General features: G+C 45.9%; 1 protein-coding gene across 1 annotated transcript; it reads left to right on the forward strand.

Annotated features, from left to right (window-relative positions):
- The first annotated feature begins 44,522 nt into the window (after positions 1-44,522).
- Positions 44,523-54,462, forward strand: LOC146206447 (putative glutamate receptor). Its single transcript, XM_084591114.1, has 12 exons — positions 44,523-44,656; positions 44,926-45,143; positions 45,273-45,425; positions 45,492-45,623; positions 46,213-46,413; positions 47,087-47,196; positions 47,762-47,849; positions 48,892-49,047; positions 49,508-49,670; positions 50,259-50,479; positions 52,140-52,402; positions 52,972-54,462. Exons 2-12 carry the CDS (start codon positions 44,946-44,948, stop codon positions 53,432-53,434), a joined length of 2,148 nt encoding a protein of 715 aa, XP_084447240.1. The 5' UTR covers positions 44,523-44,656; positions 44,926-44,945; the 3' UTR covers positions 53,435-54,462.
- The last annotated feature ends 17,627 nt before the right edge of the window (positions 54,463-72,089 follow it).

Raw genomic sequence — 72,089 nt, forward strand, 5'->3', positions numbered from 1 at the left:
TAAAACAACACGTCCGGTGGGTCATGTTGGCAAAATGATCTAGTAATCCTTATCTTCACAATCTTCAAGCCTGTTTCCGTGGCCGGCAAGGACCGCTGTCGCCGCTCCGCTGGAGCCCATTCTACCTGCGTCCGCACTCGGTGGTGGCCGGAAGTAGAATGGACTGCACCACGCCTGGGATTATGAAAGAGCACATGATACTTCTGCTTGTCTACCGTGAGGATGATTGTAGCGATGACAATGACGCTGCAATTAGTGATAATGACAGTGATGACAGTAGCGATGATAATGACGGTGTATTTAGTTGATAATGATAATGAGAACAAGATGCACCCTTTGCAGCAGCAACGCTCAGGCTTTCGAATTTCTGCAGTGTAGATTCAAGAGTGCTCTCGGAATTTCTTTACTGAAATTTAGAGTGCATATATTTACTATAAAATTCCTTGGCAGCGCACCTTGATTTCCGCCCCCGAACTGTCTCTACGCCAGCAGCACCTCAGGGAAAGTTGGAGCTTGTTCGGCGACCACAATAACTGCAGCGAAATAGAAAAAAAAAACACAAACATAACAAAGGAGAAGCAACGTGGTCCGCGTTTAGCCAGGCGTTTCTTTTGTTACTTTCCACAGAAGATCGGAATGTGCGAATAATGGAAGGAATAAATGTAGAGGGTGACGGAAAAACGGTGAACACATTTCTTCTGGAGCTAGACGGCTGGGGGTGAGGAGGAGGCAACTTCTCTGCTCCGGCGAGGTATGATCCTGCATCCTGGCCCATGATGCTCCCATATGTGGAGAATAAAGATGTTTCAAAAGCGTTCAAACCTCTTTTTCGAGTCCTTCCTGGACGTGGGCACACCCATGTTCGCTTGCTGCTGGTCTGCTTGAGAGTCCCCTTATCCTAAACCAGAAGTTCTTGCCCTAGGCTGATGAAAGTGTATTAAAGAGCAGATAGATCGGGGGGAAGAGGGAGGGAGGAAGAGAGAGAGAGGGGGGGGGGGGGGTCGAGGGCATCAGCCCCTGATTTTAAAATTCCCGAACAGTTTGAGTTCAATTGCTAGTGCGAGCCAGGGTACTGGCATGTCCTGCGTAACTGGAAGTGCTCTGTTGTCGAGTGTCGTGAACGCGTGAGGAGCTCTGCAGTGGTGTCGTCCTAACGGCGATGGCAGCGCCCATGAGTGCAGCTGTAGGGTGCGTAACAGCTAGGAAAGGATATATCATAGGAATTAATATCGCTGCATCGTGCACTGTCCCACCGCCTGTAATCTCTGCATGCCCCTCGGGATCCATGCTTCTGAAGGATAAGCGGCACCAAACAAATTAGGAGGACAGAACAGGCGCTTCGTCAGATTTGCAAATTCTGGCAGCACCTGGCAAGTCAGGGCAAATTACATCTTTTTTTATATTGCTTGTCTGGTCACCCGATAATTTCTTCCATTCAGAAGGTTTAAGCCGGTGACTAATAAATCGCATGAGGCGCACCCCTTCGCATCTCTTTGGTTTCAGTGTCATATACAGGTTCCTTGACGCTTCCTGCTTGATGTTCCGATTTCATCTTGAGTGGGAACGGGTCCTTGGTCGTTGAAAATTTTTCTCAGGCTCACATTTAAAAACGGGGATAATCATCATCGGTGGAAGATGAGAACAGCAGAAGTCTAAGAGTGTGAGGATCGGACAAGGCGGATTGAATTGGACGCTCAACGTTAGTGGCGGCTAAGCATATCCCGCAGCTCCCCGACTATAGCTCAGCCGTGTGACGTCACCCTGGATCGCACTGTACGTGTCTGTGCTACTGATACGCGCGGAGATAGGCACTATCTCCTCGCGTGAGAAGTACTTCTCACAGAAGTTGTGTGACCGTTCTGGCTGTATATATTTCACGACTGAACATCAAAGAGAGACATTCTTGGTCAGGATGCTACGATCTTGTCAGGGCACTGAAGGTGTTCGCACATGCAGAGGTGCGCAATCGACTACGCGCATCGTCACTCAATTTCCGCTGTTGAGTAGCAAACGTTGGCTGCTAGCGAGTCGTTCATACGGAAAAGCGTAGAGGAAATATCAAGTTAAAATGGCTGAGAGAGTCTTTCTATGTGTCGTCTCTGAGGCGCGCGTATGGGTCCGGCGAAACGACAGATGAAGTGAAGCATGTGAATACATGCAGCCGTGCGGTGCCCTAAGCCTGACCACCTCCATCAGTGTGCATGCCGAATGTTCGAACTGACAGCTTTTTGTCTGCCCACCGTTCCACTGAAGCTCAGGCGCAGAAGAAGACAAGAGACGAATAACTAACTTTATTTTGATCGGGGAAGATCCAATATGTGCAGTAATTCTTAGCATCAGTGGACATCTAATATTTTTTATACAGTATTATACAAAATGTGGTCCGGCTAGGAGGGTCCTGTTCGCCCGTGAGCAACAGTGTTGTACAATAAGAGCTAAAATGCATTTCATGCGTCAATTTTCTGATTCCTAGCCTAACAGTGTGTAGATGAGGGCAGTCACAGGCAAAGCTGGGAACCCTCAGAAGATGGTGCTTTACGGTTCCTTGATTTGTGCCTCGATTTCTTGGCTGGGCATTTATGTTGGATTTATCAGCTTCAAACTAAGAAGTAATTCCTGCCGTATACATCCAACCATTCAGACACAATGAAAAAGGGCATAGCGAAGGCGACTTTTCTTTCTGCTCTTACAAAATCATGCCATCACCGTATGAGGCAGAGTTTCTTACACCAGAGTGAGAGGCTTCTAGAAGCAGGATTTCCTATCGAATTTCTATGCAACGTAGCAGAAAGCTTGGTGATGGAGAACAATCGAAAAAGGATAGGGAGCGGACATTTGATGCAGATGAAGAAGAGATCTTTGGTGCCCTACATCCATAATTTTACGGACAACTTGAGGAAGGTTGGTAAAAAATACGGCATTCAAATTATTTCTACGGCTCCCAACAAATCTAAAAGTATGTGTGCGCGAGTGAATGGGAAAGTGAAAAAATTAGAATGTAAAACAGCGCACCGAACGAGATTCTGAATGCACCCAAGAGATAGTTTATCAGATTTCCCTGTTCTGTGGCAAGAAATACATTAGCCAGACTGGGAGATGCATCAACGACAGGATAAGAATACGCCTCTGCAATATTGGACAACTCTAGAACTAATCTTGCATTGCACTGCAAAGACTGCACCTTATGTAAGAAAGAAAAGTCCTCAGCAGGCATTAATAATAGAAAGTTTTGAGAAAGAATAAGGATATGTTGATGAGATAGATTTTGGAAGCTTGGGCGATATCTGCAGCTGGTGAGGATTGTGTTAGCACGCCTTCTGTTCTCTTATTGAAGAAGGAGAAATACTTTTTAGATCACTGAGAGGACAGTGAAAGATGAAGTGATGTGTACATAGAAGTTGAGAAAGAATAAGGTGTGCGGGTATAAATCATTAGTTGTCAGTGCAACATCGTCGTTGTGTGTGTGTGTGTGTGCGTGTGTGTGCGTGCGTGCGTGTGTGTGTGTCTGCCTCTCCTATGTTTTGTTATGTATTCAGCTGTTTGGTAATTTCATCACGTCTGACCAACTAGCTCAACGTTCTACTGCATTACTGTGGTAAGAAGAGGTATAAAAATATACACAGGAATGGTAAGTCGCATCACAAGCGCGAATCGAGTCCCGTGTCGCTAAAGAAGCGGCAGAATGTCCGCGTTGCCTGTAGAAACTTCTGTTTCCCCGGCCAAGCGCCCACTCGGAAGTCCTCCAAGAGAGGCCTGTAGTCAGAACGCTTCGAGAGGGTTCTATAGCGTTATCATTTCGCGTGCATATACTGCATCTTGTGGTAGAGCACCCGCGTCTCATTCGGGAGGTACCAGGTTCGATCCCTGATGCCGACGGGTATACCGACCGACAGAGTCCTTCAATACACCACTGGTTTTTCAATGGGTTTCCAAAATAAAGTATAATTGTTAGTCAGCGCTTCTGGCGCTATATATATGCGCTTCTGCCGCACGAGTATAGTTGTCCGATGGCGGAACGAATCAATGATCCATCGGCGCAACATTTGGTTCAAGCGCCCCTTGGCCTGGTGCCTGGCTTTTCTAGTGGTGTGCTCTTGGGAGAAGCTCCGTAAACCCCGCTGCGCCCCTCGCGGGCCAAGCCTAGTTTCGAACGACCTTGCAGCCTGCAAAGGCGGTTCATCGTTATCTTGATTCTCACTTTGAACCGCGGCATCATCTCAGCAGGGTCAGCAGCAGTGGCTTGTACAGTATATAGAGCACCCACCTCGCAATCGGGAGGTACCAGGTTCGATCCTGGTGCCGCCTGGTATATCCACCGGGTTTCAATAGGTGCGAGATTTCTCTCGGCCTGGTGCTCGGCTCTACTGGGGGGAAATGTTTGGAAAAGAGCCATGGACCCAATAAGACATGCTCAACAGTCTCCGTGTAATGCCACGAGATATTCCGGGAATATGCAATATAATTATTTGCGCTTGAAGGCGGCGTTTAAATGCAGTTTATGTAGCAACCATGCATGGTGGCATGCGATTCCACGTGGAGCAGAAAATTACATTGTCAGATCTAGTCTTCTGAGACGGATGTTTCGGGCGCCTGGCTGGGGCCGCCAGCAGCTCTCGCATTCATCTCCACAGTTAGAAAAAAAAAAGAGTGGTATCCGGTTTAGAGAAAGAGGCACAACTGTTCAGAGGCCACTTCTGAGGACACTCTCTGCTTAGGCCTGGTCATTTCCACCGAGCCTTCAGTGTGAAGGGATCCATTGAATTACCGTGTGGCCTTGGTTACAAGCAGATGAAAGGAGCTCAGTGGTGTTTAGGGCCGGGGACTGGTAGGCGGCGTGGCTTAGAAAATGTGCCAGATTTTGTAGTGCATTCTTTTCAGCTATGAATATATACACCACTTCTGAAGTTGTTCCCCAGATACGTGGCAAACTGCTACCCGAAGGACCACAAGGTAGCAGCGGTTGATGTATAAGTATGCCCTAAAACTAGCTGGAGAATCGTCTTCTGAGCGCCTTACCACGGCTGCAGTCCGTGCTTGTGGTGACACAGATTCTTCACTGTATGCATGAATATAGTTCTGATATTCTGACCAGATCAGATCAGCCAGAGCAAGTTGCTTGAGTCCACTAACTGGCTCAAAAGATTTATTCAGTATCCCAGGAACGTGCGACACACAGAAGGTTGAGTCATCATTCGCGCTGGGCGGATTAATATAGTGGCTAAGCGGGCGTTGGACCTCCCAATAACAAACTTTCACCTCAAGACGTCTTGGTCTGGGGGTGCTTTGCACCTTCCGGGAGTTGCGGGAGGCCTATACCATTAGCGCTTGGCGCAGACTGGGCCAGGACAACGTTGCTCAAGCGCCTCAAAATCGTACCACCTTATGTTCCGAAGAACGAAGCTCTCCTTATCCCCGAAGTTTGGCGACAAAAGCTGTGGGTGGACTCTGTCCCACGCAATATGAATCCGGACCTCCGCAAAGGCCGTCGCTCGAGCGCAGATGCTGCACTCTAAACACAGCTCCAAACCAGGGGCCTACTGCGTCGATGTGGCGGTCTGAACATGGAGGCGGTGGTACACAGCAATGCACAGGTCAATGGGCTCTATATCCGAGCCGAGAGTGATCATTGGGCCGAGGGCATCGCAACTGCCCCCGCGGTTTCTGACCCCCAATGCCGAACTGTCATCACCGACTCGAGGTTCGCCCGTGAAAGCTATATGCGCGGTGAAGTGGGCGCACTGGCTCACCGCTTGCTCGTGGCGGTTCGTGGAATTCCACTCTGAGTTAACAGCACAGCGCTCGTTCTGTCGTCTTCTCGTCTTGTGCTCACGCCCACGTTTCGCGCTGTTACCTCAGGATGGAAAAGCAACAAGCCCAAGCTGCTATTCTGGAATCCCAACCTAGGCGCATCGTGTGGCTACCAGCCCATCAGGGAACGAAGCGGCGAAGCCTGCGTGCTTATGCTCCGGGTATCCGATCACCCGATGACGAGTTAGGCCGACTGCTGCGGTTCCGCGAAATTATTGACGACTGCAAAGCTCGGTACCAACGGTGCCCACCTCCAGAAAAGGAGCTGTCAAAGGCCGACGAACGCGTTCTGCGACAGCATCAGACCAACTCCTGCTGGTGTCGTCCGGCCCGGGGTGCTCGTTACGACTAAGATGTGAAACCCGAATGTCCGCGCTGTGAAGAAAGTCGCTTTTTATCCGACATGGTGTAGGCATGCTAGTCTAGTCCCCACTTTCCTCCCCATCCCACCTCCACTGAAGAGGCTTGGAGGCCTTCCTCCTCGGGTGTTCGTCAGTCGGGGGCCAAAAGGCCGCCGTGCTCGTGAGGAGGGTGGTACTTGCGGCAGGCCGGCCTAGGGCTGCTGACCAACTGAGGCTGGCATTCACCATATTCGCCGGTACGCATCCTCATTGACTGTAGGAAATAAAACGTTTCACAAGCAAACAAACACACTGGAGAATTGTCTTCTGAGCGGGTATCACCAGGGCCGCAGTTGATGCTTGTGGTGACACAGATTCGTCACTTCATGCGTGAATATATTTCTGATATTCTGACCATACCAGATCAGACCAGCCAAAGGAAGGTTCTTCAGTCCACTAATTTCAACCACAGATTTCTATTTTCTTCAGTATCCCGGGAACATGCGACGCACAGAAGGTAATTCATCACCCATGGTGGTTGGGCGGGATGATATGGGAGGGCATAGCTTGATGGCGTTTTTGACTGATAAATTGATGGCAGTGGAGTACACTTGAAAAAAGTCTGTTCGGCCACTCATCCAGAATTTTCATCATGAGTGACAGCGGTGCCGTGCAGTTAGGCGTAAATGCATACGAAGTGGATTGTGTTACAAGTATATCAATACTGGATGGGCGTGTGCCTCTTCAATCGTGTCTTTGCTGGAGGTGCATAGTTTCAAGCCAATGCATATCTTGAACGCCTGCGCTAGTACGCTTTTTAAAGTCCGCAAACAGAAAATGCAGATACTAGCGAGTACTGGGAGGTTGTACTGAATGTAGCTTACGAGGAGAACCTTGTAAAGTTGTAGTTATGAGCGCTTAGTTGGGCCCCATTTGATGTCTGCTATGAAGCGGAGAACATGAAAAAAAAAAAAATGGGTGAGCATTTTCTTCACCATGTTGATATGCTCCTACCGTGACAGACTGCGTTCAGTGATAATTCTCAGGACTCTGTGGCTGGAGACATACGGTATCACAATTCTGTGAAGAGTTGCCGGGTAGCTGCATACAGATTTGCGCTTGAATACTGTCTCTGCGTACTTTCCTGCTGCTAAGAGCAAATCCTGATGCCGTATAGGTACGTTGATGTCGATGACACAGCTCGTTGCAATCTCGTACTACCTTGTGAGAATGTCGAACTAGAAGCCCAGATGCACATGTCAGCATATGCACTGAAGTAGATATTAGTTGGCAGTTCTCTCACCAGACCCATTAGCGCAACGTTAAATAAAGTTGGGCAGAGGACTCCTTCAAGTTGAACCCGATGTAGACCGGATGGCGAGCAATGAATCCATCAGGCATAGTCACGTAAGCTTAGCGGCCGCTGATGTAGTTCGCAATCCACAGGTACAGCCGGCCGGCAACGCTCAAGTCTTCAAGTACATCAAAAATGGAGTCATGCAGGACGTTGTTGTAGTCCCCTCTAAAAAGGCCACTACCAGTCGGTGCCTACGCCTTTCGTGTTTACTGGTGCAACGAGGTTGATAACGCTGTCGGTGGCAAAACCCAGTCACGCCTCGCCAGCACCATTTGCTTCATAAGTTTTCCAACACAAATTGCTACGACAACTAGCCGATATGAGATGAGCTCATACAAATGCTTTCCAGCTTCAAAAAAGCAATCGGGCGGCGGACCTTCCAGTGTTCTAGAACAAGACGGAAACCCACGTGCCGCTTGAAGTAGCTGAGTAGCGAAGTTCGATCATCCGTGCTCGAGTTAGATAATGTTGATTTAGAAATCCCGTCAGGACCAGGTGCAGATGAATGCCTACATGAGGCTAGAGCGGCGTCTAGTGCAGTGCAGGCATCGAAAAGAAAAAGTCGTATATTGTGGTCGTTCGGCGAAGGTGGCATTAATATCTCTGAGCTTAGTGATGGTGCCAGGGTCGCCTGGATTGTGCCCCACAACCATTTTACAAAAATCTTCCGCTATCTCTACTTAAGTGCGGCGTCGAAAAAGGGCCACGGCACTGAAAGGGTGTCTTTTTTGCGGAGGTGAGCGCGAGCTTCTGACAAGACGCCATACACGCGGCAGCGAGAATAAAACGATGAACGGAACTTACTCCAGCGCTGTCGTCCTAACATTCGGCTACAGTCTCACAGCGTCGTGCTGAAAAAGTTGAACCGATGGGTCAGTGATTTGTTCTGCCATCGCACAACCATAAGTCCACCTCGTGCGACAGAAGCTTATATGTGATCCCTTTTCAGCGATTTGGCCCTTGGTCCCTTTTCCCAAGCATTTCACCCCAGGAGAGCCGAGCACCAGGCCGGGTGAAACCATTTAAAAACCAGTGGGTATCCGGCGGCACTAGGGATTGAACCCCCGAATGCGAGACGACGCTATAGCCTTGCGTTTATTATTGCTTCCAATTACGAGATAGCAACTTTGTTATTTTTAAGTGCACTTGTACTCATTTTTTTACCTGTGGCTGTTCTTGCTTCGTGCCTATATACTGCTGACTTGCAGGGGGGCGAGGCCCGTCAAGCGGTGTATAATTCACTGCTTTTTCCTCACCATCCCCAGTTTGCATGAACAAACTGAAATGCATGATTGATTGTTTGGTTGATCTCGAGGGGGCGCAATATTTGTCGAGCTCAATTAGAAAGAACGAAATCGTTCGTTGTATTTCTTTTCGGTACGCTGACGGACTGCGCGTAACCTTTCGAGTTCCACGTCGACGGGTAGGAGCACCAAAATATCGCGTGTTTTCATAGAGAGAGGACGTAATCAGGCCCTTTATTTGAGACGGTGACTTGAGGTCCACACAGGCAGCTTACACAGATGTCCTGAAGGCGGGTCTGTCTGTGCATCGCACACGAGACGAAATGGTAGGTGATTTCACTCAAGAGGGTCATGTGTTCTGTGGGTCCGCAAAAATTCGACTTTGAGGAGTTTATTGCAATGGGTCACCTTCACTCGGTACGTAGCCTAGCAGTGCCCAAAACTAACACCTCCTAGACTAAGAGAAGGCCAGCGCAAGTCCCCGTTTTTACTAGTCCTACGTCACGACAGTGAGATCTGGGGATAGATCGGCGGCGCCGAGCGCAAGCGTACGTAAGCAAAGCGATCTGGAACGACTCGGCCTGAGTGTGCGTGTTTTCAGCCTGTGTTCCTAATCCGTGCTGCATAGGCGCTTGCGAGCAAGGTATCTACATTGTCTGGGTGTTGTTGTGCGCTAAACTGTCGCTCTAACTATGCCATGGATCCAAAGCGCAAGTGTACAACTTTCCGTCGGACTCTGCTCAAAATTCAGCGTGGGCAAAGGCTGTGCCGTGGAAAACCTTATTACCGATGAAGTGCAGTGTGGTAAGAAAGCGTTCTTGTTTGCTTCCTAATACTCGTGCTGCTATTCACCACTATTTGATTTAGCACAGTGTATTAAAGCGTAGGCGTGCTCATATCGAGCACACAATTTGGACAGCACAGCTACTAATAATCGAGTAGCATTCGCCCTCTTTTGAGCGCGGAACAAAATTGTTTTTCAACCTAAATTAATTTCTTACGGAAATAATTTTATTCCGCTAGTGGCCACGTGATTGTAGTTGCCGTAGTAAATGACTGGTTTAAAGCCGAGTTAGCCGCTCGCTGCGTTAATATACTCATGGCAATCGCTGCTCCCAGCTTGAGCTTTTTTTAGATTTACGTTACAGCTTTGTGACCAGCACTTCCGTGAAAGCGACCTCGTATTCAAGACTAGCTACGCCGAGTGTCGTCAAGGTCACCGTTCTGAGTAATATATCTGCCTACCATTCTTAGCTTTATCTATCCATCTAAAAATAAATTGCTTTCAGATGAAATTTGTGCCTGTCTTGTTTATTCAAGTAACTCTGAAGGTGAAAATTTCCTCGCAACTTCATTTCTACCATTGAAATAAATGCCAGGTGGATTGTATCAAACTTCTCATATACTTCAGAAGACTGGCATTATTAGATAACACATGTAACACAAGTATATCCCTCTTCATCGCTAGCACTAAACATTTCAAGAGGTAGCTCCAGAGCAGCTTTGAATAAAAAAAAAAAAAAACGCAACCGCGTAGGGTGAAGCCGACTTTCAGTATGATCTCACTACGATGACGTCACATAAGTTTGCACAGGCCTTGTAGTAGTCTAGGTGGTGTTGCCAAAACTCGATTTCCGGCATAATTGTTCCTCTCTTTCTGGGCGCATTGTCGTTGATGGAGCATTGAGGAGCTCCTTTAAACCTCCCTCAGTGACAGGTGCATCGAGAGTGCTATGCGCATGATATGGATTAACGGATGCCCGGAGGTGCGCTGGATTGAGGGGTATCACTGGTTTTGGCGCAACCACGTTTGTAGCGGAATGCTTGGCACTCAGACGCAGCTTGAAATAGAGCTGGAACGAATCTCATGCCATAAATTTGTGTGATCTTAAAAAAGTTTCAACGAGCTTTAAACCAGTCAGCTTTAGCAGCTGGCTTTTGGAGGCATTGTTGCACCCTATAAGTCAATTGTTTGGTAATTTTACAATTTCAGAAAAGCAGATGTGCTCGGAATGAAAAGAGAGAAGTGGGCGCTCGGCGGAAAATGCCGCTGTTGAAGGGCATTAGACCAAAATTAAAGATTGGATCGCTGGCTACGGCGTGCGCGTTAATATTCCAGTCACAAATGCTTAGTGCAGATTAATGTCTTTTTGCAAGATTTTTACAAACGAGGGAAACCTCATCCGTGTTGGACGGTGCGAGGGAAAGCTGGTCAAAGCCTACGGGGAAATCCTAGAGTGGTTCTCGTCATTGGCCCTGGAAGTGCCGAGGCGTATCTTAGCGGGTGCGAAAGTTTCTTAGCAGGTACGGAAGACGCAGACGAAGGGAAGAGAGCGAGCATGACTTTGACGGCACGTATGATTGTATTATTTGGCAATTACAAAAATATAAACACTACTGCGATTTTCCTTCTTCTAAGCTTCGGGCGCGATGACGCTTCCGAATGGGCTGTGACATCGCTGAGGATGCGCTCATGGCTCACTGTTCTCTGTGGGCTTTTTTGATGCAGCGACTAGTTTGTGCGCAAATTTTTGACTGTGTGGGAAATCAGACTGACCAGAAAAGATGTTTCCCGCTCGGATCCTGGCTTACACTATGTATCGACCCTACATATTTGTGAAAGCAAGAGCAAGGAGAAAATATGAAGGGCATTAGGGCATTGCTATGATCAAAACAGGTCGCCGAATCCAACTAAGGAAAAACAGAATACTGGCCCATGACAAAGGCTATGACAAACTGCATCTAGTGGTGATGATAAATAGCGGTATGTCCCGTATGCGTCTTCTTGATGGTGCTTGATCAAACAAACGATTTACCTTGTTGGCCATGTAATAAACTAGCGCAAGCTCTTGTGAACGATCCTCCTTCACGTATGGATCCTAGATTATGGTGCAGTGGTGTTCCGCAAAATAAGGTCTCTTTCGTTTTGCTATGAAGGATTCGATTGGCCTGTGAGTGGATTTAGGCAGCTAGGATGTGGCGATCATTTTTTTTTTTATTATTCTTACTGTTCAGAACGGATGTTGAGCGCCCGTACAGCGCTTGAGATTTTTTATTGGTGTTCAAACTGTGCGAATGAGATTGAAAAAAATATCTGCCGTCACGCACAGCCGGCTAATCGACGAGATAAACAGAGACATCGTTTCATGCGATGCCTAGAAGCAGTATTGCTGAGGTTCCGAAGAGCAAACTTTTCAGGTGAATATGTGGCCTGTCACTTTCCCTAACCGAAACTTGCGTGTCTACAAAGACGCTCCAAAATTGGACGTCACGGGCGTAGCTACAGAACAGACGTGACCTGCAGGGACGTCGCTTATCTCGCACGCTCATCAGGTGGGGCATGGCGATATCGGTTTACAACGCTTTGCTTTTTACTCGTTTCTCTGGCCAAACGTTAGTCTTTCCCGCAGACATTGTCTTTGTGTCGTGAAGCACGCTTCTCAGGGGAAAGAAGTAGGCGAAGTTGGTCAAGAGCGCGACTGGCACGGAAGGACAGCACGTGCGAAGGGAAGAGGGCAGAACGCTGTTCGTTCTAGGAGATATCGCAACGCCCTGCGCAGCGCTTTCTCATTCAGTCCGGCGTGTGTTTGTCATGTTTCGGGCGAAGAAAACAGGGGTAAAGAGAAAGCAAGACGACGGGGATGTGAGCGAGTGAATGTTCCCTATTGATTGGCGCAGCCTAGGCGCCCATTCCCCGTCCACTGACGGCCTGTCTCGCAGCTATTGGCCCGTCGGCGGCGGTCCTGTTGACGTCACCGCTAGGAAATCGTCCCTGAAAGGACGGATGCAAACGAGCGCCTCATTTTACCCTTCCTCATGCTGCCACCCTCCGCCACTGTCATCGACTTGCCGGCGACTTTTGCTCCACTTTTAAGGTACCTCAAAATCGGTCCAACTCTTTTCTCTTCTCCTTCAAGTTCTCCCGCCGATGTCGGTCACCAGTAAGAGGCCGGGATGTATGTGTTGGAAGGGGGGGGGGGGGGGAGCCCTTCTCCTTGCCGCTACTCTCAGCTACTCTCATCGACTTGCCGGCGCCTTTTCTCCACTTTTAAGGTACCTCAAAATCAGTCCAACTCTTTCTTTTTTCCCCCATCATGTCACCGGCGAGAGGGGAGGGGCGAAAGAAGGAGTCGCGAGAGGAAGAGCTGCGGATGTCGATACTCATGATCGTGGCTGCTGTCATTCTCGAGCCCGGACCCACGGCGAGGATGGCGGCGCTAACGCTGCCCATCTTGTTTCTGGTCCTTGTGTGGCCAGCGAGTGCTGTGGACATCAACATCGGTAAGTGACGGCTCTGTGAACCGGTGACACTTCATTGCTAAGGTTCATTCGACGCACTCTTATCGCCAACTGCGGCATCGGCGCTTCCACCACTACTGTGGTAACGCCGCTGCCCAGGCAAAATAGAGGACTGCCTCGTAGTGCAAGCGCACAGGGCGTCTTCATAGGCGCTTTTGAGGCCCCATATGTGCTGATACAAAGGGAATATTGTGATATGTGTTATTTATATGACTCGTCATGCCCGACTCTCAATGTTTTCTCCTTCACAGGCACCTGTTTCAATGATGAGACTGTCCGGAACAGCTTCCCGGCAGTTGCTTGAAAAAGTAAACAATTTTTCGGTCATATACAAAACCAAAACAATTTGATGCGAAAGCGCGATATATCATTTTGTTTTTTCATAGAAGCTGAAATACTGATATCGCAGTCGGTGGTACTCAGAAGATCAGTACGTATTATAGAAAAACAAATGACGAAAACGGACGGAAGGATTGGCAGGAGAGGCCAGTCTATTCTGAACTGTTTCGCTGGCATGTCATCATTCACAAAAGTAAAAATGCGGACTGTATTCATAAAAATGGCGCACATCAATCTTTGCAGTATCCTTACGTTATTCTGGAATAGAGAAACTGCTGTCATTAATGTTATCGAATGTGGCTACTGACTCATGAGCCATCTGTTGAGCATCCTGTCGGAGCTTTACGGGCGAATTTCGAAACTGAGCTCATATTTGTGTTTTGTTTCTACTAAGTGAATATACGAGTAGCGATTTGTCCAACGTGCAACTAGTGTCAAAATGTCATCTGACACGTAGTGGCGAAAAAAAAAAAAAGAAAGAAGAAAGCTCAAGTTCTCATGTGCTCTGATGCATGAACAGAGGACTAGGCTCGACATTTTTACACTACTCAAAGCCACTGTGACGATATTGTCGCGGCCTTAATATCCGCAAACCATTTTTACCCGAGAGGATATTTTTAATGCACGTTTACAGCTAGCTTTATGAAACAAAATCTTTCCTATGGTGAACACAAGTTAAGACCTTACTATATTTATAACGTAGAAAGAAAGAAAGAAAGAAAGAAAGAAAGAAAGAAAGAAAGAAAGAAAGAAAGAAAGAAAGAAAGAAAGAAAGAAAGAAAGAAAGAAAGAAAGAAAGAAAGAAAGAAAGAAAGAAAGAAAGAAAGAAAAAAAAAAGAAAGAAAGAAAGAAAGAAAGTAGGCCACGAGAGGAGCTACGAAAGAGTACACGAAGGCGAGCTCAGGGGAACGATAAAAAATTTATTACAGCAATACGATATATAAGGTAGCTTTATGCGTTATTATTAATCATCGTAGAAGTTGCATTGAAAATAGATTTGTTATCGTACTTTCATTAAGAGAAAAAATGACCAATTTCTTAGACGCTTTTGTTTTGGCGCTGCTCTATTTTATTCTTTATTTCGCAACTCATGTCATCTTAAGAATAAATGGAACACGAGACAGGTTATTGTATTCGCGCCTTTTCAAAAGTTATTTCCCTTGAGTAGCGCATTTTCACAATGGTCACGTTTTATCTGAAATGAGGTGTAAAAGGCGACGTTACACGCATGATATAGCGAATATTTTTGGGTTTTGTTTCTTTTAGTTCTACTTGGGAAGTCCTTTATTTTTAATGTTTATACGGGCTGGCAATAGGACAAAAGCTGAAAACTAAAGAAAAAAATATTACTATATATTTATTTATTGTACCCTGGTGCGCCGTGACTTTAAAGAGGTTAGTGGGTTCAAAGAAAGAAAGAAAGAAAGAAGGAAAGAAAGAAAGAAAGAAAGAAAGAAAGAAAGAAAGAAAGAAACAAACAAACAAACAAGCAAACAAACAAACAAACAAACAAACAAACAAGCGAATAAAGGTTACATAAAAAGGGAAAATGCAATGCATGAAAGTAGAATGAGTATGAAAAGAACAAAGTTTTTAATCAAATTAAATGCATGGGTAGGCCTTAAACAGCATATAAAACAATAAAAAAATAGTTCTTTAAACACTCAAGTTAAGCTGTCACAACTGAAATGACTGAACAAAAGCTGACAAAAGTGAACGTAGCCGGAGGTGCAAACGATGTCTGCGGGAAGGTGGTTCCATTCAGTAAACGTACGGCGACAAAAGAATAGAAGAAAAGATGTTTGTGCGACAATGGGGAGGACGAATTTTGTGGGCATGACCAACACGCGATGAGCGATGCTTAATAGTGATATTTAAATGACTGGGTAAATAATGATGATAGTAGGTTTTGAGGAACAAACGCCTTCGATGAAGTTCTTTTCGCAGCGATAGGCTGGAGGATAAACTCTGTTGCAGTGAATTAATATTTGCAGTGCGATTGAAATTTGAAAGAATAAAACTGGTGAGTTGATCCAGACTAGTCTCTGAGCGGAAGTTTAGGATTGTTGATATGTGCCTCAAAATAGAGGCAGCATATTCTAACTTGTGGCGAACTGGGATCTTATAAAACAGTAGCTTTAAAGAGGATGGAGCGCTACTGAAATTAAGGCACAAACATCCTTATGGGGGATTAACGTGGTTAATTATTGTTGCAATGTACGCTTTCCAAGTTGATGTCGACGTGGTAAGCTATGCGTAAAATATTATGAAGCGGAAGTAAAGGAAATCGTGCCAAAATAGTTACTAGTTTGCACTTGTCAGGACTAAGTTTCATTTGCCATTTGTCACACGAGTGAACAATACCATATAAGTCACATGAAAATTTACTTTGACACTGTTGGAGATTATTTCGCGATGAATTTTACAATCGTCACCCTCCTTGTGTATGTAGAAGACGATACACAGTTAGGCAAGTAATCAACACAGATAAAAAAAAAGTATACAACTTAGGACTCATCTTGGACGTCACCGGATGTTACTGCAGATAAGGAGGGGAGGGGTAGCATGACCGTAAACGGTTACGTATTGAGAGCGGTTACTATGAAAAAAAAAAAAAAAACACAATCCAGGTTAAGTGATTAAGGTAAAAAAACATTATTAACCTTGTCAACAACTTTCAACAGTCGAGAAAATGCAATCAATCGTTAATTATTTACCAAGTACAGCGTGAAAACAATGTATAAAATGAAGCTGTTGAGCCGTACGTGAAAATTAACGTTTAAAGTTATGTTTAACAGACATAAAGGATGAGTTGGATTTCAAGAAATCAGTTACGGGAGAATATAAAATTTGCTCCATGAGTTTACAGGGAGTGCTTCTGAATGGTCACGCATAGGAGAATACTTCTTTTGTTATTTATGTAATGAAACGACCTTCCCTATTTTTCATTGTACAGGCCTCGTACCACAATTCAGCGACTGCTAAATACTTTTTTAGAAAAAGAGAGCAATGCAGTTTAATTTATTTTGAAACTTTCAAATGATATTGTCAATCCCACATGATGATGGCACTTTCAAGCCGTCAGTCAGTTTCTCAGTTCCCGCGAAATCAAGTGAAACTGGAAACATGGGACAAACATCTAAGCATGATAAATTACACAATCATTTTCACCAGTTAGAAAAAAGTCCTTGGAAATGTAATTAAATATACATAGGTGGTTCAGTGTGCGGTTTGATGTCTCGAATCAACATATACGACCTAGGGATCAACTTGCACCAGCCGGGCTCAGCAGTTTCAGTTTACAATAGGTAGCGAAGCACGGAAAGGTAGGCGCATATATCTACTTAGTAGAGGTAGTAACCTCAGATCTGTACCACGAAAGGGAAATAACTAGGAGGATAAGATTAGGATGGAGCGCATTTGGCCGGTAATCACAGATTATGACTAACAGCTTACTGGTATCACTCAAGAAAAAAGTATATGACAGTTGCACCTTACCTGTACTCGTCTATGGGGCTGAAATGTGGTGACTGACGAAAAGCGTTCTACTTAAGTTGAGGACAGCGCATAGAGCTATGGAGCAGAAAATGGTAGATATAATTTAAAAGATAGGAAGCCTGCAGAGGGAGTCAAAGAAATAACTCGCGTTAAAGACATGCTTGTCGAAATTAAGAAGACGAAATAGGTAGGAGTAGAGCACGTAGTGCGCAGAGAGGATAACCGATGGTCGCTAAGGGCAACAAACTGGATTCCGAGGGAAGGTAAGCGTAGGCGGAGAAGGCAGAAAGTTAGGTGGGCGGATAAGGTTAGGAAGTTTGCAAATTTTGAAGTGTATGCAGCTAGCAGAGGGCCATGTTAAATGGAGGAACAGAAAAAAGGCCTTCGCCCTGCAGTGGGTATAGTCCGGATGATGATGATGATGTCTCCTCTGTGACATCTCACCGCACAGGGGTGTTGCTGCATTTCGCCTTCATTGAAACGCAGCCGTAGCGGCCGGGATTCAATCCCGCGACCTTGCCGCCCAACACTAAAGCCGCAGAGCGGTGAGTAAAAGTTAAAGGGCTGTCGTCACAAAATGAAATCGTGTGCAGGATAAATTGCCGTGAAAAATTCTTGAAATACATAAAACACGGCGAAGATCTAGGCCTCTTTTTGCGATACTCCAAACAGTTGCAGATGGTTGCAGCGCGGCTGGAGGCGTTCATTAGGCCTAGGTACGCCAGAATCGAGATTGTATCTCAAATTTTTTCTCGATATCAGCTCACACAATCGTCGAAACTAGGTCAGGTATAATTAAAAATAATACTAGTTGTTACTGGAGTGGTAAAACCTGCCGACCTGGATCGCAACCTTTGATTGGCTGAAGCGCGGGCGGCTCTCGCTAAGAAGTACGCCGCCATCTTTTAAAGCTCAATGCGAAAAAGTCGCCACTACGGTGGATGCATGAGTAAATCTGTCGACCGGCAAGGCACAAAGTGTGGCTCTCGCGCCTCCGCACCATATTGGTAAAAATGGCGCTCCTGTTCTCCGCCGGGCTCTCAGGTGTCGGTCGCCTGCGATTGAATATTTTCGGTCACCTCAGTTGTGGCTCATAACCTGCTGACCGACATGGACATAAAGGCGGATGTTTACTATTTTTAAAGAAAACGCTAAGCGCACAGTCGTCAGCCTGGCCGATAAAGCCTGATTCCAGATAGCATGTGCCGCCACACTGCTGCGATGGCACTCACCTTTATTGCCAAAGAAGGCGTCTGTGCTTTGCGTTCAGGTTTAACGTTCCAAAGCGACTCAGGCTGTGAGAGACACCGTAGTGGAGGACTCCAGAAATTTCGACAACTCGGGGGTTCTCTAACGTGCACTGACATCGCACAGTACACGGGCGCCTTGCTTTTCGCCTCCATTGAAAAGCGGCCGCTGAGACCGGGATTTGATCCCGCATCCTTGGGAGCAGCAGTCGAGCGCCCTGACCACTGCACCACCGCGGCGGGTAAAGAAGGTGTCGTAGGCAGCGCGGAAATAAAGTGGCTATAAACCCGCCCCGATGCTCACTGCCTAGTAATTTTTTTGCTTGCGGGAACTTTGACGCTTGGCAGCAGATATTTGTTTTTCGTCAGTATGCCAGCATATGTTTATTGTTCTTCGTGCCCCGCGCGTTCAGGTTTGGCACAAAGGTTGGTGATTTGCCACCGTCGCTGGCGGCTGGATGGGGTTGTCGCCTTCTGTGGAATATCACAACTCAATAAGCAGAACAGCTTGAGGAATAGGATGAGTGTGATCAGTCCGGCCGATTTTCGCGTCCAGGGACAAAACCTCACGGAACGTGCAGATATGCAGATTACTCGCAGAATGTGTATATATACAGGTTGCTTTACTGAATGCCTGATAAAAATGCTGTCAGCATGCCAGGAAAAAGAAATTGAAAGCGAATAAAACATTACTTCACAAATCGGTCAAATACATTAGCAGGTAAAACTTGTCATCTTCGAATGCAAAGTCCTTCCAGTCGAAAAAAAAAAATACAGAAAGTTTTCTGTTCTTATGACAGAATTTCTGTGCGGTCATGACCTGTTGACCTGACAGTTGACCTGTTGTAAAAACAGGAATTTCTGTAGTAACATCATCTACAGTTACATAAGAAGGAGGAGGAGGAGGAAGATGAGGAGGAAAGGCAGGGAGGTTAGCCAGTAAAAGCAACCGGTTTGCTACCCTGCACTGGGGGAAGGGGATGGGTGGATATAAAAGTTGTGAGAGAGGGATAGTGTAAGTTAATACAGTCACATAACATACACGCCACATCACATCACGTTACAGTCATGTCATAGAAAACGTACTAGAATACTGTAGACTAGAGAAAGTACCACAGAAAAAAAAAATGCAGTACTACAGGCAAGTACTACACAACTACAGAAAATTCGGAAGTTTACGACAGAACCACAGAATAGTTTTTCGTATTTTTGACATGGTTGTACAGTTTTTTCGACTGGGTTTGTTGGTGCTAATAGCTGATCGCAGCTGAACGCGAGCGCGCGTGCCACGAAGAGCAGTGGTAATATGCCCTAGTATTGGAGAAGAAGATGCAATTCCAGATACAATATCGCTGAGTCTGCTTCGGCTATCAAACTTTTCTCACGCCTTACCTTAAATTAGGAAATACTTTGCACATATGCAAGCAGATGCAGATAATCCCTTCGCGTATGAAGCCAAGAAAGTATCGTATACCCTCTATGGAACATGTGAGAAAATCTGAATTGTCAAAGCGTGCTTCGTAATATTTTGGCAGCACTATACCAAGTCGCGAGTAAAACATGTCAGCACAAGAGGGTCACCAGAATGACGACACATCGCGCTGCGGTGACGGATACGTCGATAATGATAGTGTCGGGCCATTCCCATTCTTTATTATTAGGGGGTTCAGTGGACTGTGAGGGCCTGCAGTTTTTTTTTTTTTTTCCTCGTCCCGTCTCACTCTCGCTTTTCTTTTTCCAATACAGCACTGCCCCCGCAGGTGGCATGGTTAAGCCTAGGATAGCTGTTTGTTTTTGTTGTTTTGCTGTTATTTTCGTGAGCGGTTAGTTTCAGCTGCACTGCGGAGGGATGACTTTGAAGGGAGAGGAAGTACTTGCTTGAAATATTGCGCGTTTTATCGGATGATGCCTAAGCAATAAAGCTAGGAAATAGAATCGGTGATATTGTACACCACGCTCTGGATGAACGATAATAGGCATTATATATTATATGAGCGCCCTATGGCACTTCAACTATCTATTTATTTTATTTATTAGAACCTCAAGGGCTCCAAGATGGGACATTACATGAGAGATGTGCACTTGAACGGCGGTTAAAAATGGTTTTTGTAAGGTGATTACAAAGATGATGAGGCTTCTTCGATGGCAGTCTCGAAATGAGCAGGGTCGGAGATTAGCGCAAGGCTGCCGGGAAGGTCATTCCAGTCGCGAGCTGTGTACACGAAAAAAGACTTCTGGAATATAGTAGTGCGGGCACGATGCGGGATGACGCTGTTAGAACGGCCTGTGCGGGATATTCGACGTACCGGTTGGATGAGCTGGCCATGCTGGCCAGTAATGCCGTGCTTGACAAAGGTGTCGTGTGTTACTGGTATATATTATGCAGTATTTTTGTTGCAGAAATAAGCAGGATTTTATTGCAGGCTTTAAGTCGAGACAAGGTTCTTCAAGCTTCTAAATACGCCGGTTGTTTCTTGTTCGTTTTAGAGTGCAGCTTTTTGGCGCCCGTTCCTGGAATTCACGTCGCCGTCGGCGTGGGCCTCGTAGCCAGCTCCGCCCCCTTTTCAGCCCCACAGCCCAGCCCCACTCTTCTTGCGTGGCGCCGACCGCGCGTGTTATCTGATTGCTGCGCGCGCTCCCCCGTTCGCCCTGTTCGCCGCTGTTTATACCCCCCCCCCCTCCCCCCTCTTCCTGCGTGGCGACGAGGGTGCTCTCCGGTTGCCGAAAAGCCGGCTTGCTATCAGCATATCACGGTGCGTGTATCCCAAGCCGAAACGCAGAGTCACGTTTTCTTCACTCGCTAGCAGCGTCAGCGGCATCAGTCAGTCGCTGCTATCTGTTCGTTGCGCAAAGTTCCTTTGGGCGCACGCGCTGCCTCCCGCAACCTCCCGATAACTTAATTGCTCTCTTCATTTCTCCGACCCCAAAGCTTCTTTTATGACAGCCAAGAGCTGTTAGTGGAGTGTTTCTTGAAGGAATACGTGTGAAAAATTTTAAAAAGTTGTCTGTAATTGTGCATACGTGTCTTGCTAAAAATCTTTGCCTCAATCTATCGAAAAGGTGAAACAGCTGATGAGCTGCGCTCAAATTTCGCATTAGGAAGTAACGTAATCGTCGGCAATTTTTTTTTATGAATAACCTTCTTTAACCCAAACAGATACTTAGGTGGAAGTTTCAATTGTTTTTAGGAAACACGACCAATCTTTAAAAATTACACATGAAGTCTCTATTGACAGTTTTAGATTTACAAATTAATGCAATGCAAGACCATGTACGTGCTCACTTGCAGAGAGATATACATCGGCGTGACAGGCCGACTTATTCGTTCGGGAACATGTGACAACGTTAAAAAACGACACTGGTTCCAATTTTCCTTTACAATAGAAGAGATGCAATAAATGCCGTTGCCAGGCGCGACTACATTATACGACCATCTTGAAGAAATACGAAAGCATGATCGTCGGACAGCTGTCCGAGTCACTTCATATCAGGGCCAAACCTGGCCTGATTGCATGAGTTTGGTTTCATTGACGCAAAAGGACGAAAGCACGCACTGACATCGCACAGGGTACGGTCACCTTGCTTTTCGCATTCTTCGAAAAGCGGCCGCCGCGGCCAGGATCGACCCCGCGTCGTTAGGATCAGCAGTCGAGCCCCCCAACTACTGCGCCGTCGCGGCGGGGTTGAATTCTCTCTATGTGTTGTCCTTTCCACTGCACAAGATCCTCACCGCCAGGTTTCCCATTTGGCCATTTCAGACTATCTCCTTTATCACCGTCGCTTCACATCAGCGGCATGCCTTCAGCGTAGCGCACGGGCCCCTGGATAGCTTCTGTTCTTGATTTCTTCTTCGACCCTACGACTAAAAAATACCAGGAACCAAGAAGTCCAGCTTGAAACTCTTAGACTAAGGTTGCTTCATGCTGTTGCAAACATGTAATCGGGCTGATTGACAGGCTCGCGAATCAGCGCTGACGGGTGAGATACCACAGCCACTTGTGCTAACACTTTTTTTTTAAATGCGAAAACAATACTACGGCAGCCAAAGCGAGACCTCGGGTGGCCGCAGCTACGCCGTGAAGAGGCGTAGCTACGGCCTCCTCATAAAAAAAAAAAAAAAAAAAAAATCAGCCTGCCATGACATTTGAAATTGCGTTACCCCTATTCCACGGGCAGGAGCTGCCAACTCGGGTCGCTCCTTTCACATGGGAGGATGCATGATGTCAGAATCAGCCTGCCAGAACCGTTTGCATTCTCGTTATTCCATACGACACGCAGGCACGTCCATACGTCTTGGTTGAAGCGTTACTTTATATGTGGACTGGTAGCTTACGCTCTCACGTCATGCCCTTAAAGGATGAGCCTGAGTGTCCCCATGTAGCACCTTACACTGATAGCGCGTGATAGGGGAATAATGTAGCAGGCAAAAGAAGCTCCCGCCGTTGCTTTCGCAATTCAACTAGGATTAACCAGAGCTAAACCACAACTAATCTTTTTTTACTTGCGACTTTACGCTTAACTACTGCGCCTGAAAGTTCTCTCATACGAAACCTTTGGAGGCGCGCGGAGACCCTTTATATCCGCTTCATTTCGGCGGCCTGCGGCGCCTTCACCGGCGGACATTGGCGATTGCGGCTGCCGACCGACTATGAAGGTGAAGGCAGTGTCACGAGTGTAGCGGCACATCTTCGTCGCAATAGGCGGTATCGGTAGTCATCGCTCGTGCAGCCCAAAGCGCGCTTCGGTGCACCCGCCCTGCTGATATCTATATGAGACAACAGGTGTTTCTTAGAGTAGACGTCCCGTGTCGTATTACAGAAAAACTAGCGTACATGTTGCCTTTGTTGTAACGTAAAAATCGTGATTGGTTGACAGAATCATGACGTCACTGCCACCTGACTTTGTGCGGGATTTTTGAGCACCCTACGATGCTCGCGCGAAACGTGACGTTACGTGTGTAATGACGGTAATTGGTACATGACATGTAATGTGAATCAAAGTTCATCGCATGTCTAAAGTGATTTAACGTCAAAAAAGTTGACTTCGCTTAAAGGGAAATTTCAAGACTCTTCAGGCTGGCTTCGCAACTACGACTCGAGGGTTACAAGCCCCAGACGGTAACGACTAGGCTACGCGGCGAGGCATCCTTGTGTGAGCACGATAACGCTATTTCCACGTTAGCGTACTGCGCATGCGCGCTCTGGGCTCGCTATTCTGCTAAACACGCAATCAGGCAAAGCCTGCTATATCTTGTTTAAAAAATGTTTACATTTACGGCGTACGCGAATTAGCATTGTCTTCGCTCGAAAATAATTTCAGTGACCGCTATCAGTACGTTAAGTTAGCCGAATATAATCTAGTAAAGCTAAACAGTTTTACGATGTTCCGCAGGGCTCCATTTTAGGCCCAATTTTTTTTCTGGTCCCAATTAATGATATTCTCTCCTGATGTACCATTATATGCTGACAACACCGATGTTTGTTTTACTGGCTGAAGTGAAGAAAGCTTGGAAAAAATTTCTAATACATACCTGTTTAGACTACCACAGTGGCTATTCAGTCACCAGTTGCTTTTAAAGTAGAGTACAGCAAAGTACATCGACAAATAGGCGAGACTAGACGACCATGAATATAAATTATGACTGCATACTGAGCAGGCGAGAAAAAAAAAAAAGGTGTGTGGTTCAGCTAAGAACTTTCATGTTATAAATTGAAAGTTCACTTAGCATTACTCACTGGTAGCGATTATAAAATCTGCAATCTCATTCCTACCTGGTTAAAAACTTACATTATTAATTTTATTATTCTAGGTTACGATGGATTTCTGGTTTGGGGAACCACCACAGCCTATAATAAAACAAATTAGTAATTGCTCTAAATATACTGCGCATATGTCAGAATGATAAAGCCCATAGACGTAACCAACAAACGGAGCCATTTTTCATCAACTACAATATGCTAGAAGCAAACCAGATCTTCTGCTTTAAGCTGCTGCAATGAATCTATATATATAGAAACAAATTGCTTGTGCGTGCAGGCCTTTGCGTACTGTGCGATGTAAGTGCACGTTAAAGAACCACAGGTGGTGCAAATTTCCGGAGCCCTCCAATACGGCGTCTCTCATAGCCTGGGTCGCTCTTCTAAGACGTTAAACTCCATTAACCAAACCAACCAACCAAAAATATTTCAGAGCATATCCAATCCGTGCTGCCGAACGGAAAATACCTGCCATAAAAACAAATTAAGGCCGCCAAACTGTAACCTCTCAGTATATGCAAGAAAGAAAAAAGGACCGCGTTGGAGGTGCACTGGTGCAAAAAACTGAGTCTGCTTTTCTGAACTTCGTCTGCGTCTAACGTACTGAAATATGTTTAGGTGTAAAATGAACATTACGAAAATTTCATAATTAATGTTATCTAATCGACCAACTAGGTGGAATAAAAATTCTCAGTTGCGCCACACGGCAGGAAACAAAATCTCAAATGCTTTACCTGCGCGCGGCACACTACTTTGTTACGCGATAGCGTAGGCACATCGTTCAATCGAAAAGGACCCGTCGTCGCCGAAGCCCAAAATAAAATAAAAAGAAGTGTAAAAAAATTATATCAAGAATTTGAAAGTTAATAATTGCTGTAATGTATAGTGCGCATATGTGAGAAATATAAATTCCATAGGCATAGCAGACAAATGAGGCCACTTTTCATAAACTGCAATATGCTGGAAGCAAACCAGGTCTTCTGCTTTAAACTACTAAAATGAACTTATAAAAGCAGACTGCTTAATTGTCCACCCCCAGTAATAGGGTGCCTCGATGGAGCGCGACGGCGGCGCTGGCATCGAGGCACCCTACCCAGCAATATTTTGCCCCGCCATGGTGGCGCAGCGGAGGGACTGCGAAGCATTTTAATGATAGGAGATGTCTGCCGAAGCTGGCATTACTTCCTATGAGGGTGAAAAGGAATGAAGAGAAAAAGGAAATTAAAAAGAAATCAATATCTACACACACACGCGTGCAGGCGCGCGCACACACACACACACACACACACACACACACACACACACACACACACACACACACACACACACACACACACACACACACACACACACACACACACACACACACACACACACACACACACACACACACACACACACACACACACACACACACACACACACACACACACACACACACACACACACACACACACACACACACACACACACACACACACACACACACACACACACACACACACACACACACACACACACACACACACACACACACACACACACACACACACACACACACACACACACACACACACACACACACACACACACACACACACACACACACACACACACACACACACACACACACACACACACACACACACACACACACACAAAAAAAAAAGGAACCGACACTTCGTTCGGACCCTAACGAGGGTGAGGATTGATGTCATGGTTCAGCCCTCATTTGCCCTATCGCGGATATGCGAAGCTCTTAGCACTCCTTTCTGTCCGTTTATTGTTACTATGTATGTTGTGTACATAGGCAAATGGACTGCCCCACAACAGCCAAGTGGCCACAAATAAAAGCTACACAGAATTCACAGAAATGTCATAATTGAAAAAAAAAAAAATTCGTCGCGGTCCTGGAATCCATTACAATAATCGATATAGCGTTCCCAGCCTTACCCAATATAAAGCGCACTTGCTGCCGTCGATGGATTGCTGCTGGAGCCCGGTACAGGTAATCGAGCTTGGACACTCGAAAACGTTTGTGGCGGTCACGTCTAACGTCACCCTAAGTTGACGGCGAGCTTGCGACGACGTTTGAACACGTGTTGAGATCAGCTGCAAATACCCCTTGAAAGCTTTAGAACCCACAGCTCAGTTCGACGAATCGCTGGGAATGGCCGCAAATGCCTGCTGTCGCCGCCTATCTTCAGGACTGTGCAGGATTCTCGCATTTGTTTCAGGGGGACTTCCTCCGATGTCAACGGCGCCGCTGTCCATCTTCCATCCCCAAGCTAAAGTTACAAAAACAAGGCTAAATAATGCTATATCACTTTGGAAGCACTAAGATATCTGACCTGAACCGTGCAAGCCACAGCCTAAGTCAAATTCTTCGTGCCACAATTTCCGCCTCTAAGCCGTGTATATTGAAGCATTCAGGGGCGCCCCTCAAGACCGAACGGTCTTGAAAGGGGAAGGGCGTCGTTACACGACCGAAAAGCAGAAGACTGATGGGAGTACGTGTCAAGGTTGCCGTTGGGAGCTACTTTGCGCCGAATTGGTTACTTTACGACTAGCCCGTTTTTAGTAACAGGAGATAGGTTAGCAAGCAAATAAATAGAACCAATAATACCATGCTTTGCTGTCATGGTAGAGGATCCGCGCGCTTCGTCCTCGCCAGAAGGGTGGTGTGCGTCGACGACATTTTGCGCTCGCTTCGAGAGCGTAGGCGCTTTAAGCTCCGTAGTCAACGCTTACGCGGTACGCAATTTGGGAAAACACTAAAGTAATTCCTCCAGGAGGGTCACACACGTCAAGTCCAGTGACGGCACCCGGCGGTTGCCACCCCAAAGTTTTGTCGATAGCCAAACCCACCCACCTACCGATAGCCACCTACACACGCACACACGCACACACGCACGTGCGCACGTGCGTATAGAGGGACAGACAGACACAGATGAGTTTCAAATGATGTCTATCAATCTGGTTTACTTGAGAAAAGTTATGACTGCTGTGGCTTGTGCAGGCCGAAGGCCCATCGCACCAGACGTGCTCAAGATGCAGGGTACTTTCCTTAACTAATCGTAAATGAGAACGCAATGTCTCGCGGTGAGCGATAAACCTTTGACAGCAGCATATTAATTGTTCAAAGTATTCACGCACGTCACGTGTAGAGCACAGAGGGTTGCTGGATATACCGATTCTGTGAAGGAAGTAGTTTGGGCATGACACTTCCACGCGAATTCGGCTCAGGCAATTACGATGGCGCCTATCTAAATTGTGGGGTATTCGAAAGTCACAAGTGGGGCCAGTTCGATGCATTTGTCTGTATTGCTATTCCGGATCACACCACAGAGAGCGTTGCGATCACCAGGATTCAGTAGCCACAACTGTTCGTGAGAATGGAACGGGAGTCCGCACTGATGGATCATCAGGCACTGTTTTTGCAGTGGCGTGGTCGTTGCCCGCGATGCCACAATGAGCAGGCAACCACTGTAGCACGACGTGGTGACGGAGCTCGCAGGCCTCAGTAGCATGTTTAAGTCGACGACGAGCTGTTCCTGAATCCATGGTGAGATTGCAGCGCAGCGTGACAGTCAATGAAGACAACTCATACTGCAGGAGTTGTTGCAGAATATATGTAATAGCTTCTTCCAGAGCTGGTAGCTCAGTAGCTTTAGCCTTAGTGCGCTGACTGAGTGTGGCCGAGATTGTGACGTTCGTTGATGGTATCCAGGCGCAAATGGATGAAATGAGCTTGACAGAGCCATCAATGTTGTGGCGGTGTGCACAGTAGTAGCTATAAAGATGCTCTATGGCGAAGTATTTAACTGCAGGTCCACGGGTGTGAACTTTGCTTTTAATGTCAGGTATAGATGTCCGGATTTGCCATGAAGCAAACCTCCAGGGTGGAAAAGATGACGTGATCGCGCACTGGTATTGCGACGGAAGAAGAATGGAGAATGCTGTAATGCTATATTCTGCCAGTCGGTGGCTATAGGTTCACGAGCTACAAACTGCAGCTGGGCAAGAAGTAGCTATTGCGTTAACAGCACTGAGAGAGATAGTTGGCTCTCAGCCAGAGTTCCCACTGGGCAGGTGTTTTTTGAAAGACCAAGTCAGATTCTCACTGCTTTAGCTTGCATGGCTTCAAGCAGTTTTATGTTTGCTTGGGAGAGGCCTTGGAGAGCGGGAAGTCTATAGCGCAGAAGGCCTTCACAAAGCGCTTCGTAAAGTCGTAGTAAAGGATCTGTAGAACGGTTTCTTCTGGTAGTTGAGGGCGTACGAAAAATAGAGACGTATGAGGAGAGCTTGTTCAAACGTACTCAGGGTACAGAATACATTACGAAGGAAAAGGCAGCTCACAAGAATAAGAAAGGACAGAAAGCATAATTTATACAAAAATGCGAAACAATAAAGGTAAAATTATTATGCTTAGCATTTTCCTGCAACAATATAAATGAACTGATGAACAATAATATGAAGTGGTGCACCAGAGCAGCACAATAAATTGTAGGTGTCCACTGAGAAGTGAGACAGACACTGCTCCTCCTTCTGTGAAATTCTGTGCCAGTTTTGCAATGTCAAACCACCAAGCACAACCATGTCAAGCCATGCCAAGCCACGCCAAGCTACATGGAGCGTTTTTGCCGCGTCAAACCGGCGTTTTACGCCCGACGGCGCGCACTCGACGCCCCGCGTCAGAAAAAACGCGCGCCGCCACCGATCTGGCCCTGCCAGATATTTGACGCGCGGGCGGCGCGGCGTCCTCTCGAACCGAAAACTACTGTCGACGCGAGCCAATAGGAGCGCGGAAAGCTGGCATTTCCGGTTTGAGCGGCCGCTGTCAACATGGCCACCATGGCTGACGAGGTATGGGGCAGTTTGGCCGCAGAAATGTGATTATCGTAAAAATAAACGCTTAATCAAGCACAGAATGTCGCTTTTTTGTGAGTATACGACCTACTCTCGGATCGCTGTGTGTTTGTTTGCTCCCTGGAGTGAAATTTGTAAAAAATAAAAAAGAAAACCGTGCCGCTGGTATCCGAGCGGGCATTCTGAAGTATCTTCGTTCATTCGAGCGAGCCAAATCCTTGCGCACCTATGTACGCTTTCTACATTTAGCACAGTAGCATTAGAATGGGCACTTTCGGAGATTTTACCACAAGGGACAGCGTCGCTTCTCTCACGTACCTCGCTCTGCGGTTATTTCCGCTCGCTGCTGCATTTGCTTTCGCATCGAGGGATCCGCGGCGGCGCTCGCGCCGCTTCGTCGTTCCATGTATCTCGAACTGGGAGTCGCGTCGGCGCGGCAGTTTTCGACGCGCGAAAATCGTGGAAAAAAACGCTGCATGTATTCTAAGCAGGTATAAACACCGGCTAATTGTACGCGATAATGTATACAGTTCGTTTCCCTGAAAGAGCGTCGTTGCCGTGACCTGGCATCGCCCCAATAGTTGCCCAAACGTGCCGGAAAAACATGCTTCTCGTGAACTCTTCGGCGGTGCCTAAGGGGCCTCGCGATAAGATAAAAAAAAAAAAAAAAAAGCTTGACTCAATTTTCTCGAAACACCCTGTATAGATTATGGCGTTTAGGGTGATGCTGTGAAGCTGCCTGGCTGTGTGCAATTACATTTATTATTCAATCTGAAACCTTGCGCTCTTTTACATAATGCCAGAAACGTCGCAAGCACAAAAATCACTAAGAAGAAACGGCGTCTTCAGTGCAGGCTTGGAAGGTACACGTTGCTAGAATATGGTACCTGTTTGTGGCACTGAGTCCACAAAACAGGGCTGTACGTCTTCTTTTCGTCGATATATTTTTTTAACCTTCCCGTTGCAATAAATGAAATGCAAGTGCTTTGCACGAGGACGTGCAGTGCTGTATCACTGTATCAGCGCGAATTGCGATGAAGCGCTAATAACAGCAGTCGCTACTGTTCATCTGTGGAGCGCCTTGGAAATCGGTTAGGTCGGAAATCAGTTCATCGCTTCAGCTCAGGAGCCTAAAAAAGAACTCACATCCATCCCCGCTATATGCAAGATGAAGGTCAGCGCAACGCGACGCTACACACCACTGTTGAGTTTAGTACTAATCCTGTATCATATTCAGTCGTGGAAGTGTGTGTACGTTCTGCTTTATTTGGAATTTAAAATAATCTGTAACGGTCGACAACAGCTCTTATATCTGGTGTCCTTTTAAAGATCACGGAGTGCCCTGTTCCGAATAAAACCAAATAAGGTACATTTCCGACCTGTTAATTAATGAATGAGGGAATAAATAGGAACACAATTAGCAGCCTCGACGCCGTCGCTGCTGTGGTGCTGCATATCTTAGGCAATGCGAGGATGCTGCAAGAATAAGGCTGCCAGCAGAGTGAAAGTGGAAACAAAAATCAAACTGGAACTCAGTAGTTTACAAAATCATGTAAAAGTTTCTGATGCGTTAGTTCAGGGTCATTCCATGCCAAATGTCCCAGTCCAGAATAGCGACTACCAGTGAAGTCTTCAAAAAAAAAAAAAAAAGAAAAACCTGGGCCCGTTCGCTATTGCGCGAAAGGTCCTCCATCGAAGTATTTTCATCGAGAAAAAAAAGATTCTGACGTAAGCGCTACTTAAAGTTTCAGCGAAGGAGCAAAAGTTAATGTCAGAAGAAATTTTTAATTACACCGTAAAGAAAGTGGAATGACAGATATTATTTTAGGACGTTTTACTTCTGTTGTTCTTTCTTGTGGCTTCATACATGGAACAGTATTAGAACGTTTCCCATTTTCTTGGGTCACTAAATATGCAAAACAATTTGGTGTTTTGAAAATTATTTACGTTAACCTCGATAATGTTTCTTCTGAAACAATTTTTTTGCGCTTTCGCAGGTTGCTGTACTTATTTTAAACATAATTTGTGTCGAAGCAGTTTTCGCTAGGGTATTGTAGCGCTCTGCACAAGTGTTTTGAAGGAACAAAGCGTACGCGTTGACCGCGCCGAAGTGAACGGCTGCGGCTCGCTACGATAAGCGGCACGAGGATAAAGCATTATGGAGGCTTATCCCGGTTAAACCTAGTTTTTTGAGCGTAACTTTTTCTGAGCATGGCTACACAGTTATACTGGCGTTTCTTATCTATGCGAACTTCTCGTTCCTCGTTGTTCTCTGCCTCGAAAATATCACGCTTTCTTTTCGCTCCTGCTTCTTGGCGATCTGTATCGGCTGGATGATCCCTCAGTGTGACGCCTGCGCCGAAGCGTTGACGCACTCACTTCATGTATGGCGACACTTAACAACCAAGTGCCGGCAAAGCAGCTGTTCAACCCTCTGGGGAGGCGGAATAGGTTTGGTTTGGTTTTGGGGTTTAACGTCCAGAAGCGGCTCAGGCTATGAGAGGCGCCGTAGTGGAGGAGTCCGGAAATTTCGACCACCTGGGGCTCTTTAACGTGCACTGACATCGCACAGCACACGGGCGCCTTGATTTTCGCCTCCACCAAAAAACGGCCGCCGAGGCCGGGATTCGATTCCGCGCCCTTGGGTACAGTAGTCGAGCGCCCTAACCACTGCGCCACCACGACGATGCTGAGGAGGCGGAATAAAAAAAAAAAAAAAAAAAAAAAAAGAAGTCGCACCACATGAAAACGAACAACATGTCCTTATTTCATTGGTCTACAATATGCCACTTATTTAAAAAGCTTAAGTTAGCTTAAGTTGTCAAGTTGTGCGAAACACTCTGCATGTGAGTGTGCATTACGGAGGAATGTTTCACTTCTTGTGATTGTTTCATTATTTCCGTTTTGAATGCGGTGTAAAGGTCTTTTTCTTTTTCCCCTGTTTCTCTTTCTACCTATGCCACACGTTAACTCCACGTTCCAGACACGGCGCTTTTTGCAACTCTACACCGATATCACGAAAAGACGCCTGCGCTCACCTTCGTATGATTTCACCATTTCGTGTTTGCGAGCAAAAAAAAAAAAAATAAATAAATAAAAGTAAGCGCACATTGGCTGACCCACGCAACGTCGAAGGAATGGCAGGAGACAATAAGCAGGCGGGAAGAAAAAAAAAGACAAAAAAAAAGGGGGTAATACACGAGAGTGGCAGAAGAAAGAGGGCGAAAATTGTTTTCTTACCCCGTCACGTCATCGACGTGGAGACGCTTTCAAAAGCCACGGCTACAAAGAAGTGCGCGAGCGTCCGCCCCGCCCGGCCCCGTCTTCGATCTCTCCCTCGTCTCTTTCGGCACCGTCGCGAGGCGTGCGCCGGAAGGATTTCCAATCGATGGTTCACTCCGGCTTCACGGTTTTGCTCGCCACGGTGTTCGGTGTTTTCGAGCGTTACGCGAGTTCTACAGTACGCGACCCTGCTCGCGAGAAGCGAAAACCGCGCCAATTAGCAGAACACTGCTCAAAGTTTCCCACCGGAATTTGTGGCCAGTCAATTAGGGAGGATCGCGTTGAGTAGTTTCATCCTCTCGTCTGCTGCATGCGTTCCCGCTCCCAGTATTTCTGAAATCTGGAAAATTTACAGGCGGTATGGCGAAATTTAGAGTTTGTTTTATGTGCACTGATTATTCCCGTCATACCGGCAACACAACTTTGAAGGAACGCTGAGGTCTTCATGAATTATATATCTCCGTTTAAAAAATTACTGGCTTCTCTCCTTTTCGTAAACTGCGTCATCACTGAGCACACCATAACAGCTTTTCTGATTGCCTTTTTTTCATTTTTGAACGACGCGATCATCCTCTTAAAGTTAAGCGCTTGTTACGTCGCGCATTTTACCGCGCACATTCATTCGTACCTGAACTATTATAACTGTCTGGAACGCTCCGGCTTCACATGTCGCTACTGCCACCGATCCTGATAAATTTTACAAACTAATGTGTGCCATAGCTACTGCCTAACTTCTTATCAATTCATTGGGTCTTCTTGCCTTATACTTTTATTGATATGCATTTTATCTGTTTTATTTCAATGCTCTTGTTTCTGTTAAGTTGTGTAGTTGGCATCAATTTTTCAGTCTGCTTCTGAGTTCATATTTTTGTTTCTTTTCTTTGCACTTTTATTTTGTGCTCGAGCATTAATTAGAGCTAATTAATATTTTACTACTAGTGTCATATCATGTGTCTTTGTTTCTTTGTTTTCTCGCTGAATTGGCGGTTTATCTATTTTTTATCAATTGCCTGTAACCCTGTTTTATTATAAAGTAGTCACGGCTGCTATATTTAAAACGCTGAGTATACTATATTCAGTGTCGGCTTCGTGCGGTTTCAGTAAAACGCACCGCTCTATTTTCAAGTTCATGCAAATCGTTCACGTTTGTTTGTTCTGTGGCACCCGCATCAGGTAAATTTATCTTTGCTGGGTCAAAGCAGAAGCTTGCAAATTAATGGCTTTATGTTTTGAGACAGAAAGACACGTAACAATATTCCAACTGTATTAAAAAGTTTTCTTAGCACGGCTTCTATCTGTTCACTTCGAGAAGTGTTGCTCGAAAGGTACAGCAAGGTTACTGAATGTGCGAACAAGCTCTATAATAATGTAGACATGTTCCGAATTTAGGTTCCCGCCAAAGATACGTTGTTTAGGGCAAAAAATGGCAGCCTTTGGTTTCGTGGTGTTTGCCATTAGGGTTCGCGTTACTCAAAGCGTGTGTCATGTGGCGAGTTATCTCTGCTCACTACTCTGGCTAGCTTCTTCCTGAAATGGGCTCTTGTCATCCGCGTAAATCACAAATTTATGAATATTGTCGATGATTGAAGGCTAATAACGCATGCATATGCATATACATATAATTAGTCTATGCAGGTTAATTAACAAACGGCTTGATATGCCACGTACCTTGTGGCAACGTTGAGCGTACAATACGCATGCATGTATAGTTTTATTTCAAATTCAGAATCGTGTACTGCCACGATTTGACAGTATTGCTAAAAATATGATGCAAGAAGATTTAATAATGTTACCCGTAAATCGTAGCATTTCAGTTTAGCTAATGAAGTACTACGGTTCAAAAGCTTTGACACTGAAAGACATTCAAAGGCCTTGAAATATCCAACAAATAACTTTGTATGATTCCTTTTCGAACAATTCCAGATTGTGTTTTTTCCAGTGAGGAGGGCTGTTTTAGGGGAGCATTTTTTTCTGAAGCCAAACTGACAAATTGTAATCAGTTGATGTACGTTAGAAAAGCTGAACATGCGGTTGAGGAGTTAGACACATTTCGAAAAAAACAAAAAGAGAGAGAAAATGGAGATAGGACGAAAATTAGAAGTTATTTCTGTCGCTGCTTTTAAAAACAACGATTACTTTCGACGCCTACAGCCGTGCAGGTTGCTTGTAAAAAACAACGTTGGTTTATACTCTAGTGCAGGAGAAATAAGTCGTACTACGTACTTCGCTATATTTGAAGATTGTCACTGTAGGTAATTTCTTGTTATTTAATAACATAATAGTCGCAGAAACTTAATACGCCGTAGTCGGTGTCAAATATACTATATCGGAAACCATTGTAAAACTGTTGACTCATTTCGCATCGTAAGTAATATATGCCAATGAAACAGAATGATCTTTGGAACTGTCAGCTAATTCTTATCCTTCTAATGTTGTTCTATCAACAGAAATCGAGAGTCCCGGCCAAGTATACTTAAGATTTTCATAAAAGAGTTTTTTAAGTACGTCGACATCGGATATATATTCAAATATTTTTGCTTAGCGTCCCGAAGGGTATTGTTTTTCTTGGCCCGGTGGACCTTAAAAGGTCGAAAGGCCTCTATGTTAGTCGTAGTGATAAAATGGTGATATAAAGTCTATTTTTCTTGCGCATGGCTTTCAGGTGTGTCTTCTGTTGACTATGAATTTCGTGCTGCACGCGGGGATTTTTGCGGTCTCGCAAAGAAAACATCTCTGATATACCCTCTTTTAGCAATTTTTAAAATGTTTCATAAGTTTCTTTAGCGTGAGTAGCCTTGCAAACGCCTGCACGACTTAGCTCGCCACTCAAAACATGCAGTGTAGTGAGATTTATTTTCCTATAGAGACTATATTTGAAGAGCTTTGCTGTCTAGACTAGTTACTAATCAGCAAATGATCATTTACATGCGCGTTTATGACGCCTGCTGTCAGCTGATCAGCGGAAAGGTTTGGTAAATACATCAGTTAGAGCTGTTGTTTAAAGGTGAACGGGCAAGGGCGGGTGTATTGCGAGCACTCGCTTCCAGAATTCTGCAACGTTCTGTCTATATTTCTTATAGTCGAATCAACTTATAGTCGAATCAAAAACAATAAAAAAAAAAAAAAAAAAAAAAAAAACTTAACACCCAACTTAACCCACCCAACTTAACATGCACCAGAGCACAGTTTTTGGAGTCGCACCTGCGTCATATCTCACAAAACTTGCACACATATGAATTGGATATGTTCTTGGGGGGTACTGGTATACTTGAACGCATGAAACATTATTTTGGCCAAAAGTCCAGGCTTCAACTTTTCTCGTACTATTATTTTCCATCTTTAGCATGTGTGAAGACGGCAGTTTGCATACATACGTACGTAACGTGTGCACTGCCGAGTGAGCAGACATCTGGAGCGAAGTTGCACGCATTTCGGTGCGCAATACAACGTCATCCATCGCCGTGTTGCATCTTGTAAAACCTTGTAAGACCTTGTAAGCTTGATGCTATCATCGCCCTTCATGAACAGCGGTCGCAGGGTTGGCTTCGTCTGGCGTGTTCATATTTGAGCGCGAAGAAAGTACTTAACATATGTTGCAAAACTATGGCACGCAGCAGAATTTGTGACTGCCAGTACTAGTGGGGTGTTTAGTTAATTTTGCTGCGATATGGAATGGCACACGCTGATGCCCTTGCAAACGAGTGCAAAATCCACACCATGACCAAGATCTCCCAAGTCCTGATGAATCCCAGGTAACCAATAGCAAGATCCCTTATGTTCATGCATCGTTTCTCTAAGGAACCGCTTCAAGTCTTCACTTTCAAAAATTGCTTGAATGATTAACTCTCCCGGAAAAAATGCAGAAATACAGCAGTTCTCGCAGTTTATAGTTGTTTTTGAGTCATATTATTGCGCACAAATGCCTCGCTGAAAACTTGGTGTAGACAAACTGTTTATAATAAGGGAGAAATTTCTCATTGACATCTACCCAAGCGCAGCCATACGGCTACAAAGGAAAGCTATACAGCTTTCTCATAAACTTCGTAGTTAAAGAAAAATTCCTCCTGGTCCGGTGATCGAACCACGGGCCACCGTCTGTCCGGGGCAGTCGCTCTCAGTTCAGTTCAGTTCAGTCGTTCAGTCGTGTCCGACTCTTCGTGACCCTATGGACCATTTCACGCCACGCTTTCCTGTCTCTCACTATCTTCCTAACATCACATAACTTCATCTGCAGTGCCTCGAGGATGCCATCTAACCATCGCGTTCGCTGCCTACCCCTTCTCAGGCGACCGTCAACCTTTCCCAACATCAAATCTTTCTCCAGCGACTCCTCTCTTCTCATCAGATGACCAAAGTAGCTGAGTTTTAACTTTAGAATTTGACCCTCCAATGAGCAGTCAGGGTTTATGGTCGACAATATCGACTGATTTGATCTTCTGGCAGTCCAAGGAACTCTCAAGAGTCTTCGCCAGCACCACAATTCAAACGCGTCAATTCTTCGGCGGTCAGCCTTTTTCACAGTCCAACTCTCGCATCCATACATCACAACTGGAAAGACCATAGAACGAGTTATACGGATCTTGGTTGGCAGACTAATGTCTCTGCTCTTTACTAGGCGGTCAAGGCTAACCATTGCTCTCTTTCCCAGAAGCAGGCGTCTCCTAATTTCATGGCTGCAGTCTCCTTCCGAGGTAATCTTGGAGCCCAAGAAGAGAAAATCTGTCACAGCTTCCACTTCTTGTCCATTGATGCTCCAGGACTTGATAGGGCAAGACGCCATGATCTTTGTCTTTTTGATGTTCAGTTTAAGCCCAAACTTCTCACTCTCTTCTTGTACGCGCATCAGAAGTCTCTTGAGTTCCACTTCACTTTCTGCCATTAAAGTGGTATCATCCGCATATCTAAGGTTGTTGATACGTTTTCCAGCAATCTTCACTCCATATGAAGACTCGTCCAGACTGGCCTTCCTCTTGATGCACTCAGCATATAGGTTAAATAGGCAGGGCGACAGTATGCAGCCTTGCCTCACTCCTTTCTCAATCGGAAACCAATCAGTAAGACCATGCCCAGTTCTGACTGTGGCCTCTTGTCCTTCATACAGGTTCCTGAGGAGACAGATGAGGTGAATTGGAACTCCCATCTCTTGGACAGCTTGCCACAATCTGCTGTGATCTACGCAGTCAAACGCTTTCGCATAATCAATAAAGCAGAAGTAGATGGGTTTCTGGAACTCTCTTGCTTTTTCCATGATCCAGCGGAGGTTGGCAATTTGGTCTCTAGTTCCTCTGCCCTTGCGAAACCCAGCTTGCACGTCCGGAAGCTCCCAATCCACATACTGCTGCAGCCTACCTTGGAGGATTTTTAACATCACCTTGCTAGCATGCGAAATAAGCGCGATCGTGCGGTAGTTGGAACAATCTTTGGCACTGCCTTTCTTTGGAATGGGGATGTAAACTGACCTCCTCCAATCCTGTGGCCACTGCAGGGTTGTCCAAATCTTCTGACATAATGTATGCAGAATGCTAACAGCGTCATGGTTGAGCGTCATGGTAGAGCAGTCGCTCTACTGACTGAGCTAATCAAGACAACAAGCTGATCAGATGGCCAATGAGTAATTACTCCCTTACTGCAAATCTACTCCACCTTGGGGGATTCCCCTAAACATTCTATCAACACCGTTCCCTCTTCGAGTTATTGATCAATTCGTTTTCGATGTACCATCTGATCTGCTGGCCTTCCTGGCTAGCTCAATTGGTAGAGCGACTTCTCCAGGGCAGACGGTGGTCCCTGTTTCAAACTCTTGAATAGGGCGAATTTTTCCTTAACAACGAAGTTTATGAGAGAGCTCTACAGCGTTCCTTCGTTGCCGTATGTATGGCTCCGCTAGGGTGGATCTCAATGAGTAATTACTCCCTTAATACAAATCTACTCCACCTTGGGGGATTCCCCTAATCATTCCACTAACCCAGACCAACTATTTTTTTTTTTTGCAAGGTATCAAATGTTGCAGCTTCGGTCGCTTCTGCTCTTCCTGCACAACGCCACAGAAATACGATTACTTGTGGCCGATGCCTTTTGCCGTATGTGTTATTTACCATTGAGCTTTCGATACAAGTGGCTGGGGGTCAGGTTGCAGAGTTTTCTGGAACTGAGAGAACAATAATTTCGCTTCGAAGGCTCATGCGCTAAGCAGTGATAGATTCTCTCTTAGCGAAACAATGTCTTTCTGCATTGCCCGTAGAATATAGGCGCTTGTGCTCAACGAAGATGTAGAAAAGATCTATTTCTTGAATGCACTCGCTCAGCAGATTATGTTATGTGATGGGTGCTAGATTGTTGATCCTGCAGTAAAAGAGCCTAAATTTGAATTATGTAGAATATGGAATAATATACAGAACATAGAATGTAATATAGAATAATAGAGGGGGAGGTGGCACCCGCGCCATGAATGCCTCGTATTCCTGAAAGAACCTGAATGCTGTGGCACACATTCCAGCTGGCTCCTGCGGGAACACAACCCACATTCCAAGAATGCCACGTCCCATGGCACGCAACACTTCAGTGGGTGTTGCTTTTGACAGTTCAACTCCTTTCGCATTGAGCTGATATGCTGCATACTGAAGCAGCGCTGTCCAAATGGCCGTGAACTCGGCTCCCCACGGTTCTCTCATGATGTTGTGAGCTTTGCAAGTTCTGAAGAGGCCTCCGAGGGCCGTGCCCATCCAGAGGGGCGGGGTGCGATGGAAGGACCTTGTTCTGTTGTACAGTAGATAAGGGGGTGCTCTTCCCCGCAGATAAATTTTTTCGGTATCAGGATATGAGATTTCTTCTGCCCCGAGAGCGAGCGGCCTACCCCAACTCTCTGCTTCCACTGCCAAGCTTTCGATGTCCTCTTCTGATACCGTCCCCCTGCCACTAGTCTCGGTAGGTGGAGCTGGCTCCAGGGTAGGCTCATCGAGCAGGCCCTCCAGGTCTGTGAATTCTGTGTAGCTTTTATTTGTGACCCCTTGGTTGCACCTTATTGAACCATAATCTACCTTATTAAGGCTATTCCTTGGGCCGGAAACGACGCGATAATAATGCGCCGCAAATGCACGGCCTCAGATTGGCGAGACCTCGACTTTCCAACCTGTCCAGCGCCCGAAAAGATTGCAGAGGTTCAATTATCCTTGAAATAAGTGTAAGCATCGGCCGCAGCCGTAGTCGTTGCTGCCCCTTCGACCGTGGCTCACTTTTGCACTTGGTAAGCTTATCGGCAACGGTCTTGTCTGGCTTTTCGCTGTTCGATGGTCTCGGCAGCCGGTCTGGCACAGGCGCATCCTATAGTGTTTAGCGAGAGTGGCTTCCTCTGCACCACGCCGCCTGTTTTTGTCGCGTCTTCTGGTGAATTAGCCCGACACTGCACTTGTGGACCTCGCCCGCACTCGCCCAGATGGCATATGTGTATGGCGTATTTGCCTAGGGTAAATGAAGGAGCAGCTCAGATAAAACTTCACGAAGACGACGATGCTCACTGCTCATAGCGAGAGTGTGTTGCAGTTGTACGCGAGGCGTGACCGGCTGCGGCGACAGCATACAGTCGCACCAGCAACTGCGACCTGGTTAAGACGGGCTTGAAGCCTGTCAGGTTGCTTATACTTCTATTCATCAAAGAAAAATATCTGCGGCGATAGCAGAGTGCTCTCGTTCGCTAACCTGTTCGTTCTGGCGCGGGTTCGAGTCCCAAAGCATAGCCTTGTGGTAGAGCATCCGCCTCGCATTCGGTAGGTACCAGGTTCGATTCCTGGTGCCGCCGGGTACCCGCCGGTTTTTCAATGGGTACAAGCTTTCCCCCGGCCTGGTGGTCGGCTCTTTGGGGTGCAATGCTTGGGAAAAGGGCCACATATTGGGCTTTTGCCGCGCGAAGCGGACTTATTGTTTTCCGATGGCGGAACGGATCACTGTCTCATCGGCGCAACTATTGCGCTGTGGGAGAATCCCAATCGCGGCAATGTGTTATTGCGGTGCAGCGGTGGTGAGGTGCAAATATACTGGCGCATGCGTAGCACCTAGCTTGCGCAAATGAATGGCCTTTGAGAATGCAGACGTGACGATGTTTGCTGCATAGCGCGAGAGTTCAAGGTCAAATGTTCGGAGCCAGATGAACCGAAGGTTTTGTATGGGAGAAGTAGAACTTCCTCTCTAAGATGGCGGCCGTGCGAGAACCGCTATCTTCGCCGTTGCTTCTCTGTTCGCAGCTGTGGTGAGCACGCCCAGCATGCAGCTGCAGGGCGAAAGCGCCAAGGACCGATTGCTCGAGCTGCAGGCCAACTACAGCGAATTGCTGGGAAAGGACCACAGGTTCCGCGTGCTGGCCGACCATGCCCTGGACGCCGAACAGCTGCCGGCCATCATGGGCCGTGAGTATCTGCGGCCGGTTTCCTTCTGCCATGGCATGCCCTCGCTTCACTCCATCTTTTTCACGTTTTTTTTCCTCGGACACTACACTTGACGTCATGTTGCCTCTTGGCGTGGACGCACATCCGAGGTTTTCAAATGATCAAGAGCGTCAACGTTTCCTTCTAACCGCAATATTTTTAAAAATTCTTTCCAATTATCTATGCCTTACGAAACAGTGGTTATAAGCTCAGTTAGGAACCTAATAACGCAGAATTTATCAAGCGCACAGTTCTCCCTCTGGTGGAAGTTACTACACTTTTGAATTCGCGTCCGACAAGGCTAACGTCCTTATGAAGGCGCGGATACATTGCACTCCGGTATACAACAAGTGGCGTGAAGTGTGGCAGGAGTGCCATGTAGGATGTTATTAGTCACTGCAGATGTGAATGATCGCTTAGTCAAGTACCTTGCTTTACAGGAAAATGCTCGCTTGAAAACGAGTTCAGATCGCTGCTCCAGAAGCGACGTCACATTTGGAGAATAACGACCGCACGCAGATTAACACTTGTTGCATAGAAAATAAATTCAATGCTATTGCTTCAAAGCCACCCAAGAAGCTGAGCGCGTTCAGGTTAGGACAGACAACGAGACTTCATGATCATTTTTTTTAGCGTAATATTTATATGTGATGGGCGAACGTGTCGACGCAAAGCAATTGTCCTTAGCCTTGTTAGTTATCCTGTAGTTTTCTAAGTCGAAAGTCCTAATATCTCAGGATGTGGAAAACGTTGCTTTTGGGACTTCGCAGAGTAACATGTTCGGAGTCATGCAAACCGAAAAGTTTGAATGCGTTCAGGTGAGGGCGGTAATCGAGGACCCATCAGCGCTTGTTGTTTTCAGTGAATTTGTTTTTATGTGACAGGCAAATATTTTGACACAAACAAAGGAGCCTCAGTTTTGCATGATGCGTTGTAGTTTCGCGGGGGAAAAAAAAAGGCATATTACAAAAGGTGGAATATGTCGGTTTTGCCATTTCGTTGCAAGTATTGGAGCCGCGCTGCGTGCACACTAAGCGTTTATCTCACATCAGCATTTAATCAATAAATATATGAAACTTGTGCTCTTCTAAACTCCACAAAACACTTTTGGTTGCTGCAACTTTTTTAGAACAACTCGGCTGCATAACAATGACAATGCTGAATTGTCATTGTAGTATAGAATAGGGTAGAGAAAAGTTAAGCCCTCATTGGAATGTTCTTTTCCCGAGAAATTACGCGAAATAGCTGATTTACTTCAATTTTAGCTATCCCTTTTAGAAGCGAAAAGAGGTTTTGCAAACATTGGGAAGGGTTTGGATATTGCACGAGGTTAAATGTAACAGATTCAGTTGGTATAAAATTGAACTACTGATTCTGCTGATGATTTCCTCTTATAAGAGACAGCGGTAAGCAATCCTAAAGAATAAAGAGGCGAACACAGTTTCCTATTTGCTTATAAGTTTAAACAATACAATGCTGCACTTTCTGGTGCCTTTTCGCTATGCAGTACCGAGGGCTGTTCGAAAAGATCTTGATAAATATGGAAGATGATTTTTTTGTTATTCAAATCAATGCTGTGCTTTTTTTATGTTTCTTTATAGCGCTTCTAGGTTCTATGACTCTGCAGGGCACTGTCAGCGGAGAAATTGCCTTGTGTTTTTGAAAAAAAAAAAAAAAGGAAAATCTTAATGAGTAGCATTTTAAGGCGCGAGAAATTTAGCAAGTGTGATGGTGATCGGTCTACAGATTATAATCAATTAAATTCTCAACGTAAAATAGAGGGTAGTCGTATATGTCAGTATTTGTGCAGATTTGGGTCAATGTTTCCGATTTTTTTTTTGTTGCGAAGTTTTAACTACGAACATTTTTTCCCCTGAATCGAATATGAAAATTTGTATTTAGTAAAAATAATTTAGAGCTGACTAAATTTCGTAATTTGTTTTGCACGGCTCCAATTTTGCAATTTTTCGAGATTGCAAAAGAGACATGGGATCCCGCTTTGCGATTTTCTTTCAAGAAAGCTGTATACAATGTTTTTTCTTTTACTGCAAAACCAAGGTCCGTTGCTTTTTGCTGACACATACTCGTATTCCCGTGACATACATAGTTTAATTTAAAACGAAAGTGATCACTGGACCTCGCGACTCCTGATATTTTAGCCCATGCGCTGCACTCTCCCGCAGGGTCCTTGTTGGCCGGCATCACAGAATTTCGTACCATGGTCACCAGCTTTCCATGTGATCTGTAGTCGAGCTGGTGAATTTGAGCGCCTATAGCGTCTTGAAGTAGAAGGGCCGAACTTCGAAGTCCACTTTCCCAGTTGCAGGAAGACCTTCTTTACTTTAGCTAGGCCATCAAAAATTTTATACGCAGTACCGACACTATGTCGCCTTCCCGGGTTTTAATATCTACCGGAGTTTTCAGCGAACACTTTCAAAAATGCCTAGAAACGAGGTGTTAAAAATAGAAAAAAAAATCGATTTGCCGGAACAAACGCTCAGCCTCGGCGGAAACAATTTTCTGTAAAATTGCTTCTAGTTATACGACTAATTAACTAAGACTGTCTAACTTTTTAATAAACGCAGTCCGGTGGTTAGTGCCAATAGGTAGTTTGAAGCCACTGACAATACGATGCTATATTAATTTCTGAAACGACGGAAAAACTATTTTTTTTTTTAAAGTACCTCAGTGCGAGGAAATCCGGCGCTTTATTCCGCACGTCGCTGCGGGCGTGTCGCGGTAACTGCGTTCTATACCGTAGTGCACTTTATTTGCTTCCTTCGCTCTCAAATATTAACGACTACGCATTCGACAATGACGGCGCTTTCATTTGCAGCAAGCTGCGAAGTGTCATACATGACGAGGCACAACACCACTTGCAGTAGGAACTGGAACGCCATAGTCACTGCAGTGCGTCATCGGCGGAGTCGCGTCTACACCAAGTTTGTTTCGTGCGCAAAGAAAGCGTCGGAATCCCTCGCGTTGGAGTGCTTTAAAAATTTCTTTTCTCGTTTCAAAAACTGATATGGCATCGTCTTGTCCACGTACTCAAATTTGCTATTGGCCCTAACAACTGGGCTGCGTTAAATAAAAATGATAAATTTTTGTTTAATTAGTTGCTTAACTAGAATTGTTTCTCAACAAATTGTGTCCGCCGAGGCTGACGTTCGTTCTTGTAAATATTTTTTGCCCTATTCTGACTCTTATTTTAGGGCCTTTTGAAAGTGTTCGCTGAAACACCCGGTATATATATATATATATATATATATATATATATATATATATATATATATATATATATATATATATATATATATATATATATATATATATATATATATATATATATATATATATATATATATATATATATATATATATATTTTTTTTTTTCAGGCGTGCCTATGACAATTAATATACTAAGAACTTGAATGATTGCCAGCTGACCCATGAATAACTACATGCGTACCAAAGCTTCCCATAAATTCAGCGCTGTGCGGAGGAAACGTGTTCGCCCCCGTTGCTCGACGAGGGCGAGTTCATTCGAGTCAGGAATTCCTGAGGAAGAATAGAGCGGATATTAAACGGCAAGCAGTCCCAGACAGTTCACAGAGCCTCCAGGTGTGTGCCCACCTAAGAGTATCTTCCCTTGTATCTTCCTCGCAGCAAGCCTTCTGGACGCGGCCTTCACAGTGGTGAACTGCTCAAAGACGCAGCATGCTTTCAACGTTGTCAAGAATAGCATGCCCAATACCTTCTTGATTTCCATCATGGACCGCTTTTGTCCTCGTCTCGAAGATAACTTTGCTCTCGGCTTTCCCGTCACATCCGGCCCGCTGGACGTCGTACCGCTGCTCTCCGATCTGCGGAGCACTCGTGATCTGCGCTACTGGAAGAGCGTCGTCATGCTACACGACCCGGACTACAGTAAGTCGAACAGCGGGGAAGATTGCACAGCAGAGAACGCGATCGGTCGGCCCTCTCTGTGGACAGACTTGCTGTTATCGTCTTATCTGACGAACAACCGTAAAGACATACGCGCATGTTTAACTTATCCGTCCAGGACGACCGTGTGTGACTCTTTTGCGGCGCAGTGCATATGCGTTGAAGTTACTAAGCGCAATTTTCTTTTTATTCTATTTTTATTCACCAGTTTGTTTCGATATGATCATAAATTTACGGCCAACTTCCAACGTTAGGTGCGTTTTAAGGCCATAAGCTATCCCACCCTGTTGAGCGTTTTGGTCTTTTTTACGACGCGCAGTTTTAAAAGGATTGTTTACGGAATGATAAAAACCGGCAGGGCAACCAGAAAAGAACAGTCTCGCTCCCTGCCTTGCACTCTACCTAGGTACAAGAGGTCAAGAAGGAATGAAAAGCCGAAGGCGATACGTGCGCGCCAGAGCTTTCTACCGAAGCATGCAATACTGTGCAAATGTCTTTTTTTTTTTTTTTTTTAATTTTACAGATCCCGTGTACGTGGAAGACATGGTAAAGGCTGTCCAAGGTTTGTCGCCGAGAGTAAAGCCTGCAGCGGTGACAACATTCCGCGTGTGCGTGGCCGATCCCTGCGAGCAAGGAACCGCGTCGATAAACAGCATCGTTAATACGTTTAGCGAGCTGATACACGTTCGCCACTACGTCATTGTTGGAAACATGACGCTTGTACGAGAGACACTCACAAGGGTGAGCAGATTGCGGTTTCTCTATTGGAAACGTTCGGTAATGCTCAGACCAGGCACTTGTAATGCCATGTATTTTGAAGCTTTTTTTTTCTCATCATGTGATGGAAAACCGCACAAAACTTCCTTGCAGATGAAAGACGCTAACATGATGACATTCCACCGGGATTTCGTCTGCGTTATCACGGAAAAAATTAATGAAGGATTCGAAAGATTTACCAAGACATTCCCTGACGGGGCCAACGTTCTGGTTGCCTACGCTGAAGTCGAGGAAACGGACTGCCCTGTAAGTCTTGCTATTACAAATGATTGACGCCCGAGGGGTGATGCTTTCGAATTATTCTTACTGCAGGTAGAGAATTACTGCCACCTTCCGATGGCTGTCGAGACTGTGGCGAAAACTATCGGAGACAAACTCGCTAAAGGCACCTACAGGACGTCGGAATTTATGTTCACAAAATTTATTTTCGCGAATACTTCAAAGGTAGGTGAACAGCAGTCATCGTTTTGTCCAAAGTACATATATATGCACGGCGAAATGAACTACGCGAGGGTGAAAGCAGTGCTCAACTGGACGCACCGCGCATGTCAGGTATTAGGTAGAAAATGTGCCATTTCCTCCACCAGCACTGAACTGCTTGGTGTTTTATCGTACCTCTAATTTTAGGAATGCACACTTCAGCAAATAACAAAATGTCTAAGTAAACAAGGTGAAAAATCTAGCATAATTTTTCAATCACTGTTCACGTTAAGTACTGCACCCCTGATTTAAAAATAATAGTAGTCTATGCATAGAAGCATATAAATAGAGCCCTAAGTGAAACATTTAATCTCAGTCGAAAGTAAAACAGGTCTGCTATTTTTCGCTAGCACATCATTCAATGCTTGTTTGCGAACAACAGAAAGCAAACTAGTTGCCTTGCAATCCTCAGCAGTGCAATAGTTTTCTACTCTAATAATTGTTATTAGTGCCGCTTCTATAGCTGCACCAAAAAGTTAGCTCGACGGTTAGCTGACAGACCGTGTTGGGCCCCTTATTTCGTGGCCTCTGCTCTCTAACTCGTGGCACGCAGACTTTGCTGCTGGAAAGCAATCAATGTGGCCAGTGCTCGCGCTTCACGCTCAAAACGGTGGCCAAGCTACGCGGCGAGCAAGTGCTGCTGGACGCCGGACACTGGACGCTGGTGACCGGCATCCGCATGGAGCGCAAGAACTTGTTCCCTGGAATCATCGGTGACCTGGGAGGCATCAAGCTCGTCATTGCCGTCATTAACGTACGTCAGAAGCTCTCGCCGCCTCCGTGCACCCCACCGCGGTGGCTCAGTTAGGGCGCTCGACTGCTGACCCATGTTTGATTCCGGCCGCAACGTTTCGATGGAGGCGAAGCGCAAAATGCGTCCGTATTGTCAGCGCGCGTCAAAGACCCCGGGGTGTCGAAATTTCCGCAACCTTTCACTACGGCATCCCTCGTAGCCTGGATCAGTTTGGGACATTGAACCCCACGAAGAAAACAAAAGTAGTCAGTAAGCTGCGCCGGTGAAGTAATTTCTACGCCGTTCTGGTAGATTGAATGCGAGGATAAACATCAGATTAACGTTTTTTTTCGTAAAAAAAAAAAAAAAAAAAAACAAAAACAAAAAAAAAAAACAAACTGTTCTAAAACTCAACAAACCGTCTTGGTCGGGCCACAGGCATACCCAAGCGTCGCCGTACTTTGCGAATAGTTTGGTGTTTAAGGCTTTTCGCGGCATCGAAATGGACCACCGATATTTCTCGCATCTTTTTTTTTTTCTTTTTGCCTCTGCAAATCAGTATTTCAAGTTGGTTGGTTACTCGTTGTAACAGCTGATGACTGAGTGGCTTTCTTTGTCGGTGGTTAAATCCGATATCTATCTTTTTTTTTCCCTGTTTTTTTTTTTTGCTTTTTTCTGTTTTTGTTTTTTACAGGACCCACCCATGTCTGTAGTTGAAATGTCTCCAGATGGGAGGACTGTAAGAAATGTCACTGGTACAATGGCCGAAATGGTGGAAGCACTTGCCAGAGGACTTAACTTTACGTGAGTGATAGTGGAGAAATATTCTCCATTCTTGTGCAGTGTATGATGCATTCTTACCAGCTCGCGAATGATCATCTAAAACTTATATAATAAGGAATTTTGTGAGCGAGTGCTAGAGCTTTGATGTCGCAGTGACGTTTCATGATGTACTCGCTTTTACCTGTCCCCTCCCCCCCCCCCCCCCCTCCCCTCCAGCTATAATGCTCTCAAGTTGTGTTTTGTGAGCGTATACTCGTCTATTGACTTATTTGAGTATGAAAGATAGCAAAAAAAAAAGCGCAAAATATGAAGTGAGCTACGAAGGGTCTACTTAATTTCAAAATGGCTGCTATAATAATTGCACAGAAATAACAAATAGACATCAGGATGCTACTTTTAGCTACAAATAACATAAATAACTATTGGCATTACATGACGCTCTATTTATCTACAAGATTACTTGAAAACAAACAATTTCGCACGTCAACTTTCTAAATAAGGTGGCAATTCGAGATAGGGAGTCAAGGCTTGCAACTAGAGAAGTTGTTTAGTCATTAGCCAAACTTTCTTCCTGCTTCGATTTTAGGTACGAGTGGCGTGTGCCAAGAGAAGCAATTCCTGGGTCGTTGGAAAATGGAGACTGGACTGGTCTGATTGGGATGCTTCACAGACAGGTACGGCCGCCTGAAGCCCTGAGTTGCTTTCCCACGCAAAAATTTCCATCCTTCGCTCTCGGAGTCTGTCTCTCCCACTCTTCGCAATGCTCCCTTCGAACCAATGAGCATCACGCGAGACGGTCACCGGTGAGCGTTTTTGTTGGGAGTGAACATTCACCCTACAGGGATCCGATGGCGCTGGAATTATCCCACCATACGCCTAAAAACTGCTTCCGTTATCCACTTTGATCAACGAGCGTTTGAATGACAATGCTCCTCGCCAGAAGGTCTCGACGTAGTCCAGATAGCTACATGATGGACACCGCGTGTGGTTTCCACAGAGCGCGGAACACTCACGCTTGTAAGTGCACACGCAAGGGGTGTGAAAAAAGAAAACGCGCACGCACACAGCACACCATGGGTGCGCCCATAAAATGCTTGCTCCTCTCGCTGGGCTACGTGTTATGGCGCTGCGGTCGACGATGTAAACTTCACCTTAGGTTTCCAATCATCCAAATGAGCCCTTAGTCGGACATTTTGGAACCCTTCATGCTAGCGCAAACGAGTCTCCAAGTTTACTAAAGTAAGCCTAAAAAAAAGAAAAAAAGAACAGTGGAGTTTTAGGCATAGCCTGAACCTAGTTATACGAGCGAAAGCTCTGTTAAGCACGGTTTTGCATGGTTTAGCAAGGTTCGTCACGGCTTGACCGTTTCAATTAAGTGGACGCCCAAGCTTCACCTAAGAGCAGACGTGATATTGTTTTTAATACCGCCTTTTCATTCACCGATTTTTCAATATATTTTTTGTTTAATTTAGTCTGGGGAAAGGCGCAGTATCTGTCTCAATTTTCGGTGAACACCTGAACAGCGCCTTAAGAAAAGGGAAGGAAAGAGTTTAAAGTCAGTGGTCAATGTCTTTGAAATAAAAAGAGGGACAAACCAAAGTTGCGAGCCAAGTGCTTACACTCTAAAATATATTTCCAGTTTGCGCTGAAGAGGACAGTCGAAAGGGTTTGTCAGTGCTGAACAAGATTAACTTCACTATCTTTCCTTCCTTACAGGAAGCTGATATCGGAGCTTACGGATTTTCGGTGACGAAGGAACGATCGGAAGTGGTGAACTTCACCTCCGCGTATGACGAAGCTCCGTACAAGTTCCTCGTACCAAAACCGAGGGCTAACTACAAGTATCTGTTCCTCGATCCATTCACCTGGGACGTAAGTATCCCACTGGATACTGATGTGGTGCTTCTGTGCGGAAGAATTTGCTCAAAGAGAGAGAGAGAGAGAGAGAGAGAGAGAGCAGATGGACCGCTGCGACTTCTTGCCTTAAAAGGGATTAACAAGATGGCAAGGCGCCACAAGAATTTTTTTTGTGCAGTTGAAGTTGGTGCATGAAACATGTCAGAAAAAGGGGTCATCAAATGGCCATGCACAACACTCTAACACTACAGCACAAATGTCTTCTTGAGAATGATTGAGTTCTGTCGACCTTCAAAAGGAATGCCTCCTAACACTTTAGCTTTTCCTGGCTGAAATTTTGCAAATTCTGCCGGAGTTATTGTCGCGAAGAATTCGGAGTGTTGCCCGCACGAGGCGAAGTCCTTAAAATATGCGGCCCTAGTACTATTATATCGCACATCAGCTTTTACATAGAGAACCTGGCATCACTTTGCAGACGTGGGTGGCCGTGCTTTTTTCGCTCCTACTTATTGGACCCGTCCTGTGGGGGATCCACTGTGCCAGCCCTTATTATGACTACTATGGCCTACGCAACGGCAAAGGACTTTTCCTGCTTCAAAACTGCGAGTGGTACTGTTTTGGAGCAATTATCCAACAAGGTACGTTCCCGCAGCGGGCGCATTCGTCGGCTTCGTGTCCGCACTTTGTTGCGTGGGGCAATGCAGTCAACTGCATGCGTTTTTCATTTAAGCGCGCAGGTATTAAAGTGGTTTGATGCGTGCTATCTGGCCCTTCGGCAAGATGCCAAGAAGATTGCCCTACCGGGTAGAGTCGAAGCCTCGAACCAGTGCTTAGTGCCACTGATATACTCCACTGAATTGTGCTGTGTGCACAGTTCGGCGCGAAATCTCATGGCAGGTTACTTAGTTCACGGCTGTCTCACGCAAAGCTTGCTATTCTTTCTGAGTGCATGTCCCATCTTCTACGCTCAGTATGTAAACGGACAAGATGCTGTTCTGGGAAAATAAATACCCCCCCCCCCCCCCCCCCCTCTTTTTTTTTCTTTCCGAATTTCTCCTTATTGTTGAGCTCCTGGTGCCCGTCAAGACCACCAGAAGGGCTCGCGTTAGCCCCATGCTGTTATCAACAAAACCGTGACCTGTACGAATGCATATTGGGAAGATGACTGGCCGGAGGCGGGTGCATTCGCAGCCTGGCCTGCAGTGGTTGTGGCTTGCCACGTGCAGGTGGCATCCACCTACCGGACGCCATCTCGGGGCGCATCCTGGTGGGTTTCTGGTGGCTCTTTGTCATCGTCACGCTGACCACGTACAGCGGCAACCTGGTGGCCGACCTCACCTTCCCCAAGATCCGGAACCCCGTGGACAACGTGGACAACCTTGTGGCCCACCGTGGCTACATGCGCTGGGGCGCTTTCAAGGGCCAAGCCGTTTTCGACCTGCTCAAGGTGACGCCGCTCTAAAAGCATTCTGTGGGTATGCCGCAAGCACGAGTGTTTCAAGTGGGCAGATTATAAAATAATAATAATAATAATAATAATAATAATAATAATAATAATAATAATAATAATAATAATAATAATAATAATAATAATAATAATAATAATAATAATAATAATAATAATAATAATAATAATAATAATAAACTTTATTGAGGAAAAGGAAGTGTAGAATTTAAAAGCAAATATATGAGGCAGCTTTGGACCCTTTATGAAGAAATTGAATAGCGTTCGAGTTCTGAGCTGCATTTCCTTTGCTTGCTTACTTCGGCTTCGTTCCTGCATCGTCAGCGCATCGCTCGACATTCATGGGGGGTTGAAAGGGGACCCCAATTCCTTCGGTTGGGTTAAAGGTGATTTTCGGCTTTTACTCCTCGGGGGTGCTTTGTGATTGGTCCTTCGCAGTCACGTGACTGTTCTATGACATCATAATTTCTGTCTAGACCAATAATAGAAATTCCGTCTCTGCTCAACTTGGCAGGCATTCATAGCACTACATTGCAAAAGGGATGAAGGTCAAAGCGACAGACGGACATGCATTACGCTGCATGCGTGTCCGGTGCCTTATGTCCTCCGTACTACTTGCATAGTCTAGTATTTAAATATCCCATACTTGTAAGGAATCAGTGACCGTTATTCTGCTCAGCGAATTCCAACCAATTTATGACGAGAAAGCTGACTGCCTGACCCCTGGAGTCAATGCAGCATTAAGAGCATTGCAAAAGAAGACTCCTTGTCACGGAGCGATTTTCGTGTAGAACGATGCTACGACATCAAAGTGAAAGCCTCGCCCCATCGCTCCCTCTTCCCACACCCCGGGTCTATAGTCCTTATAGTTAGCACTCCTGACATCACGAAATATGAAATTGTTCATGCATCGATAGTTCCTGGGATTACAAAGATAGCTTTGCATGCCGGACAAATTTGGACGTAATTTCATATAGAGGGCCGGAGTGTTTGATTGCACTGAAGAAAATGGTGGGTTGAGCTTGTAGCCTCTTCAACTGGCATTACCATGTAGTAGATTTACTACCAGGCCTTTGCGTATTGTACTTCACCAAGCGGCACAAGAACACATGAATGGGACTACTTGCGCTGCATCTTTTGAGCGACGCATGCGGAGAAAATAGGCTTCACAAATTACAACCAGAACAGAGTTTGTCTAACTGCAAGCTTGTTTTCAGTAAAATACATACTGTCGCTGAAGAATACATTAATCAGAACAAAATGGTACGACGGTTATGATTCGTGTGAGCATCCATTGTAGTCTACGGACATTTAATAAAGAGTTTCTGAAGAGGTACTATGTACTATTCACAGAGCTTCCTCCACGCCACATTGTTCGGAGAAAAAGCCTGTATTGAATCGTATTTTATAAAAATTTCCTTGCTTGTAAGCATCAAGTACCCTCATTAGCTTCGACTGTGACCTACTTGACCACTCCAAAAGCTAGATTCAAAGAAAGAGGTAGCATAGTTTAAGGCCGCGTCAAGTAAGCAGCGTATCTGTTGACAGTATATGGCTCGATTAATGATGACCTGTAGCTTGTCCAGCCGAAAACCGCTGCAGTCGGCGCCGAGGTTCGACTGTCATTGCATGATGTTCGCAGACCCAGGAGCGCGGACCACTGAAGGTTCTCTCCGATCGGATGATGACGTTCGAACCAAACCACGAAATGTGGGTGCTCGATCAAGTGCGCATGGGATACATGGCCCTCATCGGCAGCGAGGTCACCATGTTCCACTACTTGGGCCGCGAGTTGAACCGCACCGGCAGATGCGACTTCGCCGTGGCTCGCGGCGAGGTCATCCGAGACGTCAAATCTCTCGCCGTGCGCGTCGGCTTCCCGTTCCTCGACCGTCTTAACAATGAGTGAGCGCAATGCATTGAGTGCTTCTTGTTTCGCACTATTTATCCACTTCGTTCATCTTACTCCTGTCGCACGTGCTCCCTCTCATGATTGTGGAACTGTACACATCCCCCAGCTTGTGACAGATGAAGGGAAGATTGATTTCTTGTTACGAAATTTAACGAGAGTGACCAAAGATTCTAGAGGACTTGCCGAGGCGAAGTCCTTTTGCAGAAACGTTTGCCCTCCTTGCCCTTGTTCAAGCTGTGGCTGTATTTCAGCTTATGACACCTACTGCATGTTCTTGATTATAATAAGCGTTTTTCATACTGTAAGTAATTTTTCATTGCGACGACGGCCTTAATGAGGCCAGAGCAGGGCGTAATTGAGACCCGAACATACTTAGATTTCCAAGAAAACCTTCTACATGAGCGCTGTACAGTTAGCTACCATGTAAAATGCACTCAGAGAGACCTGATTAACTACCCTACTACTTAAGCCACCATAAATCACGCAGCGGTTTCTTCCTTGAGCGAGAGAGCTAGAATTCAATGCACAGCCAGAGTCATCCGAGCCATCTTTCATTGCGCAGGCTCCGGCGTCTGGTCGAGTCCGGCCTGGTGATGCACTGGAAGCGCAAGCACTGGCCGCGGGACAACGAGTGCACGGTCGAGTCGAAGCCGCAGGCAGGTGATATCCGCAAGATAACGCTGAGCCACATGACCGGCTCGTTCTGGGTGCTGGGCGTCGGGTTCGCCTCCTCATTCACTGCGCTCTTCATCGAGTTCGTGCGCCGCAAGCGCGAGCTGACGGCACCGCCGGGACACAAGCCGCCCACCGTGATCCACACCAAGAGCCCCTTCTTCACGCGCACCGAGTACAGCGGTGGCAAGGACACACTGGGAGACCGGTTCGCCACCGACTACGGAGGCCGCGGCATACGCGAAGGCTCAGGATTCGCCTTCAGCCCGCCCAACAGCCCGTTCCGTTACAACGGGCAGCCCAACAACCGCAGCGACCTCATTCCCTACAACTACCCGGCCAGGCGCTACTAAGCCCGCTCCGCCGCCCTCTGCTCCGGCGACAGCGTGGTCGATAAATCACGACCCAAGTGCAGTTTACCACGACTTTCGTTTCGATGTACCGGAAACCTATTGGAGTGATCCCCCCCCCTCCCCCCCTTCTACACTCACCCGCAGCACACTTATGAATAGCCACAGCCACCTCCTTTATTGTAGGGCCCATCCTGTTCTGAATTTTGTTCATGTCCGCATCTCGAAAATTCGCTCTGTTGGGTCTCCAATGAAAGGACAGAAACACACGCACAAACAATAGACGCCTGCCTCATTCCGCTAACTAATTTTGAGTTTTTATTCAGTGCACTCGAACATACAACGGACTGCTCGTTTAACAGATGGCGAACAGGCCAGACATGAAGGTACAAGCTATGTTGACAATCGTATTCCTTCTCACGATGCAGTGGTCTGCTTGCAGTTCTAAACTCCATTCTTATCACCCAGCAGTGACGAAAGGCAAAAAGAAATATAATTGAAAAGTGTCATTGCATTAATCTCTGGGAACGATGGCTCTTGCTTTAATGCTGCGCGTGTGGGGGAGGGATAATATATCATCAACATATTCTCTTTGCCAATCTGCCATGAAACAAAGAAATTTCAACGAAACATTGAAAAATTAAAGTTCGGCAAGTGCGTCTGAACTGCGGCAAAGTCAAATTCTCTCTAAGCAAATCAGCTGCTATATGAAGAGCCTTTTCGCTACTATTTGCAGCTTCGATACCACCTAATCCTCGCAGTGGGGAACTCATTCGCTAAACTAATCTGGCAGTTCAAATACCAAAATGAATAACTGCAGCTTTGTATTTTGATAATAACCATTGTGTGCATCAAAAATGACGGAATGACAAAGTGGCTGACCATGTTCTTTCTTTCTTTCTTTCTTTCTTTCTTTCTTTCTTTCTTTCTTTCTTTCTTTCTTTCTTTCTTTCTTTCTTTCTTTCTTTCTTTCTTTCTTTCTTTCTTTCTTTCTTTCTTTCTTTCTTTCTTTCTTTCTTTCTTTCTTTCTTTCTTTCTTTCTTTCTTTCTTTGTGCCGTTAGAGACATGTCGACACGTCGGATCTCTGCGTGTGTGTTCGTCGAGAACCGGGTCCATATTACGAGTCTGCGTTGTTTTGCCAAGTATGGCTTCTGCTCTTACTTGATAGGCGGAAACGCCGCAAGCGAATGTCAGTTAGGTTGCGAATGTGAGCGGTGACATGAAGTTAATGCTTCTGCATAAATCAGGAGAGGGCGAAAACGACCCCTTCAAAACGATGCAGACTTGGCATACGGGCTTAGCTAGATAGTTTAGTTGGCAAACCGATTGCTATGGTAGGATGTTCAGCGCCGCTTGTAGATGTTGAAGAACATGTGACGTAGCGACCGCGTCAGCTGAGCGTCAGACGTTCATTAGCATCTTCAGTGTTGACAAGGAGCCAGACGGGACCCTGCCACCTCCACTAATGGTGAATTCGCGAGCCAAGGTCATAAAGTCACGTGGTTCGCATATACGCAAGCACGCACGTACGAATCTTTGAAGCACCCAATTTCTTGCCACGCTTTTGTCTGAGTGTGAAAAGCACGAGAGTTGGACCCAGCGATGTCGCCAGCTAACAAAATTAGAGATTCCTGGAATGCACTAATGACCGATACCTTTAAACTAAAGAGCTCACATCGTTTGGCATGGGTGATGCAACTGGGTTGTTATTTAGGCAGTACTACAAATATAAAAAGAAAATTTCTAGGAATGTGCAGCTACATCTATAATTTGAGAGAAAAAAAAATTGTTCTCAGTCGGAAGGATAGAGCTGTGATAAAGGTGAATGCCAGACATACGCGGCTTTGCAAAGGCTGTCTGAGCAATTCTCTGTGTTATTGAAGATTTGAGTGTGACGTGTGTAGTTACTTTATGTTTGTTTGCCTAGTTGCTTGCTTCCAGAGAGCACAGAAATGCAGTGCGAACATTTAGCACCACAGCTGATCTCCTAATTTCTAGGTAATCGTTTCGTGAGAATTGAAAACTCAAGCGCAAAAACAAATATTTTTTATAAGCGCCGGACAGGTTAGAACACAGCTTTCACGACTTTTGGAGCACGTAAATAATTGGCACTAGCTCAGTAGTGAGCACGTTGGTTATCACCACAACAGAGAAAAGAGAGAGACAATCATGTTGAGGCATCTGCGAACGTGGGGCATTTCGAGAGCCGCACCCTGACAATCAGCACGATTATGGTGAGATGACACGTCTTTCAACCTTTGCAATTTTTGAAGTGACCTATTCAGAAATGCATTGCGCTCACACTACTTATTGTTAATATATTCACGAAGAATGAACTGGCAGAATTTGTTTTGCTTCCTAAAAATCCCTGAGCTATGCACAATTAACGTAAATTTCACGCCTAATTTAACATTTTTTTAAGTTTAACTTTAGCGAACTTCTTTAAGCAAGACTGCCAATGGTTGGGTTCCGCTTCGTGTGTGCAAACTGTTTAAAATACCACTTTGTTTTATCCTGCTTTAATCGGTTATATGTGTTGTACTCTAATCCTATCATTATCAACATTCGGCATCTTCTCGCATTGGCTTTGTACTTAGGTTTTGCGACATTATCTGTTAAATATGACGGTCAACATGTACTGCATGGCGCAAGCATTTCTGACGTTGTTGACAATAAAAAACAATAAAATGTGATGTTGTGTTTAAGAGTTGCCATTTTTTCAAAGTAACTAGATTTTCTTTTTTTTTTTTTTTTGCTGTTCCTTGATAAGTGACATGCGCATCTGAAAGAAGCAAAACAGGATCCACACTGAAATGAATCCGTAATAGGCGGATATACGCCTTTCAGGAACACCAAGACAAAGTGATTTATGTTCGAGGGTGCAGAAAAGTAAAAGAAGGCTGAATGTGAAAAGAAAGCACTCAGCGCTGGCGTGTAGCGTGAGGGCATTCATAAAACTTTTTCTAGTACAAAATGAAATTTTGCAGTATCTACCGATCTTTAGTGACAAACAGTTTTATTACTCCGTAGTTGGGAAGAGCGCTTGCTCCTCTATAACAGTACAAGTTGCTAATACGTAGCTGTTCTGCAGCTGCTAATTACAGCAATGTAGACTAAAAATAAAGAACGAACCTGCCACACCAAAAATGTGCACACACACTCCAGCAGTGCACTGAAACAAAAAGGTCATAACATTGAAGACAAATTATTGCCCTTCCCACACAATTGAAGTTGCTACTATAGCTCAGTCGGAAGAAGCTGACGACGATGTGTTGTTAATATGACTGTATGAACAGGAAAATCGACCCATCTGTTGTCAGTGAAGACTATGTTTCGAAACACGACGTGGGGCGGGATGAATCGTTTGCACAAGCTGTTGCTATGACTCTTTCTCTCTTTCTCTCTCAGCAGAGAAAAGGAAGTGTGACTGCTAGCGCGCTATCAGGTTCTTAATCGCAGCTTAAAAAAAAAAAAAAAGTAAGGTGAGAAGGATGTTGAAAGTTATGTAGTGGTGTTTTGCGCGTGCCTACAGTGATGGCAGGAGAAGGGGGAGATGGGGTATTTTCACATACTGGAGAGCTAAAGGCACCTTATATGCGCCAGGTCCTGAATCGCAGTCCTCAGTGCCGGCATTTCATTCGCAAACAACATACGCAGATATACTAAAATTATGCTGTTTTCATAGTAGCAGTGTTGATTTTCAGGATTGTACATATATTTTATTAAGGTAGCTGATAGAATTAAACAGCAAAATAAACAAAGCCTGGCTGCGTTGCTTACGCTAACCTAAGTAGCCATTGTCCACTTCGTACCGCCACGGTGGCTCAGTGGTTATACAGCGCACGACTGCTGGTCCCAAAAACATGGGTTCAATACCGGCCGCGGCAAGACGCCCGTGTACTGTGCGATGCCCAGCGCACGTTAAAACAAAAAAAAAATAGTCAGGCGGTAGAAATTTTTGGAGCCCTCCACTACGGCGTCCATCATAGCCTGAAGGTAACGAGCGAAATCCATATTGTCAAGATTCTATAATGATCATCCCCAACATTGTACTATATTTACCTGTTCAGCTCCAAGCGGCGGTATGATGGTTGATCACCGTAGTTTTTTCGCAGCCGATAGAAACTGCTCGCACATTATTCAAAGTTTTCGTATTTGCTTTCGACGCCTTTTCTCGCAGGTTCTTTGTCAGCTTTAAATTTTGGAAAAGCAGATAGCTACTACGGTGATCCCACTTTTCGAGGACCACCGAGCACGTTTGTAGCTATCGCCGCCGGAGAGTTGTTCAGGTCTCTGAGGCCTCAAGTCAGCCCAATAAAGAATTACAATCGAGCCTGTACATATATAACGGCCCAATATAGTATAAAGAACGCTCGCTTATTACGAACAAGGGTGGAACTACCGTAAAAGTATGCAATAGGGCTATGACACATGCATCTTAGTTGAAATGAACAGTCATGGATGTGTCACTATATACTTATGACGATGAAGGAGGAGCCGTAAACACGCCATCGAACTCGAAAAAGCGCGCTTCCGGCCAGCGCGGGGACCGAAGAGTATACGTCCTGCAGCTTCAGTGACCCTGAAAAAGGGTGTTGATCCACATCCCCCTCTGTAAAAAAAAAAAAAAAAAAAAAAAAAAAGAAGGTAAAATAAAAAACTCATACGGAGCGAATCAGTGTGTGCATGCTTGCTTGCAGGCCTGGCAAGCTCAAGGCAGGGGCAGTGCTGAACGCGGAACTACCACACACGGCGGTGCAATGGCAGCGATTTGAGACCTTTGCATGCCAGACACAGGATATGAATTTCTGAGGACCCACTCACGTGGCGTGCGTCGCGTGCCCAATCGGATCTCCGCCTTCTGTGCCGCGTGCAGGCAGAGAGCATATATAGTCTGCGCCATCCCCGTGCAGGCGGCGGAGCAGAGCGCTTCGATCATAAAAATCTGAAATCAGACGATTTGGTTGAAGTGCTTGTTTCCATCCAGTTTTTAGGTTGCACGGCTCTCCTTCAACGCAAATGTTGCTCCAAGAACCTAACAGCTGCTGCGACGTGTCGCTGTATACTTTGAGCCCAGTGCGCTCGAGCGCTTTATACAAAGATGACACTGAACTGACGCACGCTCTGCGTCTTCGAAACTTCGTAGAGGACTGAAGCCATTGGCTTAAAGCAAATGACCGCGCTGCAGAACCTTGAGAGGAAGGATCTGCTTCGGTTAGACGTGCACAATAAACTTGCAGTCTGGATTTATATTTTTCAGCTGTAATAGGGTATGCGAACTTGCTATGAACTGATACAGCCAATACAATCCGCATGACCGCCAGGTTCTTTATATACAAATGAGCTCGACTGTAGTTTCACTGCCACATCAGTCTGTTCGTCCATTGCCCTGACTATGTCATCCGTGTAGGTGACAATTAATATATTCACCTTAGCAAACAAACCTAGTTTGACACGCGTTTATATGAACCAATGCAGCGCTTTGAGCATGCGTAGTCTTCCCAGAAAGCAGAAGAGGAAGTGGTCGCGGGAAATTTTCTTCGCTTTAAACCTGCCACTCGGAAGTGCATGAACATAACCTATATAGCATACGGATATGATCGAAATGTAGGTTTCAGCTAGTTGGTGGTTCATATCGAATCATCCAGAAAGCAGAGCAAGGGACTATAGTATCATAGAATAAGCCAGACAGACGCTGGCTACCAAGTCATTCCGTTCGTCGAATCAAGCATGCGACCTTCGTCCGACCTTGTTGGGTGTGCATGCTTGCTTGGATGCAGCTTGACAATCAGCTCGTCTTTAACTTTATTGGGTGTTATTTTGTGCCCCATTCCTTGCGTACCTTTATGAGATATCTGAAGCATATATATGCTGTGCATAAAAGTGTCCTCGAACATGCATGATCGAGTACTGGAACAACCGGGCTGCATGCTCTGCAAATTCGTGCAGAGGATAACGGAGACTGAGGGCATTAGAGAGTTTCAGAGGCGGAGGTGCATTAACGTAGACGTCAACCGGATTAGCCGGGATACTGTTGCGCACGCGTCCCTGCTTTGGTGAAATCACCTATTGTCGTCTGCACTTCAAATGTATACTAGGTGTAAAAGCACTCATACGATCGTCAGAGCCGAGCCATGATCTTGCTTGCGTCTGACTCCTGATTGTCCCACTAGACCATGACGTCACAGTTTACCTTAACGGAAGCCAAGTTCATAATTAGCGACAGCAAAACTGTCATTCAAAATTTTGGAAAGGGAAGGATATCGCCGGAGGCGACCAAAATCCTCTTCTTGGGCTCCAAGATTACCTCGGAAGGAGACTGCAGCCATGAAATTAGGAGACGCCTGCTGCTGGGAAAGAGAGCAATGGTTAGCCTTGACAGCCTAGTAAAGAGCAGAGACATTAGTCTACCAACCAAGATCCGTATAACTCGTGCTATGGTCTTTCCAGTTGTGATGTATGGATGCGAGAGTTGGACTGTGAAAAAGGCTGACCGCCGAAGAATTGACGCGTTTGAATTGTGGTGTTGGCGAAGACTCTTGAGAGTTCCTTGGACTGTCAGAAGATCAAATCAGTCGATATTGTCGACCATAAACCCTGACTGCTCATTGGAGGGTCAAATTCTAAAGTTAAAGCTCAGCTACTTTGGTCATCTGATGAGAAGAGAGGAGTCGCTGGAGAAAGATTTGATGTTGGGAAAGGTTGAGGGTCGCCGGAGAAGGGGTAGGCAGCGAACGCGATGGTTAGATGGCGTCCTCGAGGCACTGCAGATGAAGTTATGTGATGTTAGGAAGATAGTGAGACACTGGAAAGCGTGGCGTGACATGGTCCATAGGGTCACGAAGAGTCGGACACGACTGAACGACTGAACTGAACTGAGACTGGTACCCCCGCCAGATGTTAGACTAAATAATAGAGAAGGTGTCGCGTGGAGGCGGCTACAAACTAATACGTTCATGAACGCGGTCTGGGCGTTTCACGCGCTACCAGACCTTAGGGACAATGATCTGTGCAAACACTGTGGGGCGAGAGGGACCCTCTTCCACATAATTTGGGAGTGCCCACAATCTCCAGGGGTAGGACAAAATATTACGAGTAGCCTGGGATATCCTGCTGCGAAGCGCGGACCCTGCGATCCAGCACCGCACCGTCCATCTGGAGGAAGAGGCCGCAACAAGCCAAGGGCTACCTGCCAGCCTCTAATCCGCGGGCGCACGACTCCCCGTCTTCCCCGGCACGCGTGCCGGGGGCGGGGAAGAGGACGCCCATTTCCGATGGAAATAAAAGTTGCGCAACCAACCAACCAATCTAGAGGCGGGTATTTCAAACAATGTTTTCACATGGTACCATCGGTGTTACCAGGTAATTTAAACCCCCGAAAACACTACTCACACGGTCAAAACAAACCAAAAATTTTTGGCTTGCGTATGTTGAGCTGGGACGAAAAAAAAAAAAAAATCTGCCGGGGAAGAGCAGATTCGAATGCAGGAAGAGCGTGGGAAGTCGCCTCGCGCACATGAAGACTGCAACCCACACTGTGCTTTGCCCGTTGTCTTCTCCGTCAACTTCCATCTGTGCGTTAAAGTTTCGCGCGTCCTACTCAGTTTAAGTATACGTTAAACCCTTTTTTTTTTTTTTTTTTGCAAATTTCAGGGCCTGTTAAAGGAAACGACATTATAGCATTTTATTGGCATTCGCAGCCCCAACAGACGAGATGTCAGCCCGCAAAACGTTGCGCCAACATACGGATTGCTGACAACGAATTAACTTTCAGCTTTTTCTGTTGTTTTCATCGCATGCGACCCATCGTTTTCAAGCGGTTGTATGACGTAGCAGTAGTAGCAGGCAGGGCGGAAGAGAAACTCTCTGAACTTAAAATTATACTGGCGCAACATGGCTCGCAGTTCCAAATGCGGGCTATTAAGCACCTTTCGCACCTTTACCCCGGCGTTTAAAGGCGCAGCAACAGTGCCTCTGCACGCTCTTAAAATTGCCCTTACTGGCCTCCTGCAGAGGGCGCTTTATGAAGGGTGCCGCAAAATTTCATTCGCACCACCTAACAACTGCTTTCTGCTTACAGCGCATCAACGCGGCCGGAAAACAGAGCGCTCATTCACCATGCATAACAAGAGACAGCACCGCGCGCCACGTCGAATGAGTCCTCGCGCCGCCAGGTGCCAGCGGGTGCCGCGCCGTGCCAACTTAGCGACCTTGTTCCGAAGCTCAGGGGCACGGCGCCGAGAGACGTCGCGCGTCGCGATGACTTGTTTTCTTGCAGCCGGGCGGCTCATCAAAATAAACTGCGCATCGACCAAGCGGCTCGAACGTGGGGTACAAAATCAAAACGGTCTCCCGCGAGCGACCACGGCTGCCAGCGGCGCGAGATGCAATCGGAGTGACCCACATAAATCAGCGGCAGACGAGTCCGCGCGCTCCATGGCGTGTCCCCTCTCTCTTTTACTCCCTTGAGAGAAAGGGCCCCACGCGCGATTTCAGAGCAGGTCCGCGAAAAAGCGACGGCCATTTCTCCGTGTATCGACTCGCGATCGCTATCGGAAGCTAAGCGGACGGAAAAGTCTTCGCTTTTCGGTCGTCGAGACATTGCCGGTCGCTGTCACCATGGCGACTAACGACGGTTCTTCGACCAAGTACATATGAGTGGCGTATTCCATTTCTCACCTGGCTGATAGCAAATAGACGTCACCGTTCGATTGTTTTTCGCGAAGCTGCATTAAATTATTCATGAGACATAGAGAAGTCACCGAATTAATCTTGCTCGGTGAACGGCAAGATTGACTCTGTAAGCGATATAGCCTCTACGCCAACGACGAAAGAGCGTACTCGAAGCTTTTACTGAAGCCTCGGCAGCTTTACACGTGGGAACGCGTGCAGCACGTTGCCTATCAACTTGCTCCTTTCTGTCCTCCGCAGGCGGACGAAGAGTAAACTAATACCTGCCCTGGAGATCTGTGTAAGTGTAGTGCGAGATAACGTGAGGCTTCGATGATCCGCCAGCGCTGCTCGTAGCCGTTATTACACAATGCGGTCATGAATGAATAACGAATTCTGGGTGTCCGTGCTGATTCGTGCTGAAATGCGCAACTCTAGTGCGATAATTAGGCTGTTATCACCATTCCGTGTCCATGACACGCTTTGCTGCAGCGTAATTGCTTAACCCAAGCGTTGTCAAAGGCTGGCCGCCTGTGAAGAAAGGCTTTACAGGTGATAAGAAATTGCCAAGGCTCCACGTCAAATTCAAGTGGAGTGTGGGTTGGAGGCACGAGCATACGATGACGGAACCAAGGATTTGAGCCAGGCAGGCGCACGAGGTGCGAATCTGAGTCACTCACATTGTCAATGCGCATATCGTACGTTGAGTAAAACAGCCAGTGCACGAAATACTTAGGAACAACTTTGTTTTCTGCACAGAAACTAGAATGACTAATGCATCAATAGCGAAAATTTCAGAGCTCAATGCATAAAATCAGAAATAAATTTGTGCAATGCCGAACACCCTATGAGGCGCCAGATCACGAACTTTTCAAGCTGGTTACACCAATAAAAAGTGATTGTCGATGCAAACATTATGATGATGATGATGATGATGATGATGATGGTGGATTTTAATGGCGCAATGGCGTCTCAGGCCAAAGATCGCCAAACACAAGAAACATTATGGGTATTTGGCGCGAGCGGCGGCATAGATGAACAAGTGGGATCGCGCGATTCCTCTTACTGCTGCTGCAGCAGGCGCTCAATTGGATTCGCTCGTTTTAAAAGCTAAAAGTCGTGTTTTTATATATAGTTTTTCTTGTTATCGAGTGCCAGCATTGCGTATACATTCATCTTGTGTCGTCGTTGGGGTTGTTACAATATATGACATGGCTTTTGACATGGTCCGTTGCTGCTCTGCACCGGACGGAACTCGGCTTGAGCTTCCATTTCAACCCGAAAAATAAGCATAGAGAAGATTTGTTACTGAAACTCTGAATGGGCGAAGAAGCGAGTGGTCATTCCCATGTGCACAACAAACATTTCAGGGATCAAGATTTCGTCTGTATCGAGTTGGCACCAAACAGTTCGATTAGCACCGGCCGAAGGACCGGCGCAAATGTTAACGTTCTTGCGGTTATCACTTGTGAAGCTAACCAAGACTGATTGCTAGTGGGATAGAAAATATGCTGACTATACTTCGTGGAGCAGTACCTTCCCAGAGCAAAGTTCGTCCAAAAGCAGGCATCTCCGAAATTGCTTATAAATGAAGGCACAGATGCCTGACAATGAAAGTTTCACTGCAACGAACTAAAAGAATCTTCCGATATACGCGCAGCGGTATGCACGATGAGCCGCCTTAGGCTGCTTCAGTAATTTCAAACGACCACTAGAGGAAGGAAATAAGCATGTCATTATCTGCTGACGCAAGGGTCAACATAACTACTATACGCACGAAAACTGACAACCGCCCGAAGCCCGAGTGACAATGAGCGCAGTCGGTGCGCAAGGAAGTGCAACGAGCAGCACACGTCTTCACTATTGCTTAAAAGATTTCTCTGCGTTATCCGCACTGTGCAACCTGCCTGTATGTGCTCTACTTGCGGTCAAGAAAGCTTGGTCGAGCGGTGCCGCTTTCGCCGGCACTTTCCGAAGTGTTCTGCATCCGTCAGGCGCTTGACAGCTCCATTCCCCTCGCAGAAAAATATGATTACCGAGATATACGACCGATTAACTCTAACTTTGGGTACAGGTTCGACGCGCGACGTCGTCGCAGTCGTTAAAATTCGCCGGGGTACGCTTCGACAGCTCGCTGACTTGGTGAAGGGATTTCTTGCCGAAGGAGTAGGACCTCAAATTAGGCCTATTGTTTGGTAGGTCTAGGCCGCATTGCATATGAAAAAAAAAAAAAAAAAAAACATAGCATTAACGCGCAACTACTCTGCCCCGGAAAGCGTCACGCAGCAGCAGTTCATCGCGCGTTATCCCACTTATTGCATTACACGGGTGCTGCTGAAAGGTGGCGCCACGCTATGTCCTCGCACGCACTCGGTACTGCAATGAAATCAAGATGGCAACCTCGGAATCATGGGTTTACACACACACACACACGCACGCACGCACACACGCACGTATACGCTCACGTACACGCACACGCACAAAGCTCAAAGCTTTCTTCCGAAATGCTCCTTGTACTTTCCCTGTGTGAATTTAAGTACTAACTGTAACATACACACAACAGCACTTCCAGGTATCTGAGAGCCGAGTACTGGTCTGCTTCATGTTTATAATAAATTGGTTTTCAAGTCGAATAATACACGAGCTAGCACTGGTGTATTATGCGTGATTGTGAGACTTTTCAGTGTTTGTGCATATCCGTTAAAATGAAAGTAATCAGTTTGATGTTCGCTCCTTATAATAACAAAGATTATGTAGGCATTAGCTACCGCCCACATTCACCGGTCAGGTCATCCTGAATCAACACATAACTGACATAAAACTGGTATTCGAGTTTGTTTTTTCTTTCGGCTTGTACTTTTCTCTTCTTGAAACTCCTGACCCACCGAGCTAAGGAAACTTGCAATATTTTATTTTTTCTCTCATCCGCACCGTGTTTCCATAGTTGACTCCGCGGCGTCATTCCTCACATATTACGCACTATAGTCGTCTTGCACTAAATAAAGCTGGAACCACAATGTTGTGCAAGCTTACGACTAATGTGCATTTTGTGCAAGTGATAGCGTAAGCCCAAAAATTGTTAAGAAAAACTAACATTTTGAGGTTAACCTCCCCGAGCGAGCGATGGGCTGTGAGGGGCGCCGTAGTGGAGTGTTTCGGAGTGAACTAAACCGATGTTCAACGGTCTGGTAAAGGAGCAATTTGCGATAGCTAGATAATTGCAAGGAAGTCTACATCTGTCCAGCCGAGTAGCCACCGCAAACCTTCCTGGCAAGAAGTAAATATAAGCAGAACGAATTTGGAGTAGAGCGCCTTTGATAGAGACTTTCCGCTGATAAAGAGCAGCCTATCGATATCTTTCAAGATAAAAGTGTGCTGGATTGAAACTTTGAAGTAAGGAAAATGTTTTAAATTAAATTGCGAACAGTGCACCGAGCTAGGAGAGAAGCGTGCGTTAAAGAACAAATTAGAGTCGATGAGATCCTAGCTGAAGCCATTTGACGGGCATTTAAGGCTCCGGACAGATGGCCCGTTCAGGGTAGCCGAGTGTATCCGGAGGTGCGTGAGAGTGAGCTGGAAGGATAAGCGAATTTGCTCGGATATCGCGGTTAGTGCAGGGCAGTACTAATTGCAGATAAACTGACTGATGCTCTTCTACTCCAGTAATGGCGATGGTTACTGTGCACTGACATGAAATACGAAATTGTTTTTTTTTTGTTTTTTAAGTGCGATAACTAAGGGTTACTTTATGGTCTTGTCACGCCATTTTTCTGTGTATTCGGAGCTATGCGTGCAAGAGCTCTGGAGCTATTGCACGCATTGAACACATTTAATGTGTGACGTTTAATGCATTTTTATATTCGATCATTTAGTGCATTGTCTTTTTTTTTTTTTTTTATAATGTACGGCAAAGAAAATAAATAAAGAAGAGCGTCGCCATCCGTCCTTTCCCGTGTAATCGGATCTGCGGCAATCAAAAACCGCCTGCTCACAAAAGCGCGGCCGCAAAGCCCCGCACGAGGCGGAGGCGAGGAGGTACAGGGCGGCAAACTAATCAGCCGCCGCGGACAACCGTGGGTTCGCCGAGGAGACGCGCAGGCTTCACGCCAGACCAGCGAACGGCGGCTGCGATCGATTCTAGAGGTGCGTGCAAGACGGCTAGTCACGGGCGTCTTTCGGTTCGTGACGAGAACCGCATCCACAACAAGACCCTTCCAGGTCGCACATTTACTCTAATGACTGGCTCGGAGGCGCCGAATCCTCTTCGATTGCTCACGCCCCCGACGTCTCTGCGTGGTGAGGACAGACGGCTGCGGCCCCCGTGGCGGTGGCCAAGAGTGGCTCGTGGTGCTGGTATTCCATGCCCATTAGTGTCGGCGCCTGCATATAGAGCTGTAACAGTTTATCTCTTTTCTTTTGGCGTACTAGATGACATCACTATTCGCAGAACAAAACGCGACATATAAAGGATCAGGAGTGACTGAAAATGAAACGCGACAAATGAAACAAGAACAAAAAATAGGTCTAGAAAGAAAACGCACAGTCTGATGAAGGCAGTTTAGAGCATTGAGGCAGTCCGGGTCCGATGCTTCACTCCGGAGTACTAGGATACTTAGCTGGGCGAGTTGATGCATTTGGATTCTTAAGAACGTAGCGTGAATAAAACGAGGACTAAGCGCTCGTGTCCCTCCCTCCCTTCTTTTGACCTTGTTTTATTCGCACTATACATTCCCAAAAATTCACTCCGAGGGCTCTGCCCAGGACTGCTTAGTTACCGCTTTACTGAGCCCGGCCTGGTCCGCCCACCCAACGTGAGGTACAACTTGGTCTCTGTCTGAGTCCTTTAGCAGCGGAGGCGGATGGCTCACTCACTGTATGCAACTACAAACGTAAACTACTCAAGTAAATATGTTGCCGGCAACAAACAAAACAGCGCTCGAGGGAATCAGCTTGGACAACACACACACAAACCAAAATACAGACAAACACATTTTTTTTTTTCATATTGAGAAGTTGTGTAGGAAAACATTTTTTTAAGACATGCAATTAACGGCTACATTCCCATCTTCCTTTGCCCGTTCCTTCACATCCCGAAAGCGTGCATGGCTGCTTCAACTTGGCAATATAAATTCCGGAACAGAAAAAAAATTATAATTCACGACAAACTTTTAAGGATGAATTTTGTATCAAATTGAAACGAATTGAGTCTAAAAGGAAATTATGTTGACTCCGGTGAAGTTGAGTGGGCATCGAACAAAGGTCCTTCGGATGACGAGACGCGCACGCTACATGGGCCATGATGCCTCTCTTCTTTCCTTTACTTTATTGCTTGGGAAAACTTCCGAGGATAGAAACTAAAACAGCTAATGCCTCAAATCACCGGGCTGCATGATGCAAGCCCGTATCAATTGTTTAAGCTGCATAATGGTACAGGCCAGTGCTTAAAGTCTGGCTGCATCAGAAGAGAGTCTCAAATGGTTCGAACACAGGTGGAAATGGAAATAGAGAGATGGAGAGAGGGAGAGAGAGCGAACGACTGGTGGCCTGCTTCGCACATTACTTTTTAAAAAGGAGAGAAATTACTGTTCTCTGCATTGGGTTTTATAAAATATGGTAATTGCTCTTATTAAAACTTACAGTGAAATTGCGGAAACATTAGAGAAGAAATGATGTGAAAACCGCTGACAAAAATAAAAAATAAACGAGGGAAAACGTTGAAACGAAATAACAAGGGCTAGATTTGGGGCTAGATGGCGTGAGCTACTACTAAAATTTGCCTAATGCGAAATTTGAGCGCAGCTCGTCAGCTGTTTCACCTTTTCCATAGATTAAGGCAAATATTTCTAGCGAGACACGTATGCACAATTACAGACAACTTTTTTAAATTTTACACACGTATTCCTTCAAGAAACACTCCACTAACAGTTCTTGGCTGTCATAAAAGAAGCTTTGTGGTCGGAGAAATGAAGAGAGCAATTGAGTTATCGGGAGGTTGCGGGAGGCAACGCGTGGGCCCATAGGAACGTTGCGCGACGAACAGATAGCAGCGACTGACTGAAGCCGCTGACGCCGCTAGCGAGTGAAGAGAATGTGACTCTGCGTTTCGGCTTGGGATGCACGCACCGTGATCCGCTGATAGCGAGCCGGCGTTTCGGCAACCGGAGAGCACCCTCGCCGCCAAGCAGGAAGAGGGGGGGAGGAGGGTATAAGCAGCGGCGAATGGGGGAGCGCGCGCAGCAATCAGATAACACGCGCGGTCGGCGCCACGCAGGAAGAGGGGGGCTGAAAGGGGGGCGGAGCTGGTTACGAGGCCGACGCCGACACAGACGTGAAACCCAGGAACGGGCGCCAAAGAACTGCGCTCTAAAAAATGGCAGCCTGCTTTGTACTCATGCGTCCTTATATATACGAGCGCAGGGGGTCTCAGACCCCTCTCAAATACTGGTGGGGGTCTCGGACCTCCCGAGACCGCCTGTCTTTACAGACCTAGTGAATGCCCGGTATGAATAGTAGAGAACCGATAACGCAATCCGGTCCAAGTATTAGCAAATATTTATTAAAAAATGCACCGCATGAGAGATAAATTTTATTATTTCATGAAATCACAATGCCCTCACAGGAGGACAAAAAAGAAAGAAGACTCCTTGAAAAGGGTGCTTTGATATGTGGTTGCGTTTGTTTTCTTAGCGTGCTATTGCATTTGCATGTCTGGTTGGCTCGAGCGTGCATAAAATTCTTCTATCAACACTTTAACGTCCTCGCTGTTTGGATACACGCGTACCTAGCTCACCTGGAATAAGAGACACAATCGGATAGTATAAAAAATTAAAAGCAGTGCTCGCGCTGAGACACCGATAACATGCCAGGAATCTATTTATTATTTTTTATTTATCACATACTGCGGACCAAACATGGTCGGTCCAAGCAGGAGAGGCACACTATAAAACAAAGTACAAAAAAAAACTGACTCTGGAAAGCATTGGTATTGACAGAACACCCCCTCCCCCCACACACACACACGTACGCACGCACGCACGCGCACGCACGCACACACACACCCACACGCACACACGTACGCACGCACGCATGCACACACACACACGCAAAACGAACACTGAATACATATACAAAACTAAATGCAGTGAAATCACGCATAAAAAGACTACTCTAGTTGAAAGAAACATTGCACAAAATCAACAACATACCGCATTACAGACAGTGTAAATTAATGATGCAGTCACTTGTCGGAAACGAGCAGTGGGGAATCATACGGCAGTGCATTCTAATCCGAGATCGTGTGAGGAAAAAAGGAGAATTTATAGTGTGTTACATTCTATGTGTTACATTCTACGTCATTGCAACTGGCACGTACGTGGGTGCTTACAGATGGTGTAATGTAAAGAGTGCGCATAAGTGAGTTTAGTGAACGCCTTCTTAGTACTACTCCTAAAATATGTGCATATGTTTACAGATGTGTACAACACGCATGTATTAACTCATTTGGACAATTAGGCGTAGCACGGACTACGCCAGAAAGTTTTCGCATATCCTAGTATTGAACAATTACAATAGATGCATCCCCAGGTCACTCTTCTGCACACTCTTTCTTTTGTGCCATTAATTCTCGGCCTTAATGTTCAATATGGCACTCCTAACTGCCTGATGCGAGCGCAGGACAACCTTTAGAGGAAAATGTTGGATACGAACTGTAAGCTTCATAAAACTATCACATAAAACTATGTTCATAAAACTATCTTACAATAATCCACAGGTGCCTCACAATATGAAAGAGATGTTAGAGAGCGCTGGACTTGAGAAGCAACAAAAGGCGAGGTGATCTCACCAATTCGCTTTTTTGAACGATCACCGCCTCAGTCCGTAGCTACGGAGTTCCCAAAGCCTAACGATGGGGTTGTGCGCACCTATAGTAAGCACCTGTGCAATACCTTCGGATTCTTTTCACGTCCAGCAATCTGAATAAAGTTTCTGCCACCGTGGCAATGACATCTACCTTAACGCAGACGATTTTGAAGGTCGGATTCAAGATCACGCTATCTGCATTTCACAAGGGAGGAAAAGAAAAAAAATACCTGTCGATCCTATGGTGTGTTTTAAACCCTATAATGCAAGAAATTAAAAAAAAAAAAACACAACATGAACCATTGACCCTCCATTAAGCTTGCTAATGTACAGTCGTGAGCAGCCTTGTCTAGAGCGCGCCGACAGGGCTCTGTGGAGCAAGTCAGCGACATCTAACGTTAGGCTCTGGGTTTGAGCTATGCGTCCCGTGCGCATGCGCGGCAAATCGGAAGGATGCCTGCTCATCACTTCAACATCCAACCCCTGCCTTGCGAACACTTTTCTTGCCGCTAGGGTCGTATTGACTGCATTTGTGATAGGGTGCCTCGATGCGCGCCCGCTCTCCGCATCGAGGCGCCATAATTTGTGAGGTTGTGACGGTCCCCAGAGCGTCGCGATGACGCCGTGTTTCTCGAGTGCAACGAGACGGCCAGGCAAGCAAGCGCGACTGATAGCGGAATAATGCGCGTTTCTGCATACGCACCACTCATCGTCGCTGTACCTCATCGTGGAGGAAATCAAGTTCCTATGTCTATAGCGATGCAAAATGCTGTGTCCCTTATAGCTTATAACTCGGCCCAAAAACACGCCATCAAACGAGACGCCTGCAACGTGCGTGGTCGTAACCGTATATGGACAGGACGAAAACAAACACCTAACAGCCAACTAGGCCCAATTCTCGCACTATTTGCTATGGTGTTTGAAGCGCGCGATTATCCGCTATCACTTGCAACTGCTTTTGAACCTAGCGATAACCCGATATCACATTCCACTTGCCTAGCCGCTTCGTGATTCGCGCGAAACACGTTGGTTTACAGACCGCTGTTACATATCATTAAGCGCGCACCTGGCGGCATGAAGCGCAAGCACTGGATGGAAAATGAGGCCGGGAACCCACGAGCAGGCACTGCTTTATTTTGGCCGCGCATGCGCATGGGACACATAACTCGAACTCGGAGCCTAACGTTAGATGGCGCTGACTTGCTCCGCGGAACACTGTCGGCGCGCTCTAGACAAGGCTGCTCACGACTGTACTCTTACTAAATATGAACACAAAACTTCTGCTAGCTCCACTAAAATTAGAGAATCTGACGTGTCGCCACATAACTTTCATTTTTGGGCCACTGCCGTATATATAGCTAGCCCGAGTTCTGTGAAATACTAAATTTATTGCATCGAGCCAACTTGAAAGCCCAGAGTCAGCAAGCAATATTTTTTACCCATCCGTTGTTTTTCGATTTCCCCGCAAAATTTGTAAAAAAGAAAAAAAACAAGAGACGAGGACTTAATGGACGCTGCCACCTTCGCACCCGATTATCATTCACAAAGCTGGCTCGCATTCACTCCGGACAATTTAATCAGAAAGGGCTGTTGCCTGAGAGCACACTGTATACAACCTATCTTTATGCAGTAATGAGGTACAACTTTCAAAATACACGTCACAAATTTGCTGCCGAATTAGGATTTTTATTTATTTATTTACCCTCAGGACCAGGGGCATCACAGAGGGGAGTGGTACAAGGTAATACAAGGTAACAATAACTGGAGTAATATAGTGTAGAAACAAGTTTCACCCATTTAAACAACGTTAGCTAACGAATTGCGAATAAGTTGGCTATCATCAATTAATACGATTTCAGCCGGAGGGTGGTTCCATTCTCGAGATGTAAGAAGAGCAAATGACTGAAAAAAAGTTTCAGTGTTACAATGATCGATACCGACTTTGCGAGTGCGATCAGTGCCATGAGAGCGATTCAGTGGTTCGGTAACGAATTCGCTGTGCACTAAAGGATGGTAAAAAAAGCCTATGAAATAAAATTAAGCGTGAAATTTTACGGCGGGATGATAGAGACGAAGTGCAAGACTGCTTTTCATGGTTGATATACAGACTATTCAGTTGTAGTTAGA

Source organism: Amblyomma maculatum, chromosome 1, assembly GCF_055883805.1.
Source record: "Amblyomma maculatum isolate TAMU_Amacu chromosome 1, ASM5588380v1, whole genome shotgun sequence".
Taxonomy (NCBI): domain Eukaryota; kingdom Metazoa; phylum Arthropoda; class Arachnida; order Ixodida; family Ixodidae; genus Amblyomma; species Amblyomma maculatum.

Bases quoted from the DNA above. Each gene is read 5' to 3' on its own strand.
- LOC146206447 (XM_084591114.1), top strand. From the start codon at position 44,946: ATGGTAAAGGCTGTCCAAGGTTTGTCGCCGAGAGTAAAGCCTGCAGCG. The intron at 46,414-47,086 runs GTACGTCAGAAG...TGTTTTTTACAG, and splicing joins TCGTCATTGCCGTCATTAAC to GACCCACCCATGTCTGTAGT. The intron at 47,197-47,761 runs GTGAGTGATAGT...CTTCGATTTTAG, and splicing joins GCCAGAGGACTTAACTTTAC to GTACGAGTGGCGTGTGCCAA.